Source organism: Mesoplodon mirus, assembly GCF_964341445.2.
Source record: "Mesoplodon mirus genome assembly, chromosome: 6".
In the NCBI taxonomy this organism is placed as follows: domain Eukaryota; kingdom Metazoa; phylum Chordata; class Mammalia; order Artiodactyla; family Ziphiidae; genus Mesoplodon; species Mesoplodon mirus.
In genome coordinates, this window is record NC_138982.1 from 16,416,355 (window position 1) to 16,488,443 (window position 72,089).

Consider the following 72,089-nt stretch of genomic DNA (forward strand, 5'->3'; position numbering starts at 1 on the left):
TGCATGGCAGGACCCTGTGCAGAACAGACTCGCAAATGCCTCTGATGTGGGGCTGCCAGGTTAGGGCAGGTCCTGGTACCACCTCCTCACCCCTGCACAGTCAAAGTCAGTGCTCCCAGTGATGTGCTGTCCTGCCTGGCCCTGCTGTGCCCTCCAGGAAGGGCTGGATTCCTTCAAATCATTAGCTGCTTTAGTCGAGAGGGACTGTAGAGGTGTTTTGAGTGGGTCGTCTTTCATGTATAATGCAGCTTTGGATCCAGCCCTGACTCTACAGGTTGTAGGCTAGGGTCCTTTCTGGATGCATTTATAAGACATCGACAAGAGCTGTTAAGCATGACCTGTTGGGCCAGAGAAGGAAATTTTGTAGCTGGGTGCCTGGAGAGGAGAGAAGAGGCACTTGTGACAGGAGAGAATGCCATCCCATGTGTGGCATTTGGGTTGCGTTCAGCCTACAGGTCTGGTTTTGGGCTTTCCTGAAAGATATGTGACATCCCAGGCACAAACAAGGCTAGTGGGGGGTTCAGGTGACAGAGTGTGCTCTTCTCTACCCATGCCGTCTCTCTATCACAGACTTCATGCATTCTAGAACCCTAGGGTTGCAGAGTGTCCCTGGGGAACAATTCCTTTGCCTTGGGAAAGCAGTCTTGTCATAGAAGCCTCAGAGGCAGGTAGGCTGTGAGCTGCCTTGGTGTGGGAGCTGGGATAGCAGAGGAAACAGGAGGACTTAGAAACTTCCAGAATGAAGTAGGAGGGACTCGGGTGGGTGGGCAGGGCGGGAAGCAATGCCTTGGTTCTCTTTTTGGCAGGGGGCTGACTATTAAGAGTCATCGAAATTTGGAAATTAAATCTAGTATGATTGTTATTTATGTTCATCTACTGGGGAAGTCTAGGGATATTTAGATTGGTTTCAGATGGGTCAACAAAGGTCAGGAAAAGTTAGATGATGCCCCAACATTACAGAAATGGCGAGAGCAAGAGTTTGGGCTTAAACCAAGTCTCTTTCCTGCTTCAACAAGCTGGTTCAATTTGAATTTACTAACTGAGAAAATAGGCTGTATTTTAGTGGCAGCGTAGTTTCAGTGATTTTAGGAAACTGATGGGGCCAATGCCTTGTACATCTTTCCTGTAGGGCATGTGGTTGAAGCTTAATCAATAGCTTGCGAGTCATTTGATTCATTCACGAGAATCAGCATCAGCATCTTCTCTGGAGTGTTGTAGGCAGTTATTGGCAAAAGATTGGGCAGATGTGGCAGTACAATAGACCTTATATCTCAACATCACCACCCCCTCCAAAATGAAGGCGTGAAAGCCCTGGTAGGTTTATGGTTAGACAGAAACCAAGGGGAAGGGTACGTGCAAGATGGTAGGGAGGGGACTGAGTTTGGGGACTTCAGTAAAGATTAGAAGCAGTCAGGGCTCTGGGACAGAAAGAAGGGTTGAAAGTTGGCCATTATCATTCAACAAAAATTTATTGAGTGCTTAGCACACGTCAGGCATTGTTCTAGTGATTCAGCAGTGGATGAAACAGAATTGATTTACGGAGAAAGCATTTTAAGGATTGGGTTATATTTTATTTACATCTTTCCTTAAGCCCTTGTAGTCCTAGGATGATGGAAAGACTTGGATTTGTAAAATTTATATCCCAGCTTGTTCCAAACAACTTACAGCAACTTCTAAAGTAGTATACATTTCATGAAGAGATCATAAAATAGAAGTAGAAGTAATAGGTAAATACATTTCACAAAATTTAAAAATCATTGGAACCCGAATCCAGCCAGGAATAAGGCTAGTTGCTAGGACACAACATGTATCTTTGAAGTCCTAGATGCCACAAGTGAACCACAGATGCGGCTTTAGGCTTTTCGGTGACTGAACAACTTGGGGGTTTGGGGGTGGTGGTGATACCACCATTGAAACAACCAACCAACCATGGTTCTTTGGAAGAAGAACAACAAATCCTAATACCAAGACCAGAAGGAAATTCCTTTAAGAATCCTCCAAAAAACAGGACGCTCTGTGGATGTGCTATGGGCCTATATCACAAGCCAAAGGCCACTCAGGTGAGGCTGGGAGAGCTCTCACCTTGAACCTAATGGCCAGGGCTTTGTGGCTTCACATGGCATCTCCTGCAACAAGGGGGGGCAAGCGTGCCCATAGTGAGTCAGGCCCTGCCGCTTTCTTCAGCAGACATTAAACACACGGGAAAGCATGGCTATTGATCCTGCATGTGTTTCATGAGATGAAGAACTTTAATGTGATTCACAGAATAGCTGGAAGCAAGGCAGGAGGAAGATAAGAAGGCTTGAAGTGAGCTTCTTGCAGAGAAATGTGGGTTTGTAAACATGATCAGAACAATCTCCGCTGAGGACCTTTTGCTCACCTGGCTCATTACGTACGTGTGGGTTTGGCCACAGATGTGCTATAAAGTGGGTGAAGAAGGCCAGAGAAAGGATGGGAAAAGGCTGTCACTTTAGAACAGAATGAATACATCTGGAAATGAAACTGCTTTGCCTTATCCGTAGAAATCATCTAGAGAGCCCCTCCCCCTCCCCCCTTCTAAGGAAATACTTACTGTTCCGTCAGCTGGGATATCTGTGAATGCGATACACAGAGAAAAAGTGAAGCTGTGTCTCCACGTCTTTCTCTCAATGTATCTCCATGTCTTTCTCTGATTTTAGAAAACAATAAAATGGGTAAGAAATTGTGAAGGAAGTTTGATGAGTCATTACAAGGCAGGAAATGACACTAAAAGATAACAAGGAATAAAGATTAATATATAGGATGCAGAATCACATAACCAACCGTGATGGGTAGTTTTGGGGTACCTGCCAAACTCGTATCCTCTTCTAGGAGACCTACACACACACACACACACACACACACACACACACACACACTCTCTCTCTCTCTCTCTCTCTCTCTCTCTCTCTCTCCCTCCCTCCCTCCCTCCCTCCCTCTCTGGGCCCAGCCCCTCCCTGCAGCTGTGACTCATCTCTCTCTTCAGTTGCGTGGAGTAAGGATGGGCACGTGACCAAGGGCATCTGGTGCAGAGGCTGGGCTGCATCATTCTGATTTCATTCTCTCTCTCTCTCTCTCCCCCTCCTTCCCTCCCTCCCTCCCCCACTCCCTCTCACTCATTGGTTCTGGATCTTCGGGATAGTGTAGATCCTGCAGATAATGTAGAGCTGGACTTTTCCCCCTCATGTTTTGAAAAAACAAAGAAAGCTGGTATGCAGAGAGAGAGAGGAAAGTGAATTAAAGGTACAGGGAGAAACAGGGGCCAGAGGCATGTGGCCTTAGACACACACACACACACACACACACACACACACAGAGGAGGGTGTAGGAGAGAAGAGAATGGAGGGGAAGGGCAACCTTGGTCCTACTGGCCTTCCACGAGATCTGCCTCTCCCTGGGGCCGTCCTCGTCCTCCTGTACTAGTGCGATGGAGATGCCTTGTGTCTTTCAGATGGATTTCTCTCCCGTGCATTCTTTTTTTTTTTTTAATTTATGGCTGTGTTGGGTCTTCGTTTCTGTGCGAGGGCTTTCTCTAGTTGTGGCAAGTGGGGGCCACTCCTCATCGCGGTGCGCGGGCCTCTCACTGTCGCGGCCTCTCTTGTTGCGGAGCACAGGCTCCAGACGCGCAGGCTCAGTAATTGTGGCTCACGGGGCCAGCTGCTCCGTGGCATGTGGGATCTTCCCAGACCAGGGCTCGAACCCGTGTGTCCGGCATTGGCAGGCGGACGCTCAACCACTGCGCCACCAGGGAAGCCCCCTCTCCCGTGCATTCTTGTTCTCACTCCTTCCTTCCTTGGTTAAGATGTTTTAAGTGGGTTTTTTTTCCCCTATATTAAATATTCACTGACCAAGATATTAAGTAAAATAGGAAGTTTTCTTTCTTTTGGGGTAAAGAATAGAGGATTAATTGATATAGCATAAATATACTTTATGTATTTATATATTTATGAATTTAAAAAAGGAAATAACATATTTGTGCAGGTGGGAGGACAGTTGTGAAGTTTGCTAGAAAGTGAAAAAAAAAGTGTAGAAAAGAGCTCCTAGTTTGTTTTTTTTTTAAAGTTGAAGTATAGTTGATTTACAATGTCATGTTAGTTTCAGGTGTACAGCACAGTGATGCAGTTGTATATATATATATGTATTCTTTTTAAGATTCTTTTCCCTTATAGGTTATTACAAAATACTGAGTATAGTTTCCAGGGCTATACAGTAGGCCCTTGTTGCCAGTTTCATGTTAATGTGTGTGTGTTGGGTGGAGGCTGCAATACTTCACTGGTTCTATTTGCTTTTCTGCTGTCCTGTGTCAGTTTCACTTCTTCACCTGTATTCCAGATACCTCTGCCCAGTCCAGGGAGCTACACATAAGCTTTGGGGAGAAGGGGGTGACGATGCTGGACTTAAAAAGTGATGTTAAGTTCAGTAGTCACTAATTTAGGTGTGAAACAGAGTCAGATACATTCTTGAAGTAAAAGTTTGCTTTTGTCTCCAAACTAGCTAGAAAATTCCTAGGGCTGGGGATGGGCAGGAGGGGGAGAGGTACACCTAGATTAAACCTAGAATCTCTGCTGGACTAAGTACCATCTTTTTCCAGCACCAGAGAATATTGGGGAAATGAAGGCAGTGCCTGGGTGTCACCCTCATTGCCGTCCAGGTGAAGCCTCAGCTGACAGCAGGGAGAGGGTTTCCCATCAGTGTCCTTGCAGGAAGGACTCTGCTCAGGGCCCCGAGGCTTCACTCAGGACTCGTCTGACCCAGAACTGTGGAAAAATACCTCCTCCCAATGCCCTGACCCCTCAGGAGGGGGAAGTAAGGGCAAGTGGTACCGTGGAAGGGAAAATGGCCGCCTGCCTAGGCACGAGCCAGGTGACACCCCAAACCTGGGCAGTGATGTAAGCCTCCCCCCTCCCTCCTGGCTCTTTCAGATACATTCAAAAACCTTCCTTGGCATTATTTAATGAATTTCACAGTTCTTACAACATTTTGTGAAAAATGAAACTCTAGGATAATTGTTGATTTGGGGGGGGATTTATGTAGTTAAGGAATCGCATCTGATTAGTTGGAGTTTTTACTGCACAAATTTTAAAGCTCTGTCTTTAATAATACATTGAAGATTTAAAAAGGAAGTAACGATATCGACAGATATTCTTCTCTGCTCTCAACCACAGATCAAGAAAGAGTGTTCTTCTGACTCTATATTTCCTCCCCCATCTTCAACGCCTTACATGCAGCTAGATCCACTGTAGATGCAAGATAAAACCTTTCTGAATGAATGAAAAGGGGCTTATTGATCGTCCTTTGGAAAGAATCCTGAAGGATACCAGCAATAGCAGAAGTATTTTATTTACTCTTTAGATATTTATGCAGAAAATTCACTCTCTGGTCTTCATTTTGGGGGTGGGAGGTGTTGAGTAATGTGGCCAGAGGGCCATGGCTTTGAGGAGGAGCCACTCAGTGGTGGTGGTGGAGGGTGTACCTGGCCTCAGGCTGTATCTCAAGGGACTTAGAGAGTGTCTCACTGTCATGAAGCAAAACTTTCCTGGAGAGCAGGGCTTTGTTGGCGAGGCTAAGTAGTAACAAATAACCACCCAGACTCAGCGGCTCTGCAGAAAGTTTATTTACCACTCTTGTCACGTTCCAGGGCAGGTCACGAAGACTGCCTCTGCTTTGTAGCCTCGCCACTTGGATCCCATGACCTCCCAGGCTGCAGTGCCAGGGGAAGGCAGAGCTCGAGCATCGCATGGGAGGGTCTTCAGGACCAGGACCGAAAATGACCTGGGTCACTTGAGCCTGTGAGTCCCATCCATCCAGACTCACTCCCATGGCCCCAGCTACAAAGGAGCTGGGAAACATGCCTCAGCTGTGCTCCTGAGTGGACCGGGGTGGGGAGTGCCTAGCAGTGTCTGCCACAGAGGGCCAGTGGGGAGGGGGTGACAGCCAGAGACCAGGGCGAAGGGAGCGCCTATGTGGGAGCAGACGAGTGTCTACAGCAGCTTCTCCTGGGGTGTCTGGAAGGAACGTGCATCGAACATGGTCCTTCCCCACGGGAAGGCGTACTCTTCCTTTTCCTTGGCTAAATGAAAGGATGGCAATTTAAGTGCAGTTAGTGAGCTGGGGCATCTTAGAATGCATACCTGTGAATTAGATGTGATAGCCTTTTTTGCACTAGGTAAAGTCCATGACAAACTGGAACCTGAGGAGGCTGCAGTGACAGGGCGAGCAGCTTGTGTGCCCTGAGACTGTGTGTCTCTGTTGGGGCATATGGGCTTGAATTGCTTGAGGGTCCAGACATCTTCTCTGTGCTCCCCCTTACAAACCAGACTGGAGGAGGGAGGGAACAGAGGCTATATCAGGAGCCCCTGAGACTCTCCCCCTCCTCCAGGATTGGATTGCTGGCCCACAGGGAGAAGAGAACTTGTGTCGAGGGAGGGACACACCCAGCTTGCGACTCATCCTGTTCTATCCGAGTGAGTCGAAGTCCCTCCAACCAAGACTCTATAGTAAAGAGATATTACCCTTCAAGACATGTGCCTTTTAAAAAATTATTGAAGGGCTTCCCTGGTGGCACAGTGGTTGAGAGTCCGTCTTCCGATGCAGGGGACACGGGTTCGTGCCCCGGTCCGGGAAGATCCCACGTGCCACGGAGCGGCTGGGCCCGTGAGCCATGGCCGCTGAGCCTGCGCGTCCGGAGCCTGTGCTCCGCAACGGGAGAGGCCACAACGGTGAGAGGCCCGTGTACCGAAAAAAAAAAAAAAATTATTGAAGTATAGTTGATTTACAATACTGTGTGCCTTTTCATTGTTGGGTGGCTTTCAGAGCACCATAGTTATTCCCCAGGGTCTCTACCGCCATTGTGTCATACTGTCCTGTAGGACCCTCAGGGGACACTTTCTGGAGGTTTCTGACAGGGTCATCCAGTTGGCCTTGGGCTCCTTCGGACTTTCCAAACATGCCCAGCTCTGGGCATGACACGGCGGGTGTGTCTGGTTATCTAAGGGGATACGGGGGAATCACAGAGTCTGTAAATCAAAGTGTAAGTGTATGGAGCTTGCATTTTTATCAGCAAGGGGGTGTCTTCCTGAGTGGGAATTTTATCCTGGAAGCCAGGGCCCCAGGCCTGCCCAGTCTTTCTCTCTGCTTTAGAGAAGAGCAGGAACCTCTCCTCGAAACTGACCAGCATTGCTCTGTCCCTGGTCACTTGGAGGAGGGGGCTTATCTGCTGAAGCAGCCACCTGCCCTGAGCCATGAATGACTGGCATGAACCATGAGGAAGGGGGTTGAGAATGGGCGGACCACCAGATCACACCCCGAGCACCCAAATAGCACAGGCTCCTAACATCTAAATAGAAGGGGTCAGGGGCAGCAAGGCAGTTAGAGAAACAGGGCTGGTGGCTTGGGACTGGTCTTGAAGCAGCATTTCTCGAAACCATCACCCTTTTCACCTATACTGGGTCGTGTTGGAAGGGGAAAGGTTGAGGAAAATTGAGAGAGCTTAAGCTCTCTGATCCCCAGCCTCTCCCTGGCCAGTTGTTCGAGTTGCCATGGGTACATGATTGGGACAATATCCACTGTAATGGCAGGCTAGTGTATTCCTCCTAGCTGGGGCACCCTGACGCTGCCGCCAGTGTGGACCCCTCCTCCCTCCACCAGAGCTGAGACGGGCAGACCTCCCCATCTCACCTCTCTCCCTGCAAATGGGCCTCCAGAGAGGAGAGGAATTGCCCCAAGGTTGTGTGCTGTGTGCGTCACCAGCCAAAGTGATCAACCTTGAATGCTTGTAAAGTGACATGGGGGCAGCTGCTCTGAAGGAGTCGATGGGACCTCCAGAGCAAAAGACTTGGAAACTGTCAAGTGAGCACAGAGGGAAGGCACCCTCCTGTGCCATGTCCACTGCCGGCGCTGCCCCAGAGGACCCAGCTCTCACAGCTTCTGGCCGTTCTTTCCCACAGCATAATAAGCACTGATGTTCTGGGGGCTGAGGGTGTGTACGGACACCGGGAAAGGAGCCCCCAACCGTGTTGCTGTGTTTGCCGCCCTGGAGCCAGCAGGCGGCCCCGAGTCCCAGAGAGAATGTGAGACAGTGGCTGCCACCTGGGGTGGGAGGTCGGACACAGTGCGACGATGGTCATCCCGGGGCCTCTGATCCCCACAGGGGGAGCCACAGAGCACGTCCTGGCCATATCCCTCTTGGAAGGGTTACCCTCAGGCCATGTGTCACAAGCGTTTCATCTGAGAGAAGAGAAGGGGACAGCTTAAGTGCTGTCCTCTGAGGGCCCAGGGTGCATCTGCTTGTATTTTTCTGTTTCACCCAGTTTGCGGGGCTCAGCAGTCCTCTCCTTCCCATCAGGAAGATCGTTAGTTTGCCTATTAGGCTGTCACTGAGGTTTCAGCTGCCGCGCTGAGGTTTCTCTGTTTACAGAACGGAGAACAACCAGGGAGTTGTTTTCTAAAGAAGAAAGCTTCGTGTTAGAAGTTTTTCAAAACGCTGAGAAGAGAGAGAGGGATCCAGTGGGACTCTGGGGACTTCCAGGACCTCAGGCCAGTCACCCTTGGCGGTGAAGTTCCTTGTGCTTTGCTGCCCACTACTAGAGGAGCTGCTCTGAAGAAGCAGACGGGACCACGAGATGCTTCTGTATTTAACTGTTTCGTGAAGACTTCCAGAGCTAGGCTCCGCTAGCCCGTTACTGAAATAAGCATCCTCTTCATCACTAGACTGACTTGTAGTCTTCTAGAAATTCTCCAGATATATTTCCTGAATGAAGGTAGAGAGATTAACATCTGGAAACGGAGTGTTCTGATGTCAGCCTGTGGGCTGCAGGTCACCATCAGAGCAAGTTATTTCTCAGGTAGACAGACAGTTGTTTTTTTCTTGTAAATTGTTCCCGAAGAGAAAACGGTATTTTTTAAAACCAGCACTTTCAAAACCTCTTGTATGGCGGCTGAATACCGAGCAGCGGTGGTGAGGGGCCTGGTGGTGTGTTCTCTGTCATTCTCTGCCTCTTCCTGAGCGCTTTCTCGAGGGCAGCAGGTGGAGGATAGAGGAACGGTCAGTTCCAGGCTCACTTGCGGCCTTTGGTCAGCGGCAGATCAATTTCATGGGTAATTCAGGAAAAAAAATTGACTTGAGTCATGCTTTTGTGACAAACCAAAACCCAAGATGACAGTGATATCGCTGTAATCCCAGAATGTAATATAATTTCATAATTGGGAATTAGTGCTTGAAAACACTAAAAAGTTAGAAGCAACAGCCCCAATGAGTCATTTTGCATCAAGTTTACTAGGAAGAATCATTTGTCACGATTCCTCAGTGGTCCCAGCAATTACGTCTGTTGAAAGTACTGTGTTTCTTCTTTTTTCCTCTTAGAAGTTTATACATTTTGACCAACAGGCATGGATAGTAAGACTGTGCTTTAAATGACTTTAAAAAAGTGCATTGATATACTTTATCAATGCTCATTTAATGCACTATCATTTTAGGAAAATGATTCCAGCTCTGTTTTCTGGTACCTGTGGCAACAAATATGTAGATGTATCAGAAAGAGTATTTGTCTTAAAATATATTCCCCACGCCTTCCAATTCCTCCCTGATGGAGCAGGCATTTTGCACTCTGTTGTGAATATGGAGTAACACTTTGTCCATTCTAGTCAACTGTCTTGACTACCCAGGCGAAGCCATTTCCCACCAGGTTAAACAACCTTCCAAAGCCTTCTTTCTGCTCCCTTTACCTCCTGGCCTGTATCCTTAGTACATAGTTTGTAAACATTACCACAGAGGGTTTGGTACTTTAATTTGTGCATCTAAAAGGTTGGACAAAATTAACCATGTTTGCCCTTCAGTACATTAGATCTGCAGCTACATTCGTTGTCTCTGTGTCTTTAGATTTTGCAAAAGGGAACTGAAATCCAGCAAATCGTATTAGAAGCCCATTCAAAAAGTGAACAAAAAAGCAAATGAAAACCACCCAGAATGAAGTGGTGTATTTTTCACTTTGCGTTTTGTAGGCATAAGTCCCTTCTTTATAATTTGCAATTTTTTCTGAGAGATGGTGGATTTTCACTTCAGAGGCAAACAGTATCATGACAAGACAGCCGCAGGAGCCTGCAAGAGAAAGAACAAACAGCATGTTGGGACCAATATTTCCTGATTGTAAGGCACAGGGAAGAGGGTTTGTGTGCAAACTAAAGAAAGCCTTTTCCCGTCATCCTCATTTGCATTCTTCTGCAAAAATATATTTCAAATTTGTAATCACGAGCCTGGTTCTCCAACCGATGGCTGGTAGCGCCTGGGTTATGGCTCTGCGTGAGAAGACTTTCGGGGGTGTTGTGGGTAGAATCAAGCCGATCTTACAAAGACTGGGAGATGTTCCACTTTGCGTGAGGAGAAGGCTGGATTGCTGGGCACCTTAAAAGCACAGTGGTGGAATCAGGCTATAAAGCAGCTACTGCTATGGTGTGGCTTCAAAAGAACAATTTCTCTGTACTTCACAGGTCATGCAGAAGAAATAGCAGTCATCCAGCCCCCTTGTGAAAGGGCTGAGGGTTTCCTTCAGAAGGCTTACATGGCTTCTCCCCCTCCTCGGGCTCCCACATGGCCACAGGTGCCCAGACGTGTCCCTGAGCAAAGGCAGCCATGGATAAGGTGTCAAGGCGGAGAGTATCTGTTCTCCTTGTTTGTAATAGAACTCAGGATTTTTACCTGGGCATGTGGCTGACTTGAATGAGGGCTACATTGGTTGAGGGGGGCTGGGATGTAGGGGCCGGAAAGTTTCCTTGAAGTGTGCAGTATTAGGGGCCTGCACTCTCTTTCCCCTGTCCTCCTTCCTGTAGCTGAAATATGGATGCAATGGCTGGAGCACCAGCAGACGGTTTGGACAAGGTGGCCTTAGAAATGGAAGCCATGTATTATGGAAAAACAGGAAAGGAGGAATTTTGGATATCAGACGCTGGGAGCCACCAGTGTCTTCAGTGGACTTTAACCTCTAGATTTTTGTGTGAGAGAATAATAAACATGTATTTTTTTAACCCATTATTAATTAATTAATTAATTAATTAATTAATTTTTGGCTGTGTTGGGTCTCTGTTGTTGCGCACGGGCTTCCTCTAGTTGCGGCGAGCGGGGGCTTCTCTTCGTTGTGGTGTGTGGGCTTCTCATTGCGGTGGCTTCTCTTGTTGCGGAGCACAGGCTCCAGGTGCGTGGGCTTCAGTAGTTGTGGCATGTGGGCTCAGTAGTTGTGGCTTGTGGGCTCTAGACCTCAGGCTCAGTAGTTGTGGCGCATGGGCTGAGTTGCTCCTCAGCTTGTGGGATCTTCCCAGGCCAGGGCTCGAACCCGTGTCCCTTGCATTGGCAGGCAGATTCTTAACCACTGCACCACCAGGGAAGCCCTATTATTATTATTATTATTATTTTCCCCTTATTTATCACTCATTGGTAGACTAATCTAATCTTAAGTGGTGTGGCTGTGGCCTGGATGAGATCTCTGCAGGCCAGGAGCACGTCATGTTGAGTGGTGCCTGGAAACCCTAATGGTCCCTCTCCCGTGAGGATGGAGAATGAGAGCCCCCCCCCCAGATGGGTGGATGGCATGGGGGCAGAAGCAGGTGGCCAGAGGGGCAGAGTCAGGGGCACCGAGGAGAGCCAGGGCTCCCAGGGCTCCCACAGCTACATCTGCATCCTAGGCCATCACAGCGGGGCGCTAGTTAACAGGAAACTTGCTGAGATGGCTTTCAGACTTTGGTCAAACCAATTTGGGTTCAAACCCTGATTCCGCCAGTAGCTATGTGAAAGTAGTCAAGTTTAACCTCCAAGTCTCCACTTCCTTGTCTATAAAATGTGGACAATAAAGATGATTCAAGATTAACACTTGGTATTAGAATTGGCACATAGAAGTGCTCACTAACTGGTAGCTGTTCCTCTGGTTTTTATGTATTTTTTCGTCTTGCAAGTCTTTACCATCATCCCTTGCTTCGTTCCACCACACGCCAAAAAAAACCCTGAATCCATCAGAGAGGCCACCACAGAGAACGTACTGGTATTATAGTGCCCCGTTCCTCCATAGGCTCTCCCATTAGGTTTATGACTCCTTGAGGAGGGGTAAGTGCTTTTGCCTCCAATTACAGTTAATTCAAATGCCCCGGGAGCAGCAACATCGTGGCTTCAGTTCCCATTCATTAATTCACTCCTTCATGTGTTCCATTAGACTTATACCGGGCCAAGCATGGGGATAGTGGTGGAGATTTCAACATTAAAGAAAATGCAGATGGTTTCTGCTGTAACAGAGAGTATAATCGGGCAGGGAACTCAGATAAAACAGTTATAAACCAATCGCAGTGGGTGTCATAGTAAGGGAGGTGCAGGTGGCTATTACTGAGAAGGTGGGCAGCATCCTAGAAGGTCCTTTGGAAGTAGCTGTGGGATAAGTTAGCCAAGGGAGGCTTGGGCTGTGTGGGGAGAACGCTCCAGACATGAGGTGCTGTCATGCATATGATGTTCCCATTCCTTTTCCAAAGGCTGGGTTTGGGTTGGTAAGATGGGGGTGGGGTTGGGCTGGGGGTGAGGAGGAAAGGTGAAATTCCATTTCTTCTGTGAGAATTTCACCTGGGACCGGCTCCTACCAGCTTGAGCCTCACCATCATACATCCCCAAGTAATTAAGTGATATAATTTTCTTGAAGCTTCACTTCCCACCAGGCTTGGAGAATATTCCTTTGTAAAAATTGTCAGCCTATTTTTGTATTCTGAGCTTAAAACCAGAGCTCTCCCGTGGCAATACTGTATTATTCCTTTATTGTTAGATCCAACAAAAAGGCTGAGATGCTGTTTTCTCTTTATCTTTTATTTGAAAATTGTGGAGAAAATGCCATTGCTTTTACCATAAGAACCTCTTTGTGTGAGGAGATGGTGAATTTCAGACAGAAGCGAAACACTGTATTTCCCTGGTGCTTGAAAGGAAAATTCAAGCTCGGTTTCCTTTTTCAAGTTGTTAAATATTTTAGAGGTACTGCTTTGTTAAGGAGAAAGCATCACACTGAGACTGCATTTCAAATTCTTAAAGTAAAAGTTGCTTGGGTATCTAAGACCCATAGCCCTTTGCTGGAGCTGATACTTCAAGCATGCAAGCTTCCCAAACACGATGTAGTCGCTAAGAGGATGGTCTGAGATTCTGCTCTGGAGTCTGGGGTTATCCATGAGGTCAACTTGGTCATTTCAGAGTCAGAGCATGGACACCCAGCCTGAGTCTCTGCCAACCCCTCAGCGACACTAGGACACACGGAAGGAAACAACTCAGTGTGAATTTAGGATATTTTTGCCTCTCTCTGTCCCTGGCTCTAAAGGAAATGTGGGACCACCAATACCTATTTATGGCTTATGGACCAAAAGATACCCAGGAAGAGTTTCTGTTTGTGGCCTGGCCGCTGGGGACACGAAGAGAGGTGTGTAAGGGATGTGAGTGGTGGTGGAAACAGGGCTCAACACGTTTTCCGGCCTGGCCCTTTGCTTCCAGCAAGGGGGCTCCTGCTATGGGTCCCACATTTAGAGGGTCCTTCTCTCTCTCCTGTTGACACCCCTCCCCATGGGGTGAGGAAAGCTTGATGTCAGTGGGATGGGGCCATCTGGAGTCCCTGACCACATGCCAGATGGTACCCCTGGGACCCAGGAATTTCCTCCACAAACAGCCCTGAGCCTACTTCCTGGGCTGGCACGAGCATCTTCCCTGGGTCCGTTTACACAGGGGTGGATTTTGTGGCTTCTGCTGTACAGGCCTGAGGGTGGCCAAGGAACAGCTGTTTGGGGGGCGTGGTCAGAGCTCGGATACGCGGTGGAGTGTTCACACACTTATGCTCGAGGCCCTTTACAGCATGGATGGAACCAGCCACGGGAAGAGAGACGAATAGACAGGGCTCGGCCCTCCTCTCATCACCACATCAGGTGCAGAATTCCCAGGGCTCAAGAAGTCTAAATTGGAATCTGGCCTCCAGGTCCAGGTCCTAGAGAGACGTGTGTCAAGGGTGAAGGAGAAACATGTCTCACTGAATAGTCTATTAGCTTATAACTTTTAAATGTTGAGACACGTGGTATGTGGGCTTTCATTTGTGTTCTTGCCCAAGGGTTAGGATCAAGCCTGCATGCTTCCTCCCAGTTACCTAAGAGCCCAAACTCAGCTGGGGCCATTTGGACAGATTTCCCCCTTGTCTGTCTATCAGACCAACACTGCTCCAGCTTATAAGAAAGGTTAAAGTACACCAAATTTAGGGAAACCCGACGAGCCTTGCTCAAGCTAGAATTTGGAATATAACCAGGCTGCCGGGTGTCTTACTCAAAGACGAGCCATTTTCCTTTCACGTGTTTGATTTCCCCACCATCTGGCTGGTACCGTAGTGGTTTTTTTTTTTTTTTTTTCCCTTCTCCTTTTAATGACTTTGATTACTGAGTTAATTTCTGACTGAATAGGAGAGCTGAGTTATAGGGCTGTCACACCATGAATTATCAGTCAATTAACAAACATGTGTCATGTAGTAGACACTACACACTCAGGGCTCTCCTCTGGCAGCTGAGACTACAGCATCGGTCACCTGTCCCCTCCAGTCCCTTGCAATATAGGGAATGAGGGTCACAGCCAACAAGAAAGCTGCTTCTTTATCCCTCGGTGACCCCTGAGAGTGACTATACTTTATGGGTGGGAAGATCCTGCCAGGGTCCATGGGAGTCTAGGGTACCATGGGTTTCAGTAGAAATGTGTTCTCAAAGGTGAAAAACAAACCTCTGAAACTTTCTCCTATTATCACTAAAATTGCATCTGGGAAATAGTAAATTAGAATTTCTATTCCATTTAAAGTAATGGCCAAGATTTCCAGAAAGCTAACATGTCATCTTTTTTTTTTTTTTTTTGCTGTACGCGGGCCTCTCACTGCTGTGGCCTCTCCCGTTGCAGAGCACAGGCTCCGGACACGCAGGCTCAGCGGCCATGGCTCACGGGCCCAGCTGCTCCGCGGCATGTGGGATCTTCCCGGACCGGGTCACAAACCCGTGTCCCTGCATCAGCAGGCGGACTCTCAACTACTGTGCCACCAGGGAAGCCCTAACATGTCATCTTTAAACTCTCTTAGAGATGATGAGGGGAAGCAGGATTTGCCACTCCCAAATATACCACTTCAACAGATTGATTATTTTGAATTAAAGTTACTTAAGAAACAACTAGTGCAAGAACGACCCTCTGACCTTCCTCTGTCTCCCTGAAATCAGGAAATAAGTTTCCCATGTGAAGCGTACCCTCCCTGCACCTGGAGGGTAGAAGGCATCCTTATCACCAGAGATAGGGAATTCGGGGCCAAGATGGCTGTGTAAACAAACCTTGCTACTTCTTCACTAATTTACTACCCCAAGCCCAAACTACTTTGGTCAAGTTTTCACAAATTTATTGTTTCTTTGTCTGAAAGGTATAAACGCGGCCTGCTTGGGTCAGTTCTTTGAGTCTCATATTTTATGAGCTCCTGTACGTATGAAACTAAATTTGTTCTTCTCCTGTTAACCTGTCTTATGTCAGTTTAATTATGAGGCCGCCAAAGAACGTGGAAGGGAAGAGTGAAAACTTTTTCTCCCCTACAATGACAACTGTGAGAGGCATTCCATTTCCTCTACAGAATGATAAGTTGAAAATTTCCTTCTTTAAGGGGTCTTGAGAGAGGATACATGGGGTTGAAAAAGCCACAACGTTTCAGGTGTAAGTGCTAATTTTCTGTGAAATTATATAATCTCACTAGAAAGTCAGTTATTATTGGTGAGGTCTCCAACCATGATTTCTTCCCCAAATGGAGGCTGCTCCAGTTCCAAACTGCTTTAGAGACCGATGGCTACCATCTAGACTAGTAAAGCAAGCTAATACCTAAGAGTAGATTTTGAGGTCATGATGGAGAGGAATTTGGTCACGTATTTCCAAAGAGCAGGTGTGGAGGAAGTTATAACACCAGTTGGGTTCAGCTTTTCCCCTTCTCCTGTGATATAATGTCTTCTGTAATGGAGAGTTGAAGAGCCCATATCTAACTTAAGTTTTACAAATGTCATGTTAGTGAGAAGAGTAATTCATGCAAAGATCTTTTTCTCATTTGAACTGATTTTCAGAAAAAGAGATTGTCATGTGTTGCTAGAAAACATGTAGAGCTGCTTCTGTTTTATTCAGTTACCAACAAATACTTATTGGTTGCTGACTGAACTATTCTGGGCCCTGGGGATACAGCGCTGAATAAGGCAGACAAAAATCCCTATCTTCATGGAGCTCCCAGTGGTAGAGACAGTGGAGAGAGAGGCTATAACAAAATAAGTAATTCCATTCTGTAGTTTATCAGAGTGTGATGTGTACTAAGGAGAATAAACTAAAGCAGGGAAGAGGGATGGCCTGGGCAGGCCTCAGAGAGAAGCTGACACTTTAGTGCCTCTTGAAGAAGTCAGGGGGTGAGAAGGTAGGTATTTGAGGGGAAGAGCATTTCAAGCTGAGGGAACAGCGAGTGCAAAGGGAACCGGGGGATTTGAGCAGAGAGAAGAAGAGAACCAGGCAGAGGGGAGTAAGAGGTGAGGCATGTGTGCGGGTTTCTAGGGTGGGCACAGCAAATGCTGCTTTGGCGGTCGTAGCAAGGACTTGGGTTGTGACTGTAAATGAAACAGAGGGGAGACACGTGTGCATGTTCTGAACAGGGCAGGAGTCTCTTTGCAGTTGTGACAGGACAAGATCGAGCATCTCTTTGCACCAGGTCCTGCACGGCCGGGCCCTGTGCAAAGTGAGTTAAACAGTCCTTCTGTTGCGTCCTTGCCGTGAATGACCTGAATGCAATCCCGTCACTACGGTTCTGTACCTTCAGATGCTGCCCTGTATCTCAAGACAAGACTCCTTGTCTGTTGACCATCACGGGCTGGCTACTATTACTTCTCTTCCTTCTGTGGCCTCCTTCCAAAGTTTATGCTGAGAAACTAGTCTTTTTGTGGCTGACTTTTCCTACCACCAATCCTATCCTTCCTCCGGCTCTGTGGCTTTAATGCCCAGGTGTCCCTGGATCTTTCTCAGACTCTGAACAACAGCTCCTCCATAAGGACTGAAGTGGAACTAAGTTGCAGATGGTTTTTCACTAACCGTTGCAGATTAATATGCCCTAGACTTATTACAGAGGCCAGGATATTATTAATACTGAAACTGATATATAACGTTAAGCATCCTTCTATTTCTGTACTGCTCTTTATTTTCCTGTCTTCTTGTTTTACATATGACTGAGCTTATTTATGTTCCATGCCATGGCTGTAATTTTCGTAATTAATTATGTCCACATTAGGAGTGTCCCCTTTTTAAAGAAAGGCAGTTATTTTCTTTGTTAGCCTTGCTTGGTGTAACTCAAACATGATGCTACATGTAAGAGAAGGCATAATAAGTACACGCTGCAATAAGTCCACATTTCAGTGGTTTTCATCACCTCTAAAAGGCCTGAACCAATACATTTCATAGCATCCTCAGGGAATATTCCCTGAATGGGCTAGGATGTTCCACTAAGGATCCATGGCAAGTCTTCCAGGTAACCTGCTCTCTTACACGCGTATGTGGGTTAGACTCTCTATCATCAATTGGGAACCTTCTCGAATGGAATGTATAAAAGGCGTATATCAGTGCTCCAGTGTGAAACTATGGGTCTAGTTGCTGCTATACTCAGCTCCTTCTATTTGGGCACCTGCTCTTTCTCTACCTCCTTAATTTGAGTGCCTCTCTCTCTCCTACTGTGTTATAAACCTTGAGGAAAGTGTTTTTCACCCTGTTTTCCCCATTCTGCCTTCCCCTGACACCCTTCCCCTCCTCTCATTGACTCTCGCAGGGGACCTCCCTTTCCCATACTTCACTGTTGATCTGTACTTTTTTTTTTTTAACTTTTAATTGGAGTGTAGTTGATTTACAGTGTCGTGTTAGTGTCTGGTGTACAGCAAAGTGATTCAGTTATTTATATATATATATGCATGTATGTATGTACATATATCCTTTTTCATATTCTTTTCCATTATGGTTTATCACAGGATACTGACTGTGGTTCCCTGTGCTCTACAGTAGGCCTTGCTGTTTATCTGTTTTATATCTAGTTGTCAGTATCTGCTAATCCCAGACTCCTAATTTATCCCTTCCCCACCCCCTTCCCCCTTTGGTAACCATAAGTTTGTTTTCTATTGTTGGCCTGTACTCTTGAAACGTCCCCCTCTTGTAGCCTCTGGGACACCACGTCTCCTGATTTTCCTTCTTCCTCTCCAGACACACCTAGTCAGTGTCCTTTGCTGCCTCCTTCTCCTCTTTCTTCTCAACCCCAAAATTAACTGATGGTGTTATTCAGAGATTGGTCCTAGGCCAATTTTTCTCTATCTACATTCTCCTCCTAGATGATCTCACCCATTTTCATTGCTTTGAATGATATCTACGTCCTGACAACTCTTAAATTTATGTTTTTTGTCTAGACCTCTTCTCTGAGCTCCAGACTCATATATCTGACTGTCTGCTTGACATGTCCTCTTGAACCTGTCATAGGATCTCAAACTTGACATGCCCTAAATGGAACACTTGATTTCTAATGCTAAGCTCCTCTCCCCACTTCTTTTTTGCCCTAAACTCTAAGCCTGTTCCTCCCCTGTCTTATTCAGCTGGGTTAATGCCACCACTGTCTACTAATTGCTTAAGCTACCTACAAAACATTTTGGATCTACTTTCAAAATGTTTTTAGAATACATTCATCTCTCTCCATCTCCAATGCAATAGCCTAGTCTTTCACCAGACATTTCTTAAAAGGGAAATCAGTTGGACTTCCCTGGTGGTGCAGCGGTTGAGAATCCGCCTGCCAATGCAGGGGACATGGGTTCGAGCCCTGGTCCGGGAAGATCCCACATGCCAGGGAGCAACGAAGCCCATGTGCCACAACTACTGAGCCCATGTACCACAACTACTGAAGCCCAAGTGCCTAGAGCCCGTGCTCCACAAAAGAAGCCACAGCAATGAGAAGCCTGTGCACCACAACGAAGAGTAGACCCCGCTCGCCTCAACTAGAGAAAGCCCGCACGCAGCAACTAAGACCCAATGCAGCCAAAAATAAAATAAATAAATTTATAAAAAATTTAAAGGTAAATCAGCTATCAGACAGCTTCTTAAGGACCTTCAGAAGTGTCTCACTGCAATCAGAATCCATTCTGAAAGGCTTGCCGTGGCTTTTGAGGATTTTAGTAATATCTTAATGATCACCAACTGATCTAATTTTTTTTTTTTTTTGGCCATTTTCCCCTCACTGCCTGTTCTCTAGCCACATGGGCATTCTTTCAGTGCCTACAACAAGCTGGCCTCTTTACCTAGCATCCTCACGTGTGTTTTTTCCTCTCCTTGGGAAGTTCTCTGAGGATCCTTAGCTCTTCTGTATCTTTAGAACTCAGCTACCTGGAGTAGCCTTTGCCAACCACCATATCAAGACCCGGTCTTCCCTTCCCTTCATTCTCTATCATGACAGCCTGTTCATCACCCTTATTGTGATCTTTAATTCCCTATGTAAACTTCTGTTGACTCTCCCACTAGATTTTAGGCTCCACGAAGGCAGGACTGTGTGCCTGATGGGTTGTGGTAACACCAGTACCTCTCATAATGGCTGCCTCGTGGTGGCACTCAGTCAGCGTTTGTTGAATAAATGAAATGAGTGCACCTGTATCAGTTGGTTCTTGACACTGGTCACACATTAGAATTACCTACGAAACCTTAAAAAAAAAAAAAGACCAGTGCCCAGGCTCCACCCCCAGAGACTCCAATTTGTGATGTGGGACCCAGCATCAGTATTTTTGGAACTTCCTTCTGGTGATTCTAATGCACGGTCTGGGAAGAGAATCACTGTCCAAAATGAACCATGGGAGATCATTAAGATATTACTAAAATCCTAACTCAGGGAAAGACTTCTCAGGCCTGGGATATGATTTTTTTTTTTTTTTTTTTTTTTTTTGCGTTACGCGGGCCTCTCACTGTTGTGGCCTCTCCCGTTGCGGAGCACAGGCTGCGGACGCGCAGGCTCAGCGGCCATGGCTCACGGGCCCAGCCGCTCCGCGGCATGTGGGATCTTCCTGGGCCGGGGCACGAACCCGTGTCCCCTGCATCGGCAGGCGGACTCTCAACCACTGCGCCACCAGGGAAGCCCCCCTGGGATATGATTGACAAGATGAGAAAGAGCAAATTAACTCATTTGGGTGGGTTTCATGCAACAATGATAGTGGGAAGAAAAGTTACACGAAGAAGGCTGAGGAATGTGAGCCAGACTGAAGACCATGAGAAGTGGAAGGCACTTTTCTGGTCCAGGAGAGCAACAGGATATTGGGCCACAAGGACAAGTAGGCTGTGGTGACTGAAACCTTTGCCGACCTCATCCAGAAGTTGGCGCCCTTTCCTTTTCTCCCCCTGAGGTCTGGCTTGCAGTGCATCAGGGAACACAAGGAGATGCCCACAGCATTGTTACTCTAGGCAGCATGCAAGGTCCCAGACAGACCAGCAGGAAGAGCTCTTTTCCCTTCTCTTCCCCGCAAGGAGGATGCCAAGCCTGGGGGTCCCATCCAGCAGGGAGGTAGACAGCTGAAGAAAGAGCCCTGGCATGACATCAGCACAAGGAAAGGTGACATCTTGGGGAACCCAGGGCTGAGTAGGAGGAGAAGAAGGAAAGGGAGGAAGGAGTTTTTCTCTGCTGGCTAGGAGGGAGGCCGCCGGGGTAGAGAAACAGGGGAGGAAACTCAGCAGAAGAGAGCTGCCCCAGGGGAAGGAGGTCTCTAGTGAAGTGTGACTCCCGCGGGCATTAAGGGACCCCTGCCCCCGCCCCCACCAATACAGGCTCTGGCCTCTGAGTGTGTGATTCATTGGCTCACTTTCCGAGTGTTTGTGATAAGGGCCGTGAAATCCCCATCTTTCCACGAGTGGGGTTTAAAGCTGGGGTCTCTGTGAATATTACAACTTTCAATAAACTTTTCCAAGCCTCCAGGGGCTTACGGGTACTATATGTAGATCAAAGGGAATGAAGTAGTTAGCCTGTGATTCAAGAGTGACCTGTTACCTCTAGAGGTCGCAAACTATCAGTCCATCTGACCTTCAAACATGTTTCGTTGTCAGGCACAGTTTTTAAAAAATTGTTGAAAATTCTGGTTTTTAAGAATAAGAATTCTTATTTTAAAAATAAGAATTTTAGGGCATCCCTGGTGGCGCAGTGGTTGAGAGTCTGCCTGCCGATTCAGGGGACACGGGTTCATGCCCCGGTCCGGGAAGATCCACATGCCGCGGAGCGGCTGGGCCCGTGAGCCATGGCCGCTGAGCCTGCGCGTCCGGAGCCTGTGCTCCGCAACGGGAGAGGCCGCAACAGTGAGAGGCCCGTGTACCGCAAAAAAAAAAAAAAAAAAAAAAAAAAAAGAATTTTATCTGTTTTTAAAAAAAACAGATAATCTGGAAACACTAGGCCTTTATCCTCTGTAAGACGCAGATCTGGAGCTGGCTCCTTCTTTCCTTTCTCCTTCTCTCTTCCTTCCCTCATCCACAAACCTTTACTGAGCACCTGCTTTTGCAACAAGTTCAAGGATAAATACAGTACAGTGTGAGTCCAGGGCCTGTGTTCCCGCATATATTTCTGTGCTCAGGTTTTCTTTGCACTAGACTTGGCCAAAAGCCGAGATAAGATCTGGGACTTGGATTAAAGTCTACATTCTCTAAGTCATCCTGCTTTTCAAATACCGTTAGTTTGGTCATCCGTTAGAACCGTCAAATAATTTGTCTTGCAAATGGGCTGTTCTCAGTTTCATTCAGAAGCCAGAGTGTGAGATGGCTGTGCCACTTAATAAGCTGTTGTGTCTTGGCATCAAAGCAGCTCTTCTTTTCTGTGCTTTGTGATGCTGGGTGCAGACTCCCCCCACTCTGGTTCTGCCTTGTCACCTGCCCCAGTCCTACCAACTGGGAGGATACCAGAGCAGGGGAGGAAGGTCTGGCTGGCCTTGCCACGGGGCAGCACTTCTCTGGGCCTCAGCTGAGGAGTTCCCAAGCCCTTTCCACATTGCCAGAGCTGCCTGCTGGTGTCCCATGACAGTGCCCTCTCCTCAATGTACAGTGCCACCTCCTCAGAGGTCTGAGACCCAGTGCCCCGAGGCCTCTCCTCAAGCCTCTAGATTCTGGTAACACTAAACACTTCCCTGGGTTCCCTAGCCCTAGGGCTGCCCACTGCTTTGTGACATTGCCATCTCTGAGTTACCTCAGCGTCTCCTTGTTTTTCAGTCCTCCAACATCTATTTAATCAACTCCCTATAGCCCTGGTTCTCAAACCTGAACTTGCATCAGAATCACTTGGAGGGCTTGGTAAAACACAGATGGTTGGGCCCTACTCGAGAGTTTCTGATTCTCTCTGGATCTCGTCCCACCGCCTCTGCAGGTCTACTCTGCTAATTCCATCCCATTCGCATTCTGATTCCTCTAACCTGTGCTGTTGAAGTGACCGGCTTAACATCTCCTTCTGGGCTCGCTTTCACAAGTCAGTGAATATGTATTGAATCGTTTACTGTGTGCAGAGGCCCATGCTGGATGCTTTCGCTAGCGATCCAAAGATGAGAAGGACTTAGACACTGCCGTCTTAGGGTAATCATTTCTGCACAATTGAAACTGTATTATTTGCTTGTGAAAAATATGGAGAAAATATTAGCAGAAACCCCGCTAGAGAGAGAACTATTTTGGTTGGGTAAATAATTTGAATAGCAAGATGTGGATGGCGTAAGACCCCACGAGGTTGAGACAGGCTGAGACCTGGGACCCTTTGCCAGAGTGCTTGCCCCTGGACAACTGTCTCCTCGAGCAAAAGAATACAAAGAAACTACAAGGGACTAAAAATCACTGCACACATGTGCATGTGGGGCAGATTATGAACAATAAGATACAAAAAGGTCAAAGCACAACTGCCACTTCTGAGTTGCGGGGAGCAAAAGCGGGGTACTGTGCAGGATCCCTGCACACAGCACCACCAAGGGGGTGAGCAGACCACCTGTCACCCCTCCAGCCTGACCCACTGATCTGCTCCCACCCTCACCCCATTTAAGGAACCGGCTCCCCCCACCTCAGCGAGCAAGCTAGGGCACCTGTTACTTGGTCTTACTCCCTTGTGCTTCAGCACAAGTCCCAGTAAAGCCTTGCCTGAATTCCGCATTTTACCAGTTTCTATTGATTAAGGAGCCCAAGAACCCAGGTTGGTAACAAAGGGTGCTCAAGTGATCATGAATAGAGTCTCATATACTGCTTTCTAAGACAAGGGAGCACCCGTTAACTACAAGGCTTTGTTTGATAGAGAGGGAGCTGTGTGAGTTTGTGGCTGGAGTTGAATTGTGCAGGGAGAAGGGAGTGGTGTCAAGAGAGGGAAGGGGGCTGGTGGCCTGGGGGCTAGCAGCCAAAGGGCAGCTGCAGAGAAGGAAGAGTCTGATATGGATCTTCAATACACTGTTTGCTGGTGTGAGATGTATTCTCTCTCATCTCTCCATGAAATCACTAATACAATTACCTGCTTCCTGGGGATATGACAAAGCATTGAGTCTTTTTTGCAAGTTTGGAGTGGGGTGAAATCAGAGACCTCCCTGAAGGATGGTGCATATGAGTTATGTAGACACTTTTGATTTTCTCATCTCTTTCTCTTTCTTGTAAATATATCCTAAGCACCCTGTGGCACTGACTGGGTTTTATATTGTTTCCCATCAGCCCTAGTTATTGAGTAGGACATGTTTATTAATGAACTAATTTTTGGGTTTAGAGTTTTCTCCTTGCCCAGATACACCTACTTAGGCTACACAAAGACCCTATAGGCCTGAATATGGCAACTCATGTGTGGGTGGAACACTGGCTCTTTACTCTTTTTTGATGGCTTTTATTTATTCTTCTGATTATGAATAAATAAAAGCATATTACTGAATGTTTGGAAATAGTAGAAAGCATGAGAAAAAATGAAAATCACCCATAATTTTACTGCTCAGAGATAACTATTACCAACAGAATACACTCTCTTTCTCTCTATGTGTGTGTATATATATATAATGTATTTATGTATATATATGGAGGCTATATATATGGAGAGTCTATATACAATATATGTATATATTCTCTTTATTTATATATAAAATCAAATTAGGTTCATGTTTATAAAATCTTACATATGGCTTTTTTCACTTAACTTTTTGATACAAGCACTTGTCCTTTTGATTACATCTTCTTCAAAAATATAGTTCAATGCCATCTAGTCAAATAGATCACCATAATGAATTTCTTGAATTCCCTATTGTTGGATAATTATAGTTGTCTCCACTTTTTCCTCTCATAGATAGTGCCACCGTGAACATCCACGTATATGTACTGTTACTTTACATTTGGGTAGCTCTGTCTTTTGCACATTGAAAAGCACCTTTGTCTTCAGAGATAGAATTCTGTACTCACCGGAAATGAAGCTCAAGAGGTACAACCCCAGTGGACCATGCAGAGTTTCAAAGGGCTTGCCGAAAGCATTGTACATGAAGAAGGCTGTCCCCACCAGGGTTAAAACGATAAGGATCGTGGAGAAAAGAATGACATTGACGTGGATACTCACTGGGATGGCTTTGAGCAAATCTGGGAAAACTGAAGATAAAACAAAGATTAGAGGAAATTTCAACAGAGGTCATCTGCAAGTGTAATTTAAAAAAATTAAATCCCTCTTTTTTTTAACTTCAAAAATCACTAAAATCCTTCAGATGATTACATTCTCACTTACTAATTTACAAGGGATTTACAAAAAGGTTTAAACATGAGATTATTTTATAGAACTCACCAGTAAAAACTAGCAAAGGGGGAGATTTGAGGGAATTTTTTTTTTTTTGGCCCTCGGTCATATGTAATTACTTAAATAAACAAGTTCTGGCTTTACAATCAAAATCTATACATTTTGATGACCAAACTTTTAATGACATTTCTCATTAGTCTTAAAAAAAAAAGTCTATCTTAACTTGTAATGACATTTTCAGAACTGGGGGAGTTCAAACATCAGGAGGTTTCTATATTTCCTTTGCTACAAAAACAAAAATTGTTTCTTGTCCACACCAAGATTAAAGAATGGGGTATTTTCAGTCAACTTCAATATTTTGATGTAGCGCAAGCTGTGGGAAAATAATTTCTGGTGATACAAGAAATATTTTCCATTTAGAAAACATGCCAGATCTATTTCTAGATTTTGTGTTCAGGGCAAGTTTTTCTTGTTTGCAGAGGAAATGAAATACTTTATAAATGTAGGATTTCTCTTATCTGGTGAGTCATCAGCATGCTTAGCATCAGTGAATCTGGAAAAACCAAACTGGAGAAGTTTAGTTTAGTCCATTTTAGTTTCCCAAACTTTATTTGTTGAGCACCTGTTGTCTGCCAGACATTGTTCTAGGCGCTGGAAATAGAGCCATAAAATAAGATAGACAAGGTCCCTGTTGTCCTATGGAGTTTATAACCTAATGGGAGTTGATAGACAATAGGTAAACAAATGAATGTGATAGTTGATTGCCAAAGAAGGCCACCATCAATTCCCTTCTTCCTTTTACATATATGTCACTTCTGCTTTAAGAGGTAGAATTTATTCCTCAATCCCCTTGAACCTGGGCTGGCTTATGACTGCTCTGACCATTTGAATGTGGCAGCAGAAATACATTGTGCCACTTTCAGGCCTGGCTTATAAGAGGACCAACCATCTCCACTTCTTTTCTCTTGGAGACTTGAGCTGGCATGCAGGAAGTCCAGTTCTCTGCTGGAAAAGGAGGCCACCCGGAGGAGCACTGCGGCACCAGACAAGGGAGGGAAGAACCTTAGACATCCAGCCCAGAAAAGCCTCCAGATGACTCCAACCCCAGCTGCTGTTTAACTGCACCAGGGAAAGTCCCAATCAAGAACTGCCCAGCTGAACTGGTAAATTTCTGTTTCAAGCCCCTGAGTTTTGAGCGGCTGTTACATACTGATAACAAGACACATTCAGATTGTGATAACGCTGTGGAGAAAGAAGACAGGGTGATGGGATTTTGAGTGACTGGGTGAGTGGATGGGGGTGGTCAGGAAGGTGACACCTGAGCTGACACCTGAATGTTGAGAAGGAAGTGCCTGTATAAAGATCCGGGGTAGAGCGTTGCAGGGAAGAGGAACACAGCTGAGGCCGCAGTGTGCCGGTGTGGGCCACGGTTCCTGGTGAATGAGGCGGAGGAAGAAGTGGGTTGCTATAGGCTGGGATCAGATTCTTGGCACCTACTAGATCCTGGTCTGTTGACCATGGTGGCAGGGGTGGGGTGGTCTGCCTTTAGGCTAAATTCATTTGGAAGCCACTAGAAGGTTTTTTTTTTTTTAACATCTTTATTGGAGTATACTTGCTTTACAATGGTGTGTTATTTTCTGCTTTATAACAAAGTTAATCAGTTATACATATACATATGTTCCCATATCTCTTCTTTCCCACTAGAGGGTTTTAAGTAGGAGAGTGACCTAATCTACTTCATGATGTGAAAAGATTGCTCTGGCTGCTGAGTAATGAGTACATGGGGGAGGGGGGAGGGGGGAGGGGCGGGCAAGGGTGGAAGCTGGGAAATTGGGGGTGGGTGTGGGGAGGTGGCAGGTATTTACAGTGATAAGAGATGGAGGCCTGGCCTAAGGTGTAGCGGTAGAGGTGGTGAGAGCTTGTCAGATGTGGAGATGGAAGATAGAACTTGTTGAAAGAAAGAAATCAAGGATAACTCCTAGAGTAACTGAATAAATGGTGATGCTATTGAGACAGATAAGTAGAAGGAACAGGTTTGGCCAGGGGAGGGGGAAGTGATGCAAGAGTTCTGCTTTAGATATTTTAAGTTTGAGCTGTGTTTGGGATATCCAAGTAGAGACGACAAATAGGATTTGTCTGCAGGTCCAGGGAGAGGGTGGAGGTATTTAAGGAGGTGAAACTAGGATGAGGAAAGCAAGGTACCTGGGGCAAATAGGGAAACTTAAGGAGACAGTCACGCTCTGGGGCCAAGCCTGCCCTTGCACAAGCCCAAGAGTAGATGTCTCCTTAACTTTTATGACCTAGGTGCCTCTGTGGCCTCACCCTGGTTCTGGAGCTCGTATTTAAAGCCAGGGGAGTGGCTATCACCTGTGGAGAAGCTGTAGCTGGAGAAGAGAAGGGCCCAGGAGAGAAAGAGAGCTTGTGAGTTAGGAGCAAATCCATGGATTGCACAGCAGGAGGCCAAGGGAAGAAAATGTTTCAAGGAGGAAGTAGTCAGCTGTGCAAATACATGTCCTAAGGCCACAGCGCTGTGCTCCTGACTACGTGTCAGAAAGCACCCAGGTGAAGGAGTTGCAACCCGGTTGAAGGGTTCAGAACAAACCCTTCACCACTGCTAGATATAACTAACTACATCCAGACATGCATAAAACATGCTTAGTGCTATCAGATAGGGAACATCCTCTTCACGAGTACAGACAAGGTCATTTGTTTGTGCCCTGCCGGCGCTCACTCAGGGTCCTTGCTCAGAAGTCATGGGCAGGTCATTTGACTACTGAGGTTTACTTGCGCTATATTTCTTTTACCTTCCCATAAGAGAAATGCACACTAAATCTATGAGATACCATTTTCCACAAATCATATTTACAAAGATTAAAACATTTAGTGATATCCTGTGGGAGCTAAGGTGTAGGGAAATGGAGACCCTTGTGCACTTTTCTTGGGAGTGTAAATTGGTACAGCTTCCTTTGGGGCAGTTAGGCACTGTCTATAAAGAATGAAAATGCACATATCCTTTAGCTCAGCAATTTTACTTCCAGGAGTTTATCCTATGGATATTTTGCATATGAATCCAATAAAATAGTACAAGGATATTCATGGCAGCATTTTTTTGGTAAAAACAAAAGGTTGGAAATAACTTACATGTCTATCAGTATGGCATCCATACAACAGAATTAAGTCAATGATTTCAAACAATGAAGCAAATCTTTAAGAACAGGTGTGGAATTATCATCAAAAATGCGATGTTAGATGAAAAAAACACACCAAACAGAGAAAAGTGCCTCATTCTATCATTTGGGAAAAAGCCAAAGGAGAATGTATATAATAACAAGTAGTTATTTAGGTACTTAACTTATCTGATTTAATTCCCTCAGCAATACCATGAGGTAGGTACTATTATTAGTTCTATTTACCAGAGGAAAAAACTGGGGCTCAGAGACGATGTGCTCAAGATTTTTACTTAGTAAGTGGCAGAGTACAGACTTGAACTCATGTCCTCACTCTTATCTACCAGGCTACAGCCTGGGGACAGGCATGCTTGTCTAGGTAGAGACTATTTTTAGAGGATCACACATGAAACTGGTAACACGGCTTCTGGGGGAGGAGACTGAGGGATATTTCATTATGTACCTTTTAGTACAGTTTGGAAAAAATTTTTTTACCACTCTGCAAGCATTATCTATTCAATAAATACATGAATACTTTAAAAAAGCAATTAAAAGGATAAATGAAGACAAAAATTCCCACAACTGTTCTAGATTAAAAGACACTTAGGAGATGTACTAACCAAATGCAACGTATAGGTATTATTTGGGATCTGAACAAAACTTTATGAAAGACATTTTCAGATAACCAAGGACAATTGAACATGGACTGAGTTTTAGATGATATTACATAACTATTATTGATTTTGTTGGTTATGTTAAAGGTATTGTGTTTTGAAAAGTCCTTATCAATTAGAAATTGGATGGATGGATAGATGGCTGGCTGGATGGATGGACAGATAAAGATAAAATAAGAAAATGCCTCTGCTTTGTTTGGAAGAGGGTGCAGGGTGCGGGGTGTGGAAGTGCACAGGGGCTGAGCCTCGACTGTCAGTGATTGTACTGGTCCACGCTGCCCTGTGCTCTGGGGGTACAGAGCGAAGCAGCCAGTCTATGATCACCAGCCCTCCAGAGATTCCAACTGTTGAGATAGTTCCATCAATCCAACCTGTTATTCTTACACTTGGTTAGCTGTTGACTTGGCTTTGACTAGCAGTTATCAAAAACCTTGCTTCCTTCCATCTCCCCACTTGTAGAAAATGTAGCCACCTCTTTGTGTCTGATGGGGCAGCTAGGTGAAGCCCGTCTGAAAATTGAGGTTAGTTACCAAATTGAAACAAAGGCAGAAGAAATTGCACTGATTTGCCCCCTGGAAAGAAAAGCCAGAAGCTAAAATAAATTTCATGTGGAGCATATTAATTCTTATGAAGTCTCTTAAAATTCCTACTCTTGTGAGAAAGTCACCCAGGAGTACACTAATCCCTGCATGTTATGCTTACATTTTATCAGGTTTCTTTGTTTGATGAAAATTCCCTGAGTCTGTAATGACCAATCAGAACTCTGAGAACAACCCTCCATTTTCCAGCCAACACTAATAGGAGTTTTCCTTTGCGGAAGATGAGAGCAGACCATTCAAATAAATGTTGGGAGGTGTCACTTTAATGATATTGGATATTGTGTCTCTAGGAGGTAGATTTGTTCGGTCCTTTCCGTTCTTTGAGGTGTAGGATTACAACACAGAAAAAGGATTTGAACATTTTGATCTGTGGAGGGGCTGTCATTAATCCAGCGTTGCTTCTGGCCTTGAGAAATTATTTGATTAGCTGTTGACAAGGGGAAGGGAGTTATTTATGAAGATGGGCAGCCGATGCCGCGTTAGCAGCACAGGCTTGGTCTGTGGGTTCAGCATTACTCTCTCTCTCTTTCATTCCCTTATCACTGATTTCCTCCATTCTGTCTATGAGTCCATGTGTCTAGGTCTCCTTATCCTTCAACCACCCCAAACCCCTAATTACCCTTCTTTTCTCTTCATTATTTCATTACCAGACTTCCTCAAAGAGAAATATGTGAGTAATAATAATATGAATAAAAATAACAGCCACTAATTATATGGCATTCGCTGTGTACCATGTGCTTTAGGAATATTGCATAAATCAACACACTTAATTCTTACAACAATATAAGGAAAGTACTATTTTATCCTCCATGTACAGGTTAAAAAAAAAAGCACAGAGAAGTTGAGTAATTTATGTAAAGTCACACAGTGGCATTGCTGCCTTGGCTTTTACTTTCTCCCCCTATTGTTAAGACCAAAGTAAAATTAACACAGTAAAAAATTCTCTTTTTAGCGTACAGTTCTGTGAGTTTTGACAAATGCTTACGATCCTGTGACCACCACCACAATCAGGTTATGGAACTATTCCACATTTCCCAAAACTTCCTGTTCTCCCTTTGTAGTCAAGCCGTCCTCCACCCCCAGCTCCTACATATGTGACTTTATAAGAAACTGCCAAGTGTTTCCCACAGTGGCTGTACCATTTCACCTTCCCACCTGCAATGCATGAGGGTCCCAGTCGTTCTGCATTCTTACCGGCACTTGGCAGGTTTTTAAAAATTGTAGTCATTTAATAGAAGTGTAGTTTATCTTGTAGCTTTAATTTGCATTTGCCAAATGACTAATGATGTTGAGCATCCTTCTGTGAGTTTACTTGCCTTCCATATATCTTTTTTGTTGAAGTGTCTGTTCATATCTTCTGTGCATTTTTTTTTTTTTTTTTTTTTTTGCGGTACGCAGGCCTCTCTTTGTTGCGGCCTCTCCCGTTGCGGAGCACAGACTCTGGATGCGTAGGCTCAGCGGCCGTGGCTCACAGGCCCAGCCGCTCCGCAGTATGTGGGATCTTCCCGGACCGGGGCACGAACCCATGTCCCCTGCATCGGCAGGCGGACTCTCAACCACTGCGCCACCAGGGAAGCCCTTCTGTGCGTTTTTTATTGAATTGTTTATTACTAGTATTATTGAGTTTTGAGAATTGTTTATGCATGCTGGATATAAGCCCTTTATCAGATAAGTAATTCACAAATATTTTCTCTGAGTTTGTGACTTGTCTTTTCATTCTCTTATCAGTATCTTTTGAAGAGCAGTCCTTATTTTTCTGAATTCCAATTTATGAGTTTTTTCTTTTATGTATCACGTTTAGAGGTCAAATCTAAGAAGTCTTTCCCTAATGCAAGGTCACAAATAATTTCCTGTATGTTTTTCTTCTAGACATTTTTTGGCTTTAGGTTTACATTTAAGTCTATGATCCATTTTGAGTTATTTTTTTTTTTTTTTTTTTCTTTTTGCTGTATGCGGGCCTCTCACTGTTGTGGCCTCTCCCGTTGCGGAGCACAGGCTCCGGATGCGCAGGCCCAGCGGCCATGGCTCACGGGCCCAGCCGCTCCGCGGCATATGGGATCCTCCCAGACCGGGGCACGAACCCGTATCCCCTGCATCGGCAGGCGGACTCTCAACCACTGCGCCACCAGGGAGGCCCTTGAGTTATTTTTTGTATATGGCCAAGGTTAAATTTTTTTTTTTGCATATGAATATCCAATTGTTTCAGTACTTAAAAAGCTGACCATAGACTTAACATATGACCCAGCAATCCCACTCCTAGATATTTGCCTAACAGCATTAAAAACATGTCCACTCACAAATCTGTATGTAAATGTTTACAGTGGCTTTATTCATATTTGCTAAAAACTGAAACACATCTTAAATATTCATCAACTGGTGAATGGACAAACAAGCTGTGACCTGTCCATAAAACAAAATACTACTTAGTAATACAAAGGAACAGACTGGGGGTGCATACAATAGGATGGGTGTACTGAAATGCATTATGCTAACTGAAAGTAAGTGAATTCAAAAGGCTGCGTATCGTATGATTCCATATATGTGACGTTCTGGAAAAAGCAAAATGATAAGGACGGAAAAACGATCAGTGGTTGCCCAGGGGTGGAGGGTAGGGGAGGATATTGACCACAAAGAGGCACCAGGGATATTTGGGGGGTAATGGAAGTGTTCTATATCTTGATTGTGGTGGTATTTACATGCCTCTATGCATCAGTCAAAATTCATAGACCTGTACGCCTAAAAAGGATGAGGTGTATTGTATGTAGTTATACCTCTATAAGCCTTACTGAAAACAAAAAAAAAGCAGGAGGAACAAGGTCTAGAATGAGCAGGGTCCTCCAGACGGGAATGATAACCTCAGCAAACGTGACCATTTGGCATGGAGGAAGGAAGAGCTTAGTTAGAGAGAAGAAAAGGATCACTGGGCCAAGAGTCAGGCACCCAGGTTCTGGTCCACTATGGGACCCTGAGCAGGCTAATTGGTCCCTCTTTCTCTCTGTAAAATGAGAGTGTTCCATGGGCAGCCTGGGAAATGACCAGGCATTTGAAATTTGACAAAGGAAGTTCATGTTTCAGCTTCTTTTCTAACTCTCAGAACTCCCTAAACCTTGATTTCCTTATCTGAAAAATAAGACTAATCCCACCTTTCTCTCCCATCTGTGAGGATTCAATGACATGAGCGTATGGAGAACCTAGCGCCTGGTAGGTGTTCCATAGAGGTCTGCTGTGGTGCGCCCCTAAGGCCAATTCCACCACAATCCACCCCTTCCCAATTCCTCAAAGACACTGCTGAGGAATTCTCTCCTCTCTCTGCCACAGCATCAATTTTCCCCGTCTGTTAGATCATTTCCATCATCACACAAACATGCTATCATTTCCTCATCTTAAAACAAAAAATCTCACTTAAGTCCTTCTCCAGCTATTACCCTCTTTCTCCGTTTCCCTTACAGCAAAAGCTCTCAGGGAGTTGCCTACACTCTCAGCTCTCATTCCTCTCTCCACTTTCTCTCTTGAACCCATCGTACTAATGCTACATTTCCCAGGGCACCAAAGAGCTTCCAGCTGCCAAACCCAACGGTCCATCTTGCTCCTCATCTTACCTGGTCTACGTTTGACACAGCGGCTCATTCCCTCCTCCTGGAAACGCTTTCTTCCCCCTGGCTTGCAGAAACTGCACTCTCCTGGGTTTGCTACCTCCCTGGCTACCATCTTGAACTACTTTGTTGGTTCACCTCATCTCCTGAGCCATCCAGGGGACAACTCATTCCTTGACCTCTTCACCCTCTTCCCGTACTCCCCTGGTGCTCTATGCAGTATCAGGGCTTTAACTGGAAGTACTCTCAAGCAGATGTTTCCAGCCCAGACTTCTCCCTGAATTCCACCCTTGCATGTCCTCCAATTACCTACTGAACGTCTGGACTAGGATATTGAATAGGCATCTCAATGTGTCCCAAACTGAACTCATAATCTCCTCTTCTCACCCTTGCTTCCTTTAGCCTTCTTCCTTTAGCAAGCCTTTGGTTGCTGGCAGTCCGATTCTTCCTTGGCCTCATCCTTGATTCTTCTCTAACTCTCACATTTCATGTTTAATCCATCAGGAAAACCTCCTGGCACCACCTTCAGAGCCTGACCACATCTCCCTGTCTTCACTGCTCCACCTGGTCTAAGCCACCACCATCTCTCACTTGGAGGACTGCAAGGGCTTCCTAACTGGTCTCCCTGTTTCCACCCTTCCATCCTGCAGTCTGCTCTCAACCCAGTAGCCAGTGGAATCTTTTAAAAGTGAATTGGGGGCTTCCCTGGTGGCGCAGTGGTTGAGAGTCCGCCTGCTGATGCAGGGGACACGGGTTCGTGCCCCAGTCCGGGAAGATCCCACATGCCGCGGAGCGGCTAGGCCCGTGAGCCATGGCCACTGGGCCTGTGTGTCTGGAGCCTGTGCTCCGCAACGGGAGAGGCCACAACAGTGAGAGGCCCGCGTACCACACACACACACACACACAAAAAAAAAAAAGTGAATTGGGTTATTTCAGTCCCCTGCTCAAACCCTTCTAGAAAATTCTAATCTCACCCAGAGTATAAGCCAAGTCAATACAATGGCCTACTAGGCAGTACATGATTGGACCTCTTGTCAGACCTCTGACTTCATCTGCTACCTGTTTCCTTGCTTGGTGTGCTCCAGCCACTAGTCTCCTTACTGTACTTCAAACGAGCCAGGAACACTGCTACCTCGGGGCCTTTGCACATACCGTTCCCTCAGCCTGTATATTTCCCTAGATAACTCATGGCTTGCTCCTTTACCTCCATGTATTTACTTAGATGCCACTTTCTCGGGGAGGCCTTCTTTATTTAAAGTTGCAACCCCCTGCCCAGTCACCCCCCCCACCCCCGAACTCCCAACATCTTGTGTTGTTTTTATTTTTCTCCATAGTAATTATCCCCATTTGATAAGTGGTATATTTTTACTTATTTGTTTCTTTGTTTCCCCCATAACATGAGGACAGGTGCATTGGTCTGTTTTATCCACTGCTGTATTCCTAGCACCTAAGAATGCTGGCAAAACAGTATTTCTCAACCTTTTGTTTTCACTGTTGCTTCTCATCCAAGGGGTCTTTTTAGACATTCCTTCTAATCACCCTCCACTTATGAAATTTTAATACCACAGATATATTGTGTATTGGTTTCTGTATTGTATTTGTATATGTACTTTATACACATATAATACATACTTTCTAAGGAGTAAGGGATATTTTCTTGCCCCCAAGAATCAATTTTCACCTCCTTAGGGGGTTCTGCTGCTGTGGAGAATGCATAATGTAGCTTCTGGACCCAGATGTGTTGGATGGATACGTTTTGCTTGGTGTAGGATGCAGGGATGGAGTCTGGTTAGCAGGTTTGGGGGTTCTTGGTGGAAACCAGTGATTCTGATGGAAAGGAGTTAGTGCCACATCGGTGAGGAGGGAAGGAAGGAGAGGAGAGGACCGTACAGATAGCGACCTCAGGGCCAAAGGAGAAGAAGAAGGGTGTTGGCAGTTTTAAGTGTGATGGGAGTTTCTGGTTGAGAACCAGAATTTGTCCTTTGAGTCAGGCAGTCACTGGTGACCTTGATATAAGCTGTTTCTGGGGTTGGTGGTAATAGAAGCTGAATTGAGTTTTTGGAGAGAATCTGGGACAATGCGGAAATAAAATAGAATAGTTGCCAAAGGGATGGTAGGAGCCAGCGTGGTTTTTTTTTTTTTTTTTTCCTTTTAAGAAGTTGAAAGACCTGGCTGGCAACTGGAATGGAATTTCAAATCTCTTTATTAAAAGAAAAATTTTAATCCAACATACTTGGGAGATTGTCAACATGTTAAATGGAAACTGATGGCTGTTTAATAACAAGGTTTAAGGTTTGGGATTTGTGAAAGAATCCGTCGCAGACTTGAACATGACACAGCTCTTTTTTGTTAGCAGGGCAGGAGGATGGGGGAAGATGGACTTGCTCTCTCCATATTTCTGTTAGTTTGAGCAAAGGTCCAACTGTTTATGGGGGGATCTTATAATTGAACAACATTATAACAGTGAAATGGAAATTAAGATACAAATTTCACCCACAATCTCACCAACATAAAAAGCAAGCTTTTCCTTTATTTTTGTTCCTTTCAAATCTTTGTCCATCTTAATATTTATTTCGTACATTACTATCATCATAATGAAGTTTTAAGGTCACATTCTGTTCTTTTTACTCAGAATATAAGCATTTCCCATGTCATACAGATTGTCTTCATAACTACCATTTAGATAACTACATGGATTTTCCATCAAACCAATGCAGTATTGTCCATTAGGTAGCCTTCCATTATTTCAGTATTATAGCTAATGCTTCCATGAACATTTTCAAGCACATACCTTTTTCTCTCTTATTATGAGGGTGGGTGATGAGCAGGAATAACCTTTCTGGATGAATTCCCAGGAAAGGAATTACTTGGGCCAGCATGCTTTCTAAGAGAATGCTATCTAGATATGGAAGGGTCAAGGGAACCTAAAGATGGTGAGTTATAGTCTGTAACATACATGTTAAACTCCTGGTTCAAAGCTCAATTTCCCCTCTGTGAAGTCTGGAAAGTGGAGATTTCTGACAAGATATGGAGTCAGAAACAGAGCTAGAAGAAACTAGTCATTGGACTGACTCTACCAATAGAATAGAAGGCAGCCAAGTCACAGGAGGGAGAGGAGAGAAAGGGAACCCATATCACATAGCTCGCTCAGCACTGAGGAAGGCTGTGGTACCCTCATGACTATGGTCTACTATTATGAAACAGAGCTGAGTAAGTCACAAGTTAATGACTGGGAGTGAAAACGCAGTCACAGGGATGCTCTCTTTAGGAAGTTTACCCTCCTGCTGTCATTTGGCCGGAGGGGGGTGGGGCTCTATTCCTTGGGCTGTGTGTCTTGCCTCTGGTCTGTGGCACCCCCATTTCTGCAAAGCCTTTTCCAGTCTTCCCCTCTTCTGTCCCTCGTCAGATATTACAAACCTCCCCCCGCTTTTAAGCACCTGTCACATCCCAACTCCATTTCCCTTAGTCTTCTCTGCCTAGCCTACAAAAGGCTCGAAAATATCTAGCGAACCGAACTGTTCCATTTCACAGAGAAAACAGAGGCTATCAGAGGAATTCCCTCAACTTTTCAGTACCCCAGGGCCACCCTTGTTTTTGGTCCAGGCCAACATTCCCTCCATTCTTAATGAAAACCTTTTTTCTCCTGTCCAAGGCTTGGCGTCCTCCCTGTGCTCTCACACCCTTTTTTGCTTCACAGCGTCCTTCCTAAATCCCCTAATTATCTACGTGTCCTATCTGTCTTCAGCTTTTTCCTCCCTACTGGTCTATCCCCTCAGCATAGAAGGATACTCAAGATTCTCAAGATTCTCCCATTGCGCACGTGCACATGTACACACACATGCACACACGTGCGCGCGCACACACACACACACACACACACACACCCTAGCCTGGCCTTAGGACTCTTCTAACTACTCCCTGACCTCAGTCTTTCTTTGGGTCCTTACATTTCATTCCTTCCTCAGCTCCTTCAAGAACCTCCCTTCTTAAAGGAGGACCACTCCATCAAGCCTGCTTTAGCAAAGGTACCCCATGATCGTCTGTAAGAGTGACAAGGCTATCTTCGTTGTCTCCCACGTGATGCCCCTGTGGTGGTCAGGACTGTTGACCATTGCTTCCTGGTTGAAGGGTTCCTCCCACGGTTCCCCCTCAGCCAGTTCCCTCCCAGCTCACTGATCATCCCCTCTCAGTCTCCTTAGCAAGTCCCTCCTCCTCTACCTGGAAATATTGGTGTTTTCTAGAACACATCTTCTTTTGCCTTCTCATTCGATTCCCCTCTCTGGGAAGCCTCCTCTTCAGCTGTAGCTCCAACCACCACCTCCAATGTGCCAATTCCCGGCACTGTGCCTCCGCCCCAGCCTCGCTCATGACCTCCAGATCTGCGTAACTGACGCAGTCTCTTGTTGCTGGCCCATAAGTGAACCTCATTAAACATGACCCAAAGTAGCTTCATCTCTCTAAATTTTCCCCTTCTGTATTTAGCTTGGTGGATGATCACAACCGTCCCTCCAGAGGAAATCTGGGGTTCATCCTCTGTCACCAAGTCCTGTTGATTTTTGCTTCTGATTATCTTGGAAATATCTGCTCCCCTTTCCAGCCCTCTGACAGTGCTTTGGTTTGAACCTCCAGATCTTGGAGGAGCCTTCTGACTATCCTCCCCACCTCTCTTTTGGTCTTCTAATCCATCTTCTGTTCTGACACATACCTGCTAAACATCCTTAAAGGGTCTCCCAATGCCCACAGGATAAAGCTAACTGCTTCCGTTCAGCAAAACCCCTCACATTCTGGTCCCAGCTTCCTCTCCAGCCTTACCTTCCTCCTCCACCTGTCTCTCATGCATCCTCTGCGCCCTGGCCACAGTAGGTTCTTCATACAGCTCATGCTGTTCCTTTGCTCAGAGTGGCTTCTTCAATGCCATTTAGTGAAATCTAACTCTAATCCTTCCTTTCCTTGGATTTCTCTGTGCCTTGCCCTGACAGAGAGTAATTCTCCTTCTTTGAGCTTTCTGAACATTCATGGTGATGGTAAAGGGTGCTATTCCACCATCCACAGTTCTAGTTCTTCCCCATTCTGTTCTCACGATAGGATTGCACGTTTTGGCCCCTTTGGAGGCCCCATGTAACAACCTTGGCCAAGAAAATATAGTGGAAGTGGCATGTGTCAGTTCCGGGTCGGAGAATTTAGTTGCCAGTGTGAGAGCCTACACAGCTCTTTGTTGCAACCACTGGTGACATTCCAGATGGTGGCTGCATCCTGAAACAGACCTATAGCTAATCTCTGATGAATACATACTGTGAGCAAGAAATCAATCTTTGTTGGGGTTTTTTTTTTTTGGCCACGCTGCGCAGCTTGAGGGATCTCAGTTCCCCGACCAGGGATTGAACCCGGGCCATGGCAGTGAAAAAGCCTGGAATCCTAACCACTAGGCAACCAGGGAACTCCCATTCTTTGTTGATTTAAACCTATAACATTTGGACGTGTTCGTTATTAAAACACAACCTAGCCCTTCTTGACTGAGGAACCTGTACAGCTCTTATAAGTGGTCAGTTATTTAAAAACACTTCTGCTAGATTCTTGGTTGTTTCGCTTATTCCCTTTGTGTCCTCAGAGTCTAGAAGAACACTTGGGCACATAAGCACCAATGATCTTTTTCTGGGGGGTGTGAGCAGGATGAGGGCACATATACTCTAACTTACAAAGAATTTGTGTCTCACATGTGAGGTTACATTGTTTTCAGTAGATATTGGAAAGTAACAAGATAAAAAAACTGTTTTTACTAACTGCTAAGTATGTTCTTTTATTACTTGCCATTAATCCATGTTTTATTTGATTGCTATAAATGTATGGCTTTCATTTCACTTGCCTTAAAATTTATTTGATTTCTATCTCCTGGGTTCTTCTGTTATATATATATATATATATATATATTTTTTTTTTTTTGCTGTACGCGGGCCTCTCACTGTTGTGGCCTCTCCCGTTGCGGAGCACAGGCTCCGGACGCGCAGGCTCAGCGGCCATGGCTCACGGGCCCAGCCGCTCCGCGGCATATGGGATCCTCCCAGACCGGGGCACGAACCCGTATCCCCTGCATCGGCAGGCGGACTCTCAACCACTGCGCCACCAGGGAGGCCCTTCTGTTATATTTTATCCTGAAACTTGGTTCTCTTTTTATCTCTTACTGATTCCAGTCTAGCAGTCGTATCTTTCAGCCTGCAATTCTTAAAACAGGGATCAGTAAACCCGGTCTAAACCTATGTTTAGGCACTAACCAAGACTATGAGATGGTTAGAATATCATGCATGACCAAAGCAAGAAGGGCGGGGAGCTGGGGGGAAGAGAGAAAAATAGCCAGGCATTAACCAAAGGACAATATGGCAGGTTTGGGAAAGCACAGCTTTTGGAATTAGGAAAGTCTGAGATTAATCAGTTTTTTCCATTTACTGCTCATGGGGGCCCCTGCTACCTCAGCTCCCTTACCTGTAAATGTGGGTGGTAATAGAAATAAGTCACAGAATTTTTGAGAGACACAGTGAGATCACTTATATGGGAGCTCTTTGTAAATTTTATGTAATCGCTTAAATATTTTTTAACATGACGAGAATGGCAGAAGAGTTGTAGTTCCACCAAGAGCGGTGGATGTAAGAACTCAGTGCGGCGAGAGTGCTGGCATTTTCAAGTCTCAGCCTTGACCACTGGGAGGGAAAGGAGTTATTTGGCCCACAGGTGGGGTCATATCTGTACAGTAGGATCTAAGATCCTCCCAGAGGAGCCCTTAGGTTACATGCAAGTCAGGCAAACTATCTTGTAGCTCGGAGGTTTTGTTTTTTTTTTTCCTGACCTGGTGGGTGACTATTGCTGTACGTAATCCAAGAACTTTGGATTGAGAGTTAATCACTTCTTTGCTACCTGTCACACACTCCCCTCAGTGTCTGATCTACTGTTCCCATTCTCGCTTCTGTTTCCCTTGTGCAATTGCTTGCACATTCTCTGTAATGGTTGTCTAACATGATGCTTGGGCTGATGACACACCTCTGAAGAGGACTCCTGACTCTTAGAAGGAGCAGGGCCCTTCCACAGGAGACACGCAGGTGGAGGCCAAGATATTCGCTTTATTTCTGATAAAGTGTTGAAGAACGTGGTTTAGATCGTCCACCCGGTTCCGCTGAGTTAGGAGCCTCCCCCCCACTCCCTGCCAGCCACAGGCAGGGCTGGACAGCCGAGGGCCTCCCTATCCAGGGCAGAGCTGGCTCCTTACCCTGGCCAGGGGAAGAGCAGACTCCGGTAACTGGTGGGCAGACTTGGAAAGAGGGGAAGGCTTCGAAGCCACTGGGGCTGGGAGCCAAGTATGCTCAGTTTCTTACTGCAAACCCATCCATCAGATCTCTCATTCCCTCCGAGGCCAGGTGGGTGTGGATGAAGTGTGAGACCCTTCACAGAAATATGCAGCTAAAGGAATGGAAGGCAAGCATCCCCACTCAAATTTGAGCAGAAAACCCCCCAGCTGGGTGGAAACAATACTAAATACTGCTTCTCCTCACTGCCCTCCTTCTGGTGACCTGCCCAGCCCTAACACTGAGGGCTTCTGACTCTTGGCCTCACCTGATTCTACCTGTTTTGGCCGTCATCCACCGCAATAGTTCTCAACCGTGGCTACACATTAGAATCACTTGGGGAGCTTCTAAACCATCCAGTGCTCAGGCCCCACCTCCAGAGATCCTGATTCAATTGGTCTGGGATGGAGCCTTGGCATCAGTAGTTTTCAAGACTCCCCGGGTGATTCTAAATCACAGCCAGGGTTACAGATCACTGATCTAATGGTTTAGGTCGTGTCGACACTATTCGTCTTCATCTGGCTAGATGTAAACTGCAGGTAACACCATCTGTGAAGCTCTCGGAATGAAGGCAGCCCCTCTGGTAATGATGATAGCGATGGTGCCGCCACTTCCTCCTAGATTAAAGCCGTGATGGTAGCTTCAGAGGTCCTGTTTTTCTTCTCCACTTGTCCTTCGCATAAAAGGTAGGTTTCAAAAAGAAGTTGTATTTGGCCCCTTGGTGCTCAGCTATTCATTTTCTTGAAAGGGAATAAGGGGGAAGATTTCTTTTCTTCTTACAGAAATGCTCTTGATCTGACTTTCCCCTCAGCCCATCTGCAGCCAGTCATTATGAAAATCCAGCAAAAGACATTCCCTGACATAAACTCAATGCGTTCATCTCCTTTAATATCACCCCTAGTCGCACACCCAGGTATGGAGCCAGGCTTCTGATGGCTCTGTGGTCAGGGAGAATGGAATCCGTGACCCCAGCACTTAAAAGGAGGAGACATGATGATACGATAGAACCATTTAAAATACAGTCTTCTTGGTACCGCGCCTGAATTTCTCTCAGCTGAACTGTATGTACCTGACTCCAGCCTATTGGAAGCAGCCCCATCAGTGAGTCTTAATGACCCACAGTGGCTGAGGGACAGCAGATGCTTTGGTGCATCTGTGTCTCTGATAACAGAATCCATTTAACTGCTCTGAATCCATGGGGTATGATTATATTGGGGTAATAACTCCCAAGAATGGCTTTGCCACAGTTATAACATGCTGAGAGGGAACGAAATATGAATCCTGCCTTCGTCTGCCAGGTACAGTTAGCTATTCGTCAGTGCTGTCATACCTGTAATAAAACAGCATCACACGACAACCAGTCTGGGTGTTCAGCTGCATGACTAGACGAAAGGCACATTTGTCACTGTTTAATTTAGATGAGTTTTGTTTTGAAAAGAAATATGCCGTTAGCTTTATGAAAACCCTGATATAGTTCAGAGATTAAAATGAGTTTTTATTTTTCATCTCTTGAAAAAAAGAGATCTGGATTTATACTCATTCTATCCCATCTATCCCATTGATTCCTCATAAAAAAAAATACTAGTTTTTGTAGTGAATCAAATGTACCTTTTTTTTTTTTTTCCATCCCTGCCTCTGTTTTGAAACTGTTCATGTCACCTCAGGAAGGAGGCTGCCATTTTCACTATTGCTGTGGTGAAGTATTTATTGTAGTCCAAGTAGCTAACTTTGAAGATCATACCATGTGGGTTTTCGTTGGCAGAGATTTTAAATCAGCTAACCACATGTGCGGTCAGATATCTCTGCCTGCAACGTAAACTGTCAACATCAAGGTAATATAATTACATAACCCATGTGACCTGCTCAACCTAGATTCTTAAACAGGCTTGGCTTGACAGTTTTACTTTCCAAAGGTCAAAGATTGGGAATGAGATATCAGGGCCACTGAAATGTGAAATAAAGAGGAAATGAATGAATTCAAATCTTAAGGCCAAGTACCATCACCTGGTCACATGAGAACTACCTCTTGTGAAGCACCAATATAATTGTTTCTCATCTTTGAGGTTTTTTTAAAAAAATTGAAGTATAGTTGACTTCCAATATTATATTAATTTCAGGTGTACAACATAGTAATTTGATCTTTTTATAGATTATACTGCAAAGTTATACAATATTGACTATATTTCCTGTGTTGTATATTATATCCTTATAACTATTTATTTTATAACTGGGAATTTGTACCCCTTATCCACTTCCCCTACTTTGCCTGCCCCACCCAGCTCCCGTCTGCTAACCACTAGTTTGTTCTCCGTTATCTGTAGGTCTGTTTCTGTTTTGTTGTATTTGTATTTTGCAATTCACCGCATATATAATTGAAAACACATGGTATTTGTCTTTCTCTGTGGGACATTTTACTAAGTATAACACCCTCCAGTTTGATCCACATTGTCACAAGTGGCAAGATTTCATTCTTTTTATGGCTGAGTAATATTCCATTGTATACATAAAACGTATCTTTTTTTATCCATTCATCTGTTGATGGATACTTTGTTTCTCTATCTTGGCTGTTATAAATGATGCTGCTATGAACATAGGGCTGTGTATATCTTTTGGAATTAGTGTTTTTGCTTTCTTGGATAAATATCTCGGTGTGGAATTGCTGGATTGTGTGGTAGTCCTATTTTTAATTTTTTGAGGAACCTCCATAGTATAGTGGGTAGTGGGTATACCAATTTACATTCCCACCAACAGTGCACAAAGCTTCCTTTTTCTCCTCATCCTCACCAACCCTACATAATATTTTAAATAGGTGGTGAAACCGAGTCCTACTCTTACATTTTCCTCAACTCTTTGCATCCTTTTTTGCATATTGTAAGGAGCCAGAATGTGGCAGAGGAACGAGCAGATCAAGAATTTCAATCCTAGGTCTGCTACCTACTAGGTCTGGGTCTTTGGGAAGGTTTTGTGACCTCTCTGAGTTTCCAGTTTCTGTATTTGTTCAAGAGAAGTAGCACCATAACACCTCCCATGTAAGGGTTGGAGTTCATATCTGCAAAATGCCTGGCACCCGTGAGACACCCAATAAATGGGCAGCTGAAATTAGTATTTTTTTCTTTTGGATTGTCTGAAAGTCCTTGGGGAAGATGAGTCACCCTCAGAGACTAAAAGAGAAGGCAGAGCAGCAAATTGTGAGGACAGTTTAGGAGTCATCCTCCAACAGGTGAAGTTCACACTCCAGGGTTAAGTTCTGGAAGTTCCACTGAGGACCTGCCACATAGAGCCTCAGAAGCAGCCCCGTCACGTCAGCCTCTACTTCATCTCTCAGGAAAGCCCAGGTCAATGGCTTCACTGGCTGTTAGAGTGGAGGGTAATTTAAAGGGAAGGAAGGTGTGTGCATGTGTGTGTGTGTGTACACATATGTGCAAAATTACAATTGTCAAAGAAGGCTGATTTTGTGGATTTTTTTTTTCTGGTCAGGGTATTAAAGGTAGTTGTTAGGGAGGAAAGAGAAATTAACATTCTTGTCCTGTACTAGCCAAGGTGAGCCAGAAGTTCCTTTTCTCAAAAACATCTTTTCCATATTTATCGCTAATTTAAGGATGATTTCTGCTTAAGTTCTGCCTTTGGGTGAAGAATACCCGTGGAGTGTTAGATACACTAGTCACTCCTCATTTCTTGCCATTATTTACCAGTTTATGAAATCAGATTCAGGCAAGAGGAGCTTTTCAGTGAGAATGGAACAGGAGTTTCTAGGAAAAATGAAAGAAAAAAAAAAACGGAAGGAAGTAAGGCAGCCTCTCCCTGCCTTTTGATTTTCTCCCTTTTTTTGCTTTCTCAATAATTCTCTCTTAATTACTTGAGTGTTTATGGCTGTTCCTGCTCTTTGGAACCCACTAACCCATTTCCCTAGAATTCCAGAATTCCCCATTTTTCATGTTCTCCTTTTTTAACCTGCAATTTTCTACACAGAAAGTAAAAGGTTAGGACAGGGGGGAAAAAAAAAGAAGCATTCACTTTGATAATGAAATTCATCTGGGTCCTAATAAATGGTAGGTATTTCAGAATCCTTCACTTTAAAACTCAGGAGCTTTGAAAATGAAAGAGCCAAGGCACACAAAACTCACCACTTCTAATGATGGTGGCTAAAATCTGTCAGTGGGGGTTTCAAGCAACTGAAGCTAGAAGAGTCATGCAAATGTAAAGCTGGAACGGCCTTGTCTAGAACAGCCAGCCCCTTGTTATATAGATCATAGAGTGTTTGAACTGCAAGAGACATTAGAAAGAGCCTAGTTTCACCTCCCATTTTATAGATGCAAGAACTGAAAACCAGCGAAGTGACATAATTTGCTGGAAGTCTAACCTCTAGTGAGTGGCAAATTGCATCGCCAATTGCTTAAACATTTACTAAGTACCCCTTTGGGACAGGCATCATGCTAGGCCCTGGTTTGAGGGAGAAACGGGATGGTTTGAGGGATACACAGCCCCTTGCCTTCTTGGGGCTCCGGGCCTCCGTGCAGTGAAATACACATCCTTAAACGCTTTTAGTACAAGGTGATTTGAAATAACAGAGTGGCATTAAGCTCTGGAAAGGATAAAGGAGGAAACAGTTATTTGACTGTGAGCATTTGGCTTTCCCTTCATGCCAGTGCTTCCTAAACATTACGATCTGCTATCCCACTAATCACTTTTCCCCCCAATGGGAGGAAAACAACATCACAATTAGCTGGACTGTTTTTTTTTTTTTTTTTTTTGCGGTACGCGGGCCTCTCACTGTTGTGGCCTCTCCCGTTGCGGAGCACAGGCTCCAGATGCACAGGCTCGGCAGCCATGGCTCACGGGCCCAGCCGCTCCGCGGCATGTGGGATCTTCCCGGACTGGGGCACGAACCCGTGTCCCCTGCATCGGCAGGCGGACTCTCAACCACTGTGCCACCAGGGAAGCCCAGCTGGACTTCCTTTTAATGGGTGAGTGAGACTAAACAGTAGCCCCCCCCCGCCCACCCCGAGCTAAAAGGCCAGAGGGGCCCTGCATGCTGGATGACACAGTACAGGTGGCTTCCTTGCCCCCCTCCCTCCCACCAGGTAGTCTTCCTCAAACTCAGTAGGTGTCCCTCCTACCCGCACCGTGCCCGCTTCCACGCAGGCGGTGTGCTAAGGAAGGGGGGAGAGATAAGCATTGTTACTAGAAGGAGGTATGTCAAAGCCCCTTGCAGCTCCGCCATGTGTAGGTAGGGTGATGGGAAAGATGCAGGTAGATCACCTGGAACAGGTGGGAACAGCAGAAGACAGGAGTCACACTTGCAGGGGACCATGGAGACAGAGGGCCATCTCTCAGTGTTGGTCACAGAGACCCTGAATCCCAACTCTTCTACCCCAAAATATGTTTGAGAAGCCACCTGCTTGCTCACCGAAGTAGTTTCAACATTCCCTCTGCAGTCTGGGTCATCTGCCTCATCTGGTCAAGAAACTCTGCTTCTCTAAACTGTGAAGTCAGCTAAATTTCTGCTAAGCTTTTTCCAAATTTTCCATCGTAAGGTCCAAGATGCTTTAAAAAGTCTGACTCAAGTTGCAAGCTGTGATACGTGATTGGTTACATTTTATTTTTCACATGTCAAAAAAAATATTCCATATGTTTTCCCCAGCTCATTGAACTGTCTTGGCAATGAAGAGATCAGCATCTCTAGGAATGATTGAGACCATATGATTCTTGGGTATCATATTTTGATGATGCTCTACACCGTTTCAAACCAAAACAGAAACACACCCACACACCCTGGGCTCAAAAACTGGTACTTTTTGTCTTGATGACTACATTTAGAGTTTAAACATCATCATTAAAATTTTACAGGTGACATATCAGGAAAAACTAAGCCAACCAGTTGTGTTGCCTAGAAAGAAAAACAGTCCTTCATTATAATGAATGAAATTGTGTGCTAGGTATGAAGGCTAGTGACCTCAAGAAGATGAATCACTGACCCATAAATGGATGAGAATCAGCCAGAGTAAACGAGGCAGAAGTTTTCCCAGCTTAATTGTGCATGCTGGCAGGGAAGATTTTTGTGATAATTAAAAGAGATAGAATGGTCAATAGGGAACATTTAATAGGAACAAATATGACAACATCGCCTAACTATTTTTCTGGTCCATTCTTCATCCTCACGTTATACCATACATCTGGGTTTTAACAGTGACACATACATTGCACATAAAAATAACACAGGTAAACTTGTACAGCAGAACCAAGCAAAAATTCATTTAGAATAAGGACACTGTCAATGCCCAATTTATTCAGAGTAAATCTCCAACTAAATTTGCACCGTCCAATGCAAGATTTTCTTCACTAGGCTGGGGAAAATGTTCAGAGTATCATGGGGACTAATGCAATCCTGTGAGATAGGCTAGGGTATTGTTTAAACCCCACCAGCTCTGTGAGTCTTCACAGAAAGCAAAGGGGCACCTGATTAGAACAACTTCATTATAGACAGGGCCGGCATAGGACACAGCCATAAAAAATCCTTCACTGAACCAGAGAGGACTGTGGCCCTGTGAGGATTAAATGAGACAAGATACGCATAGCGCTTACTGTGAAGTAAGTGTTTAGAAAACATATTGTTTTGGAACATGTCCTGTGCTATGAGTAAAGTTTATCTTCATTTCACTGTACAAAATGCAGAGGCTCCAGAAAAATCCCCGTAGGCTCCCTGCTTTTGTCTAGGTTCATTTGTGAGAAGCTTTACTCACACTTTAGCTGCCAATGACTCATGGTTAAATCGTTCCACTCATCTTTTTTCCTTTTTTGTTTTTTAATACAGTTGCAAATCACGTGACATTCTGCTTTGTATTTTTTCCCCCCTAAGGGAAGCTAAGCAACTCTAAGAGCCCCATTACCTTAATGAACTAAAGCCATGCAGTGAAAAGGGTGGGTATCCACTTCATCAAATCTAGTAGATGATAATTTCTTGAAAAGCTGAAGACTAATTCTTGGGGATTTTCTGGAGCCCTATGCAAATTCATATCACTTAACAGCCTATGTGAGTTGAAGGTTGGTGTCCAATGACTGCTAAGAAATTGTCAGGAATGTTGCAGAAATATAAATAGGCCAGCACTGAAATTTAATTAGACACTGCATACGTTAATAATAAATTCAATTAATTTAGCCTTCTACCTATGCTAGAAAAAAAATACCCAGGCAAAATAAGAATTCATTTTAAATGCCTCAGTTGGTAACCTCCTTTCCCGAAGAGTGATTTATGCAGTAATTTCCTGGCTGTGTCTTCATAAGATTGTTCCAAACCAGCCCTTTTGAAATAATAATAATTTCTGAATGTGCACTAGGAGAGATATAACAAATGACTTTTTATTAATTTTCATTTAATGAATTGCCTATTCACATGGTAATTTTTTTAAAATTCTCTTCTTAAGATAAACAGGTTGTAAATACTACAGGTAACACTTCCATTTCACAAATATCGCGACAGGAAAATCTGTCTCATATTCTGTACGTGATTCGAAGGTTAATCAGTGGCAAATTTTCTATCCTAAATAGGCTTCTAATTCTTTCCCAGTTAGCACAGCATATCATTTTAAATTTCTATAGTCAAATGTTCCAAATTGGGTAAGGAAAAAAAAAAAAAAAAAAAGAATATTTTTCAACAGCAAAGCTCCTAGGAGGGAAAATAAGGGTGTAGACAGGAAACAAAGTTCTGTGCAAGGGGGAAAAGCAGCTAGAGTTGGTTAAGGAGCCCATGACACTGGTTCTTTTTTAAAGACCAAAACCAAGATCATCTCTTACAGCTTTCCTGCTGCACAAGTTCCTCCCTTTTAAAAAAGGAGCCCATAATTTCTTACATAAATATTAATATTTAAGAATTTTAATTGCTTTTCTTTTCAAAAAGTTTAATTCCCTGGCAACTCATGAACTATAAGTTGTCAGAAGAAAAATAGCAAGAATGAAATAATAAAAACAAAATAATAAAAACTAGGAAGAAGAAACTGCTCAGAAGAGACCTAGGTATTTCAAATAGTTCATACCTGTTTAAAAAATCCTGCAATAGACAGGGCCAGGCTCTTAAAAATAATTTCTTACAACACTTGGAAGAGTTTGCCTAAAGTATTAAATAATTCAAATGCAATAGTTACTTACATGAGAACCGAAAGGGCCTTGCTCCCAGCCCGCATAGCCTCACGCCCTCTCCATGGAAAAGCCCGTACTGCATCTCGCCCATGAACTTGTCCAGCTCCTGCCCCGAGGCGTTGACGAGCAGAGCCCCAGTTTTACAGAGGAAGGTGGCTTTGATCCACAAAGGTGTCCCCAGGGCTGTCACAGCTCCGAGGGCACACACAAAACTTAACATCCCAGCCATGCAAAAAATAACTTTCTTCTGTTGGCTTGGCATGATGAGAAATGGCTCTTGTGAGGGTGAGGTTCAAAAACCAGACCTTTGTGACCGATGAGAAGTGACTGCCCCTTTGACTGCATTTATTATGGAAGGTGAACAGACAGAACCCCGCTGAAAAGGCAACTTCACCATCGACGGCGTTTCTCGCCAGGTTAAATGTCAGAATGCCAGGATGCAGGTGGCTTCATCACGCTTACTTGGTTTTTTTCTCCTTTTCTGCTGCTGCTTCTAATTTGAAATCTTTGGACTAAGAATCTGTAAAATAAAACTCTTTCAAACTGCCTTCAAGTATCTCCTCTTGTGTCCCTTGGTAACAGAGGTCTAAGATAACAGATGGAGTCCTCCCTGTAACTTGATGAATGCCTCCCCTCTCCTCTGCCTTTTGTCTGATTGGGTGAGTTGAAACTTTCAGAAACAGGCTTGGCTCCTATGGTAAATTTTCAGCAACTTGAGAAGTTCATTTATTGATGTGTTTTTATTTTTGTTTTTGCTTTTGGTGGGGAGAGAAGAGGAGTGTCATTAGAGGTAGGAAGAATATATATACACACACACATATATATGGGCAATTAATTGATTTTGGAAAATGTTCATTGTAGCAGGATAAAGTAATGGACTGAAGGCGATTCTGTATGGATCTGAAGCACCGTAGACCAACCACCGGGGCTCCTAACTCCTTTTCTCCCAGATCAGTGATTTAGAACCAGTGTGTCAATAAAGAGTTTGATTCAGTTTTTTTCCTGGCACACAAAAATATGGAGAGGCAGGTGCAAATATCTAGATTTCTAAATGTTTTCCTTTAAAACATTTGGCTGCTTTGGGACAATGTGGTTCTGGATCTGAGAAATACCTGAATCTGGAAAGAAGACAAAGACATTGTCATGGAAATAATGGATCGTAGTCAGGCGGGAGGCACTAAGAATTCATCACTGACAAGCACAGGTCCCAGCAGAGGTAATTGGTCAGAGAGACAAGAGACAAAGGTGTGAGCAAGACTAAATAGCAAAGTGAGTTTGGTTAAATTGTCGAGATCTGAAAACTAAAGTTCAGAATTCAGTGACAGCTTTTTAACTGCATTTCCAGTGAGATTCCTCTTTCTGCAAACAGATACAGTACTCGTTTGTGTGTGTGTGTGTGTGTGTAAGTGTTTAATGAACGTCTATTTATGCCACATTATTGTGCTAGGCTCTGACCTACAAAGTGAACTTTTAGTAAGAACTTATTACATCTGGCACCTTGCTAAGTATTTTACCTAAATTATCTAATTCTCACAATGAGTGTATAAAGTGATGAGGAAGAAGATGACGATGATATCCCCATTTCATAGACAAGGAAACTGAGGCTCAGAATGAGCAAACAACTTGCCCAAGAGAGTAGTGGAACTGGATTCAAATCCAGGCTTTCTGAGATTTAGGTGCTGTTTGTAGCAGCCCTTTCCCTTGAAGAGATGACCAGCTCTTCAGTTTGGGTTGGGTTGGGCTGGGAGTAACGGCAGGGTACCCCATCCTCTGTTATACATCTTGGGTGCCTGGAAAACACAGACATCTGCAAATAGAACTTTCCCAGTTGGTCAGAAGCACCTGTTTACGCTAGCTTCTAGTCTCTTGATCCACTTTTAAGCATGGCAGCTTAGAAGAAATTAATCTGTGAAGATTCCACACCACTGGCAGCATAAATGAGTCTTAGGTTCAGCGCTTTGAGGGGGACTTTAATGTGTACTCTTGGACTTCTTGGCACGGCTACCCTCTTTTAGTAGTTGCCAGAGGCTGTCTTGTTGGAGACAGACAACCAAGTATAGAACCAATTCAATAATGCCAATGTCCCTTCAGGGGAGGAGGGGGGAACATAAACCATGGCCACAGGACAGGGCACACACAAGATTCCGGAGAGTCACTCAAAATTAGGTTTACAATATAAGTAAGCCTATTTATTTCATGTAACTTGACACACAGAATAAACAACTCGTTTGGCTTCCCAATGAATTCTCTACTGGATTTAGAATAATTGCCATCATTGTCCACTAGCAAAACAAGGGGGCACAAGTGCCCCTAGTAAGTGGTTATGTGAGGTCCATATGCCACACCCATTCCAGAAACTTTAAGATGTCTAAGGAGAGCTAAGTTAATGAAATCAACATATTCTGTAATTGGAGGAGACAGAACATCTCCAAGCCTAGAAGCAGAAATCACCTACAACTTAATCAATACAATTAATACCTCTACAGAAAGGACATGGTAAGAGAGGGGTAGTTAGCATGAACAAAACCCAGCCAAATGTACCTAAAGCTGTCCAAGAAGAAAAGCCCTGACTATGTGTGTGGACAGCAATTAGATCACATCAGTTCTTAAGTTTTTTTTTTTTTTTTTTTTTTTTTTTTACACAATTTTTTTTTTATTAGTTTCTGCTTTATAACAAAGTGAATCAGTCATACACATACATCTGTTCCCACATCCCTTCCCTCATGCATCTCCCTCCCTCCCACCCTCCCCATCCCACCCCTCCAGGCGGTCACAAAGCACCGAGCTGATCTCCCTGTGCCATGCGGCCGCTTCCCACCATCTATCTACCCCACGTTTGGTAGTGTATATATGTCCATGCCTCTCCCTCGCTTTGTCACAGCTTACCCTTCCCCCTCCCCATATCCTCAAGTCCATTCTCAAGTAGGTCTGTGTCTTTATTCCCGTTTTACCCCTAGGTTCTTCATGCCATTTTTTTTTTTTTAAATTCCGTATATGTGTGTTAGCATACGGTATTTGTCTTTCTCTTTCTGACTTACTTCACTCTGTATGACAGACTCTAGGTCTATCCACCTCATTACAAATAGCTCAGTTTCGTTTCTTTTTATGGCTGAGTAATATTCCATTGTATATATGTGCCACATCTTCTTTATCCATTCATCCGATGATGGACACTTAGGTTGTTTCCAGCTCCGGGCTATTGTGAATAGAGCTGCAATGAACATTTTGGTACATGTCTCTTTTTGAATTATGGTTTCCTCAGGGTATATGCCTAGTAGTGGGATTGCTGGGTCATATGGTAGTTCTATTTTTAGTTTTTTAAGGAACCTCCATACTGTTCTCCATAGTGGCTGTACCAATTCACATTCCCACCAGCAGTGCAAGAGTGTTCCCTTTTCTCCACACCCTCTCCAGCATTTATTGTTTCTAGATTTCTTGATGATGGCCATTCTGACTGGTGTGAGATGATATCTCATTGTAGTTTTGATTTGCATTTCTCTGATGATTAATGATGTTGAGCATTCTTTCATGTGTTTGTTGGCAGTCTGTATATCTTCTTTGGAGAAATGCCTATTTAAGTCTTCTGCCCATTTTTGGATTGGGTTGTTTGTTTTTTTGCTATTGAGCTGCATGAGCTGTTTATAAATTTTGGAGATTAATCCTTTGTCAGTTGCTTCATTTGCAAATATTTTCTCCCATTCTGAGGGTTGTCTTTTGGTCTTGTTTATGGTTTCCTTTGCTGTGCAAAAGCTTTGAAGTTTCATTAGGTCCCATTTGTTTATCTTTGTTTTGATTTCCATTTCTCTAGGAGGTGGGTCCAAAAGGATCTTGCTGTGATTTATGTCATAGAGTGTTCTACCTATGTTTTCCTCTAAGAGTTTGATAGTTTCTGGCCTTACATTTAAGTCTTTAATCCATTTTGAGCTTATTTTTGTGTATGGTGTTAGGGAATGATCTAATCTCAAACTTTTACATGTCCTTGTCCAGTTTTCCCAGCACCACTTATTGAAGAGGCTGTCCTTTCTCCACTGTACATTCCTGCCTCCTTTATCAAAGATAAGTTGGCCATATGTGCATGGGTTTATCTCTGGGCTTTCTATTCTGATCCACTGATCTATCTTTCTGTTTTTATGCCAGTACCACGCTGTCTTAATTACTGTAGCTTTGTAGTATAGTCTGAAGTCAGGGAGCCTGATTCCTCCAGCTCCGTTTTTCGTTCTCAAGATTGCTTTGGCTATTCGGGGTCTTTTGTTTTTCCAAACAAATTTTGAAATTTTTTGTTCTAGTTCTGTGAAAAATGCCAGTGGTAGTTTGATAGGGATTGCATTGAATCTGTAGATTGCTTTGGGTAGTACAGTCATTTTCACAATATTGATTCTTCCAATCCAGGAGCATGGTATATCTCTCCATCTATTTGTATCTTCTTTAATTTCTTTCATCAGTGTCTTATAATTTTCTGCATACAGGTCTTTTGTCTCCTTAGGTAGGTTTATTCCTAGATATTTTATTCTTTTTGTTGCGATGGTAAATGGGAGTGTTTTCTTGATTTCATTTTCAGATTTTTCATCATTAGTGTACAGGAATGCCAGAGATTTCTGTACATTAATTTTGTATCCTGCTACTTTACCAAATTCATTGATTAGCTCTAGTAGTTTTCTGGTAGCATCTTTAGGATTCTCTATGTACAGTATCATGTCATCTGCAAACAGTGACAGCTTTACTTCTTCTTTTCCAATTTGGATTCCTTTTATTTCCTTTTCTTCTCTGATTGCTGTGGCTAAAACTTCCAAAACTATGTTGAATAAGAGTGGTGAGAGTGGGCAACCTTGTCTTGTTCCTGATCTTAGTGGAAATGGTTTCAGTTTTTCACCATTGAGGACGATGTTGGCTGTGGGTTTGTCATATATGGCCTTTATTATGTTGAGGAAAGATCCCTCTATGCCTACTTTCTGCAGGGTTTTTATCATAAATGGGTGTTGAATTTTGTCGAAAGCTTTCTCTGCATCTATTGAGATGATCATATGGTTTTTCTCCTTCAACTTGTTAATATGGTGTATCACATTGATTGATTTGCGTATATTGAAGAATCCTTGCATTCCTGGAATAAACCCCACTTGATCATGGTGTATGATCCTTTTAATATGCTGTTGGATTCTGTTTGCTAGTATTTTATTGAGGATTTTTGCATCTATGTTCATCAGTGATATTGGCCTGTAGTTTTCTTTCTTTGTGACATCCTTGCCTGGTTTTGGTATCAAGGTGATGGTGGCCTCGTAGAATGAGTTTGGGAGTGTTCCTTCCTCTGATATTGTTTGGAAGAGTTTGAGAAGGATAGGTGTTAGCTCTTCTCTAAATGTTTGATAGAATTCGCCTGTGAAGCCATCTGGTCCTGGGCTTTTGTTTGATGGAAGATTTTTAATCACAGTTTCAATTTCAGTGCTTGTGATTGGTCTATTCATATTTTCTATTTCTTCCTGAGTCAGTCTTGGCAGGTTGTGCATTTCTAAGAATTTGTCCATTTCTTCCAGGTTGTCCATTTTATTGGCATAGAGTTGCTTATAGTAATCTCTCATGATCTTTTGTATTTCTGCAGTGTCAGTTGTTACTTCTCCTTTTTCATTTCTAATTCTATTGATTTGAGTCTTCTCCCTTCTTTTCTTGATGAGTCTGGCTAATGGTTTGTCAATTTTGTTTATCTTCTCAAAGAACCAGCTTTTAGTTTGGTTGATCTTTGCTATCGTTTCCTTCATTTCTTTTTCATTTATTTCTGATCTGATCTTTATGATTTCTTTCCTTCTGCTAGCTTTGGGGGTTTTTTGTTCTTCTTTCTCTAATTGCTTTAGGTGCAGGGTCAGGTTGTTTACTCGAAATGTTTCCTGTTTCTTAAGGTGGGATTGTATTGCTATAAACTTCCCCCTTAGAACTGCTTTTGCTGCGTCCCATAGGTTTTGGGTCGTCGTGTCTCCATTGTCATTTGTTTCTAGGTATTTTTTAATTTCCTCTTTGATTTCTTCAGTGATCACTTCGTTATTGAGTAGTGTATTGTTTAGCCTCCATGTGTTTGTATTTTTTACAGATCTTTTCCTGTAATTGATGTCTAGTCTCATAGCATTGTGGTCGGAAAAGATACTTGATACAATTTCAATTTTCTTAAATTTACCAAGGCTTGATTTGTGACCCAAGATATGATCTATCCTGGAGAATGTTCCATGAGCACTTGAGAAAAATGTGTATTCTGTTGTTTTTGGATGGAATGTCCTATAAATATCAACTAAGTCCATCTTGTTTAATGTATCATTTAAAGCTTGTGTTTCCTTATTTATTTTCATTTTGGATGATCTGTCCATTGGTGAAAGTGGGGTGTTAAAGTCCCCTACTATGATTGTGTTACTGTCGATTTCCCCTTTTATGGCTGTTAGTATTTGCCGTATGTATTGAGGTGCTCCTATGTTGGGTGCATAAATATTTACAATTGTTATATCTTCTTCTTGGATCGATCCCTTTATCGTTATGTAGTGTCCTTCTTTGTCTCTTCCAATAGTCTTTATTTTAAAGTCTATTTTGTCTGATATGAGAATTGCTACTCCAGCTTTCTTTTGATTTCCATTTGCATGGAATATCTTTTTCCATCCCCTTACTTTCAATCTGTATGTGTCTCGAGGTCTGAAGTGGGTCTCTTGTAGACAGCATATATATGGGTCTTGTTTTTGTATCCATTCAGCCACTCTGTGTCTTTTGGTGGGAGCATTTAGTCCATTTACATTTAAGGTAATTATTGATATGTATGTTCCTATTCCCATTTCCTTAATTGCTTTGGGTTGTTATTGTAGGTATATTCCTTCTGTTGTGCTTCTTGCCTAGAGAAGTTCCTTTAGCATTTGTTGTAGAGCTGGTTTGGTGGTGCTGAACTCTCTCAGCTTTTGCTTGTCTGTAAACGTTTTAATTTCTCCATCAAATCTGAATGAGATCCTTGCTGGGTAGAGTACTCTTGGTTGCAGGTTTCTCTCCTTCATCACTTTAATTATGTCCTGCCACTCCCTTCTGGCTTGTAGAGTTTCTGCTGAGAGATCAGCTGTTAACCTGATGGGGATTCCCTTGTGTGTTATTTGTTGTTTTTGCCTTGCTGCTTTTAATATGATTTCTTTGTGTTTAACTTTTGACAGTTTGATTAATATGTGTCTTGGTGTATTTCTCCTTGGATTTATTCTGTATGGGACTCTCTGTGCCTCCTGGACTTGATTAACTATTTCCTTTCCCATATTGGGGAAGTTTTCAACTATAATCTCTTCAAATATTTTCTCAGTCCCTTTCTTTTTCTCTTCTTCTTCTGGAACCCCTATAATTCGAATGTTGGTGCGTTTAATGTTGTCCCAGAGGTCTCTGAGACTGTCCTCTGTTCTTTTCATTCTTTTTTCTTTATTTTGCTCTGCATCAGTTATTTCCACTATTTTATCTTCCACCTCACTTATCCGTTCTTCTGCCTCAGTTATTCTGCTATTGATCCCATCTAGAGTATTTTTCATTTCATTTATTGTGTTTTTAATCGATGCTTGATTCATCTTTAGTTCTTCTAGGTCCTTGTTAACTGTTTCTTGCATTTTGTCTATTCTATTTCCAAGATTATGGATCTTGGAAATAGAATCTTGGATCAGCTTTACTATCATTATTCTGAATTCTTTTTCAGGTAGACTGCCTATTACCTCTTCATTTGTTAGGTCTGGTAGGCTTTTATCTTGCTCCTTCACCTGCTGTGTGTTTTTCTGTCTTCTCATTTTGCTTATGTTACTGTGTTTGGGGTCTCCTTTTTGCAGGCTGTAGATTCGTAGTTCCCGTTGTTTTTGGTGTCTGACCCCAGTGGCTAAGGTTGTTTCAGTAGGTTGTGTAGGCTTCCTGGTGGGGGGGACTAATGCCTGTGTTCTGGTGGTTGAGGCTCGATCTTGTCTTTCTGGGGGACAGGTCCACGTCTGGTGGTGTGTTTTGGGGTGCCTACTGCCTTATTATGTTTTTAGGTAGCCTCTCTGCTAATGGGTGGGGTTGTGTTCCTGCCTTGCTAGCTGCTTTGCATAGGGTGACCAGCACTGTAGCTTGCTGGTCGTTGACTGAAGCTGGGTGCTGGTGTTGGGATGGAGATCTCTGGGAGATTTTCGCTGCTTGGTATTATGTGGAGCTGGGAGGTCTCTTGTGGACCCGTGTCCTGAAGTTGGCTCTCCCACTTCAGAGGCACAGCACTGGCTCCTGGCTGCAGCACCAAGAGCCTTTCATCCACCCGGCTCAGAATAACAAGGAGAAAAGGTAGAGAGAAAGAATTAGTAGAAGAAAGAAAGAGAGAGGGAAAGAAAGGAAGAAGGGAAGAAAGGAAGGAAGGAAGGAAGAAAGAAAGGAGGGAGGGAGGAAGGATGGAAAGAAAGAAGGAAAGAAAGGAGGAAGGGAGGGAGGAATGAAAGCAAAAGGAAGAGTGAATGGAAGAAGGGAGGGAGGGAGGGAGGAAGGAAAGAAAGAAAGAAAGACAGGAGGGAGGGAGGGCGGAAGGAAAGAAAAAGAAAGTGGAAAGAAGAAGGGTGGGAGGGAGGGAGGGAGGAAAGAAGAAAGAAGGAAAGGAGGAGCGGAGGGAGGGAGGGAGGAAGGGAAGGTAGGAAAAAAAGAAAGAGCAGGTAAAGTAAATTAGAATAAAGTATGAAATATAGTAGCGTTATTAAAATTAGAAAGTAATTATTGAAAAAAAAAAAAAAACGGACCGATAGAACCCTGAGACATATGGTGGAAGCAAAGCTATACAGAGAGAATCTTACACAGAAGATTACACATACACATTCACAAAAAGAGAGCAGGGGGAAAAATCAAAAATCTTGCTCTCCAAGTCCACCTCCTCAATTTGGAATAATTCGTTGTAAAAAGAGGAAAAGGGGGGAAAGTCTTAAATCTTGTCCTCAAAGTCCACTTCCTCAATTTGGGATGATTCGCTGTCCATTCATGCACTCCACAGACGCAGGGCACATCAAATGGACCGTGGAGCTTTAATCCGCTGCCTCCGAGACTGCACAGAGAGATTTCCCTGTCTCTGCTCTCACAGCTCCCGGTCTCAGCCTTGGACCCGGCCCCGCCTCTGTGCGTAGGTCGCCGGAGGGCGTCCGTTCTTCGCTCAGACAGGACGGGTTTAAAGGAGCCGCTGATTCGGGGGCTCTAGCTCACTCAGGCAGAGGGGAGGGAGGGGCGCGCAGAGTGGGGCGGGCCTGCGGCGGCAGAGGCCGGCGTGACGTTGCAGCAGCCCGTGGCGCTCCGTGCGCTTTACCGGGAAAGCCGCCCCCGGGTCTCGGGACCCCGGCAGTGGCGGGGTGCACAGGCCCCCCGGAAGGCGGGGCGGACAGCGACCCGCGCCCACACACAGGCCCCGCGGCGGCGGGCGGCGGCGGCGGCGGCGGGCGGCGGCGGCGGGCCGCGGCGGCGGCGTCGGCGGCGGGCCGCAGCGGCGGCGGCGGTGGGCCGCGTCGGCAGCGGCGTCGGCGGCGGGCGTCGGCGGCGGGCCGCGGTGGCGGCGTCGGCGGCGGGCCGCGGCGGCGGCGGGCCGCGGCGGCGGCGTCGGCGGCGGGCCGCGTCGGCGGCGGCGTCGGCGGCGGGCCGCAGCGGCGGCGGCGGCGGGCCGCGTCGGCGTCGGCGGCGGGCCGCGGCGTCGGCGGCGGCGGGCCGCGGCGGCGGGCCGCGGCGGCGGTGGCGGCGGCGGCGGCGGGCCGCGGCGACGGCGGCGGCGGGCCGCGGGCGGCGTCTGCGGCGGCGGCGGCCGCCCACACCCGTCTCCGAGGTCCGCGCCTTACCCGCGGCTCGCGCCTGTCTCCAGCGCTTCCCTAAGCAGCCCTCTTAATGCCCTCTCCTCGCGCACCAGGAAACAAAAGGGAAAAAAGTCTCTTGCCTCTTCGGCAGTTCCAGACCCTTTCCCCGGACTCCCTCCGGGCTAGCCGTGGTGCACTAACCCCTTCAGGCTCTCTTCCTGCCGCCAGCCCCAGTCCTCTCCCTGCGCTCAGACTGAAAGCCGATACCCGAGCCTCAGCTCCCAGCCCCCCCGCCACGGCGGCCGAGCAGACAAGCCTCTCGGGCTGGTGAGTGCCTGAGGGCACCGATCCTCTGTGCCGGAATCTCTCCGCTTTGCCCTCCACACCCCTGTTGCTGTGCTCTCCTCCGCTACTCCGAAGCTTTCCCCCTCCGCCACCTGCAGTCTCCGCCCGCGAAGGGGCTTGTAGTGTGTAGAAACCTTCCCTCCTTCACGGCTCCCTCCCACTGGTGCAGGTCCCGTCCCTATCCTATTGTCTCTGTTTATTCTTTTTTTCTTTTGCCCTACCCAGGTATGTGGGGAGTTTCTTGCCTTTTGAGGGGTCTGAGGTCTTCTGTCAGCGTTCAATAGGTGTTCTGTAGGAGTTGTTCCACGTGTAGATGAATTTCTGATGTATCTGTGGGGAGGAAGGTGATCTCCGCGTCTTACTCTTCCGCCATCTTCCTCCGGGCCATCAGTTCTTAAGTTTGCATCAGTCTATAGTGAAGTTTTCCCTGATCTGTAGAAACATGAGAAACATAAATACAGCATAGTGAGTTCACCTTTCATTCCGAAATTTGTCTTTCCTAATTTTTGTTAAGATTTCCTTTCTTTAATGGAATAATAGTAGTTGAATTTTTAACATCTTACCTGGCAAGCTAAAAAACTGACAAAACTCTATCTGTTCCCAGTTTTAAAAAAATGACTTGTCTATGACATACAAATTATGGATCCCCGTGTGGAAACAATGAGGCCTAAAACCTCATGGTGACCTGGCTGGTCTCTTTGCCCTAAGCCAGTGGTTCTCAGCTGCTCATTGGAATCACTTGAGGAGATTTTTAAAAACCGCCGATGTCTGGGTTCTAACCCCTGAAATTCAGATTTGTTTGATTTTAGAGTATGGCCTTCATGTCAAATGACACCAGGTGATTGCACTGTGCAGTCAAGGTTCGGAGCCAGGGTTCAGACCCCATTCTAAATGGCTGCCTTCTGATGACTGACTGGGCTTTGCAGATATCTCAGCGGTGGAATGTATCAGGCATGGCCATCTGGTCACTTGAGAGGAAGTTCCTCATTATAAATTAATAAACTGGCACAACCACTTACAGCTCAGACTTTCCTGACTTCTGTTCAGCACCAAGACCATCATCTTGTCGAATTGTCCTGATGAGGTCACGTTTCAGCCTATCCAAGATGAAAGACCAGGTCGTGGATCATAGCTTTACCCCAGGTCACCACATGAACATTAGCGGTGATGTCTCCCGGTTGTGAAGGGTCCCCCTCGGGTCCTACGCCTATCTCCCCTCCTCTCTGTGCAGCTCCCTTTCAAACTTCAATATCAACCACCCACAAGGTGCATAGTAGTGTGTGTGATCCACCCTCTGAGAATGATATAATAGAACCTGGCAGTCATTAGGCCTGACAGCCTTCTTTTGAAATTTCATCTTAAGTGTCTTGAGTGACAGTGATGACACCATTTTCCTTGCAGCCTCTCCGAGAACGTGAGTCATTAATGCCAGCAAGTTTTCACCAAGTATTCTTTACTTCTCTCAATCTTAATAGCAATACACTTGGTGACATAAGAAAAGGGAACTAAGCCTTTCCACCCTCCCCAGTGACCCCTTTCCAGTGCTGGATGATGATATAATTCCCCAGTGTGACTGGAAGCAATATCAAGAAAGGAGTACAACTGCAGTTGATGTTTTTACTTCCAATATAGTATTTGTGTCTCTTCTCATGCTAATTTGGCTTCATTGGTTTTTCGTTATGGTCATTCAAAAAAAAAAAAAAAAGGCTCCAATCCAAAGGCATAGAGATTCTCACCTGATTTGCCCCCTGAGAGTAAGAGGTAGCGTGGCATGGTGGGGTGTGGAGAGAGAGCTGGGGAGAAAGACGTGCTCCAGGGTCTGGCTCCAGGTCCGTCACTAAATTAAGAATTCTTTAATTTCTCTGGCATTTGTTTTAGTCATTTATGAAAAGAGTGGTCTTGGTTATATGTATAGTAATTCTCAAATTATTATTAACTGGAGAAACCGTTTCCTCAACTGAACTCTTGGGTGTAATAAGAGATAAAAATCGAACTTTTATATTGGGAGAGGTGGGGACCCAGGAGCTTTGTCACTGGGCACCCCCCTCGCTTCTTATTCCCTAAGAGCCCCCCATCTCAACCCTAAAGTCAGCTCTGAGAAGCACAGTGATAAGCATGGACCACATGATCATTTAATTCCCTTCTAACTACAAAACATTTTTTTCACAAGTTATAGTATTAAAATTTGTCCATTTGCTAGATTATTTCTCACTCTTTATTTGCTGTACTAACCTGTTATGTATTATAGAGCATTGCACGGCTGAGAAACACTGGATGGTTGATTATTCCAATTATTATTTTTTAGATTATTTGGTGAGTGTTTCTGGGTTTTGTGTGATTTGTCACTAGTAAGAGTGATTTCGATTTTCTTCCAAATGGATCATTATACTCCAAGGCGTCTCTAAGAGAGATTCAGCAAGGGTTTATCAAGCTTCCTATTCTAAGACAAGAGGCCTTTGTGAATCTATCCCATTTTTCTCATCTTTAAAGCAAAATCTGGCAAACTTGATTGACGTTCCTTGACTAATTCAAGTTGCTGGTGATCCTGAAGTAGCATTGTCATTCTCTAATGACTGTAAGGGGAAAAGAAACCACTCCACAGAAAGAAGTGATTGATTTATTAGGGGGAAAATTACCACATGTGCTAGACCTTGATTGCAGCTAATATTTGTAGAGCTAATTGCTTGAACTAGAGGATTAAAAGGGTTGAGGGAAGGGAAGAAAAAGAAAACAAAGTTCTCTTAGAATACAGATGAAGCCTCTGTGGATTTGGACTGGAGGGAGAATTCAGTGTGAGATTTTCAGGGTTGGTGATGATTGTGGGATAAGTATAAGAGTTGGGCTTCTTATACAGAACAGCCAGAGAGCCGGAGTGGAGGAAAGTTGCTGCCTGTGTCAGATAAGATGTGTGATACCCCTGCTATTTCTGGGTTTCTTGTTGGTATCTCATTACAAGGATAGGTTGATTCTTAAACCTCAACCCAGCAGGATGCCCAAGCTATTACAGAAGGAAGACACAGTCTGAGATACCTCCTTTAATAAGAATAGATGAACCAGATTCTAGTACAGGGAAATAGTAATAATTTTCCTCGTTTATATAACCCAGGGTAGGTGTGTTGAGATGGTAAACTTTGGAGTAGTTTTAATCTGTCATTACCAACTATTATTATTGTATAAATGTTTTCCTTTGTGTGGGTGTGTGACACTTAAAATACTGACAATTTCCTTGATGATTTGCATCAAAATAATATTAACAAGATATTAACAAAAATGTACTACGTAGCGGGGCTTACTCTGCTTCAGCTGTTATTCTACATATTAACTCATTTCTTTTCAGACACACTGGGGCAATTATTAGATTTCCCACCCCTTCTCTGGTTAAGATGTTCCAAGTAGTAGGATAGCTTAATTTTCAGTCAGGCAGATCACAAAGTCTCCTAAAATATTCTCAACTTGGAGAATGATAGTACAGTTAGGTGGATTTATATCTTGTCAAATCTGTAGAAACAAGGAGTGTTGACTTATGGAGCTATGCCAGCTAGAGAGAGATTTAGACTAACTCTAAATTTTATTTTTGTTGTTGTATATTTTATTTCTACATTTGTTATAAACTCCATAATACACTATTATATACATTATTTTGCTTAAAGCAAAAATAATAAACATAGCTTATTAAAAATGAGTGATTTTTAATATTTTCCACATATTTACCATATTCTTTTTAAATATATTTATTTTTTATTGAAGTATAGTTGATCAACAATGTTATGTTAATTCTAAATTTTAGACACTTAAAAATTTTTTAATTTTATATTGGAGTATAGTTGATTAACAATGCTGTGTTAGTTTCAAGTGTGCAGCAAAGTGATTCAGCTATACATATACACGTATCTACACTTTTTCAAATTCTTTTCCTATTTAGGTTATTACAGAGTACTGAGCAGAGTTCCCTGTACTATACAGTAGGTCCTTTTAAATATAGCAGTGTGTACATAGACATAGATTTTTATTAGTGACTTACTTAAAAACATAGACTAGTCTCTCATTCAAAATGTTAGCTTCATATCAAACCTTTATCTGAGCAATGACTATGGGCAGAGAGCTAAAAATAATAGATGACCGGGCTTCCCGGGTGGCGCAGTGGTTGAGAGTCCGCCTGCCGATGCAGGGGACACGGGTTCGTGCCCCGGTCCGGGAAGATCCCACATGCCGCGGAGCGGCTGGGCCCGTGAGCCATGGCCGCTGAGCCTGCGTGTCCGGAGCCTGTGCTCCGCGACGGGAGAGGCCACGACAGTGAGAGGCCCGCGTACCGCAAAAAAAAAAAAAAAAAAAAAAAAATAGATGACCAAATGGAGACTCGATATTGTCTTAAGAGGTTCTAAGGATGGGACCAAAGCAACAAGATATCTTCAGGTTTGAAAACGCTAATTGCCTGGGGAAACCTGGGTTGGCAGGGCTTCACGGGACAAGACAATTAACCAGACAGTGATACCCGCGGAGCCAACAGTGTGAAATGACTGCTGCAGGTACCACTACAGTGTAACACATATGCCTTTGGGGTGTCTGCCCAGCCCCCAGCGCTTTCTTTGAGAAATTCCTTCAATACACACAGATCTCAACTCTGTGGCTACCACATTTGGACTGTGTGACCCACCCTTTCTCGTCTGCATTGATTAGGAATAGACATCTGGACCAGTCAGAATCCGTCTCCTGGAAATTTGGAGGTGAACTGAGAGGCACAAGGTCAAAGCTTTGGAGGCCAGTCTGCAGAAAGAAGGAAGCAGTCTTGCCCCACAAAGAGGGCCTTGAATTGTCCTCTACTGCTCTAGCTGATTGCTCCATTTTCCTGCCAGCTATCACCCTTCTTCCCAGAAGTCAAATGTAGGTCTCTGCTGCCAAAGTTTTCTTAAGTCTTTTACCTGTTTGTTTGCTTTCCTGGGAAGCACTGATTTCAGCTCTTCCCACCAAGTCTGGTACTTGGTTTGTTGCACCAGGTGGAACTGGCTGGGAGGGTCACCTGAGTGAAGGGTGTGTGGTATCAGCCTTGGACCCCATGTGCAGTGCATGAGCACATGTGTGTCAGTGCCAGTCAGAGAGCCCCCGTGTCCCGCCCTGCCTTAGCTCATGGGAACTTGTGCTCAGGCTGGTCTTGACGGGTCCCTCCTTCATCAAGCAGGAGCACTTCCCTTTCATGCTGTCCCTACCCCCATAGGCGTCCAGGACCCCACCCTCCAATCCTGGAGGAACCACAAGAGTCCTGGGTTGCCGACCTTCCTGGGATTGACTTCATGGAGAAGAACAGAAGGGGGTGGGTGGGGCTGAGCTGAGTCCTGGGGCACACACAAGCAGCCCTGCTGCGACTCTATAGCTGGCAGTGTGGTGGCTGCTCTTCAGCGCGGGGCCTCACTAGCTGGTCCTGAGACGGACTGTATAACAGTGCAGTCAGGGTCAGCCAGAGAAAGACAAATATCATATGCCATCACTTATATGTGGAATCTAAAGAAATGACACAATGAACTTATTTACAAACGAGAAATAGGCTCACAGACATAGAAAACAAGCGTATGGTTACCAAAGGGGATAGTGGGGAGGAGAGGAGGGGGAGAGAGAAATTAGGAGTTTGAGATGAACATATACACACTACTGTATATAAATAGATAAACAGCAAAGACCTACTGTATAGAACAGGGAACTATACTCAATATCTTGTAATAACCTATCATGGAAAAGAATCTGAAAAAGAGTACATATATATGTATGCATGTGTGTATATACATCTATATCTATATCTATATATATCTGAATCACTTGGCTGTACACATGAAACCAACACAACACTGTAAATGAACTGTACTTTAATTTTAAAAATGGTTACTAAAAAACCCCCCCAAAACAGTGCAGTTAGGTATGGTGTTCTGGGACTTGACTTGCCCTCCCAGCCCTAGCTCAACCTCAGTTTCCCTCTACACTGTCTCCTGCATACTGGGTCCCTTCCTCTTCTTCGCCTTCCCAGACTACAGTACCCTTTAGCAAATCTGCAAGCAACAAGGCATGCCCTACTCAGATCTGATTCTTTCCGCCCACCCTCAGGGCGGATCACACATGAATTAATCTTCACATATCTTTCCTGCTACCCTAACCATTCTCTCCCCGCCTCTCCACCCCTCTCTTCCTCAGCTTAATTAGAAAAATAAATATTTTGTTCACCCGTGAGAAGATCTTGCCCAAGTGCATATTTATTCACCTTCGTAAAACAATACTGTCCTCTTGGATGGTAAAACATAAGCTAGTCACTAGGACATCAAAATGTTAAAACTGAACAGTTTAAACCTGGTGGCCAAGACAGCTTCATTAAGCTCTTGTAAAGCAAGGCAAAACTTCTAGGTTAAGAGGCCCTTACCAGGAAATTCAGATCGAAATGAACATGAGATCTTTATTAATTATCTGACTTCTCTGTGCATAGTCCTTATTTGAAAAAATAATAAAAGCAAATTGTAGACAAAGCAACCTAGAAGGCTACAAATGCCTTATCTTTAAAGGCTCTTTCCAAGATGAGCACCCATGGATGGATAAAGGGGTGGTGAGTGCTGGGAAACCCAAGCTGGTCTGGGAAGAGCCTATGGAATTACCATACTTAGGAGCCAAAACTCTTTGACTTGTCATGTGCTGAAAATGACCAAGAAGTCAGATCAGACATGACGCTGTGTCTTTAAATGATGTCAAAGCCCTGGGCACTGAGCCGTGGGCACTACAGAGAATAGATATAAATTCAGTGAACCTGGGAGGCTTATGAAAGAGAACCACACTTCACTCTGTGCCTTCACTTCTGTTGGAATGAAAGCTACGCTAGCCAATGACTTTTTCATATCAATGATGACACAAGAAATGTTTTATCATTATGAAAAAGATTACTTTAACAAAGATATTTTAAAAGGAGAACCATATCCTATTAAAAATTAATTAGAAATGTATTATAGATCTAAATATGTAGCCTAAAATATAAAGCTTCTAGGACAAAATCTTTGTAACCTTAAGTTAAGTGAAGATTTCTTAGACAAAAAGAATATGAACCATAAAATTAAAAAATTGATAAAAGTGTCTACTCTTTGAAAGACACTGTAAAAAAAAATGAAAAGGTAAGTCATAGAATGGGAGAAAATATATGAAAAATATGTACCTGATAAAGGACTTGTATATAGAACATATAAAGAACTCTCAACAATAGGAAAATAAACATCTTAAGGAAAGAAAGTGGGAAAAATATTTTAACAGACATTTCACCAAAGAAGAGATGTGAGTGGCAAATAAGCCCTTGAAAATATGCTCCATATCATTGGTCAAAATAAAACCACAATGGGATACTATAATCTACTTATAAAATGATTAAAACAAAATAAAATAAAACATACAAGCAAAAAAAACCCTGACAACACCAAGTCCTGGCAAAGATGCAGAGCAAATGGAACTCTAATGCATGTTGGTGGGAAGGCAAAATGGCATAGCTGCTTTGGGAAAAAGTTTAGTAGTTCCTTGAAAAATTAAACATACACTTTCAATATGACCCAGTAATCTACTCTAGATATTTACCAAAGAGAAATGAAAGCATATGGCCACATAAAAAACCTGTACTCAAATGTTTATAGTGGTTTAATTAATAATTGCCCCCAACTGGAAACAACCTAAATGTCCACCAACTGTGAATGGATAAACTGTGGTACATCTACACAATGAAATACCACTCAGGAACAAAGAGGGACAAACTACCGACACACACACCAAAATGGATAAATTTCAAATGTTTTTTGCCAAGTGAAAGAAGTCAGACTCAATTGTATGATTTCACCTATATGACGTCTGGAAAGGTCAAAACTATTGGGACAAATATTACATCAGTGATTGCCAGGAGCTGGGGCTGGCGGGTATCGACTATTAAGAGGCAGAAGGGAAATCTGGGTGATGATTGTGGTGGGGTTACAGACATGAAAACATTTGTCAGCATTTCTAGAACTGCACACCTAATTCTCCTTTTGAGGGAGAATTCTACTATATTGAAATTATATCCCCCAAAAGGGAAAAAATGAAAATATCTTGAAATGCCACCACTGGGCATATAGCTCTCCATATATTTCCTCATGCAAGAAGTTAAACATGGGACTTCCCTGGTGACGCAGTGGTTGAGAATCCGCCTGCCAATTCAGGGGACATAGGTTCGAGCCCTGGTCCGGGAAGATCCCACATGCTGCGGAGCAACTAAGCCGGTGCGTCACAACTACTGAGCCTGCGCTCTAGAGCCCGTGAGCCACAACTACTGAGCCCAAGAGCTACAACTACTGAAGCCCGCGTGCCTAGAACTCATGCTCTGCAAGAGAAGCCACCCCAGTGAGAAGCCCACGCACGGCAATGAAGAGTAGCCCCCACTCGCCACAACTAGAGAGAAAGCCCGTGCACAGCAATGAAGACCCAATGCAGCCAAAAAAAAAAAAAAGGTCAATCAGAAGAATCAGCAGAGAAAATATAAAAGAGAATGTCAGAGAGAGAAAAAGTTAGCAATGTGCCTTCAGTTGTTGGGAGAGGGAGGTTTTGGCCTTTAAACCTGATATGTTGCATTCCTGATACAAAGACGTTCCTGCAACAGAGATGGACACAAAAAGAGGATGACAGGGGCTTCCCTGGTGGCTCAGTGGTTGAGAATCTGCCTGCCAATGCAGGGGACATGGGTTCGAGCCCTGGTCTGGGAAGATCCCACATGCTGCGGAGCAACTAAGCCCGTGCACCACAGCTACCGAGCCTGCGCGTCTGGAGCCTGTGCTCCGCAACAAGAGAGGCCGCCACAGTGAGAGGCCCGCACACTGCAATGAAGAGTGGTCCCCGCTTGCCGCAACTAGAGAAAGCCCTCGCACAGAAACGAAGCCCCAACACAGCCAAAAATAAATAAATTAATTAAAAAGAAAAATCTTTCCGATGACAGTGAGCTCATTTTGAGCTTTCCTTCCCTAACCCAGTGCCCTCATAATGCCTGATCCTCCCTGACAATTTCTGGTCTCCATTTAAAAAAAAAAAAAAAAAAAAGAGGATGACACCCTGATCCTTTAAACACAAGACTCACTGAGCTCCACTGCTCTGACCCTAGTTGTCTGCTCCCAGAGGGTAATCTGCCTTTACCCTTGGATTCCTCTCCTGGGAGGAAGGTGCTGTCCAGAGCAGATAAACGGCCAGTCCCTTTGGGAGTTCTGGTTTGTGCCTTCAATAAGGAACCTGTGTTCTGATTTATTCTTCAGTCTTTTGTGACCTTTGTTAGTGGGAGTCTACCCCCGAGAAGAGAACCATTCTCAGAGCCCTAGCAGAATCAAGTTAATGCGTCTGAAATGCTGAGTGCCAGACTCTGCAACGTGCTGCCCTGGTGAACCAACACATCTAAACCACCCTCTTTCAAATGTATTTTCTTTCCCCTTCCCTCCTTCCTCCCTCCCTCCTTTCCTTCCTTCCTCCTTCCTTTCTCCTTTCCTTCCTTCTATCTATCTATCTATCTATCTTTGTCTACCATCTCTGTCTGTCTTAGCATCCCAGCTGGAAATTTGGGCTCACTCAAATGCGGTAATCTGAGCAGGAGAGTTTAATAAAGGGACAGTTTACAAAGGTGTGGGCAGAGTTTAGAGAAATCACAAGGGATGATGTCATCCTCTATGAGAAGTGACGGGGACTGGAGAGGGCACAGTTCTCAGAATCTATAGATAAAGAAGGCTGTGTGGAGCGAGCCACCTGACAGCATCTGTGCCCTTCTGTCAACTTCCAGAGTCCACCATGACCCCCCAGGGAGCAAGATGACCTGACTTCCTTTTCCTCTCCTCTGATCCGCTACTGGTGCTCCCATTGGCCAAACCTAACTGGAAACCAAAAGTCAGTCTCTCAGGGCATCGGGCATGGCGGAGAAGAGTGGAAAATGGATATGTAGGGGAAATGGATATGGAAGGGGAAATGTAAGAAATCTTGCTGACTGTAAATATCTATCTTTCTATCTATCCAACCAACCACCATCCGTCCATCCATCCATTCTTCTATTATCTATCTATCTATCTAACTGAAGTAGTAATGTATACACATGGTTTACAAAATTTAAAAATGATAAAAAGGTAAACAGTGAAAACTAAGTCTTCTTCTATCCTTGACCTTCAGTTGCCCAAGATCTCTCCCCCGAGGTGATTTCTTGTGAAACTTTCCTGTTATATTCACTGACCATCTTAGCATAGATGTAAATACATCCTCTCTCCACCACCTGCTTTCTAAACAATTGATAACGTACCACGCAGACTCTTCTACATCTGGCTTTTTCATTTAATACAATGTCTTTGCGAACATTCTAATGGGAACATATATATGATGGTTTTGGTTGTTTGGTCTGATTGTTCTGACAGCAACAGATTCAACTTTTACTAACGCTGTGGTGGGATCTCATTGATGAAGTATGCACCCTGTCTATGCATGGATCCAGAGCTTCCCACTGCAACTTCCCGGAATATACACACCCTCTCCCTAATTTGAGATCTGGAAGCAGTTGTCTTCTGCAACCATGTTGAATGCCCTATCCTGGCAACCTGTAGTCCAAAATGCAAAAGGGTAATATTTCTGAGTTTGGACTCTCTGTGTGCCAAGGGTGGAAGCAAGTGCTTTTAGTTCCATTTTATTGCTTTTACCACCCTGGGCAATTTACTCTCAGCTGAGAAGCAGCCCCAAATACCTGATTTGGACAGGCTTCCTTGCACAAATGTTTTTGAAACCATTTTAATGTTTTGTCACCCCAAAACAATACCCTGATTAAGCAGCCCTCAAGTCTATAATACCCAATACTAGAAGTCAGGAATGGTCATATGTCTAAAATGGGGGATAATAATGGATTGCAAGGATGAATAGAATAATGATACAAACACCTTAAAATAGTGCCTGGCACCTAATAAATGCTCAGTGAATGTTATCTATTCTTTATCATAGTAACAGATATTATTATATTATAACATATTATAATTACTTCCTGAACTGGGGAGATGCCTCACTGGAAACAGCTAAAATCATAAGCACATTTGAAGAAAACCAAGGGACCAAAAATTAACACTTGCTACATATTAGTTTCTATTTTTACATTGTTAAAAATACTAAACATAAGACTTAAATTTTTCTTGCCCACTGCCCTAATACGCTTAGTTACCATTCTAATATAACTGTTGTTACAGGTTCTCTCTGAAACATAACTTTAGAAAGATTTAGAGTTCTTAAATGGGGCTATTTTGTTCCATTTTAGTTCTTGATAGTGGCTCCCAGCCAGTGAATTCCCTATAGGAATATGCACAATTTAGTGTGTGCAGTATGATTTATTTTAGCTCCATAAAAAAGGTAGACTTTTTTTTTCCTCTGAAAATTTGAGCAACTTTTATGTAGTGTGTGTGTGTGTGTGTGTGTGTGTGCACGCGTGTGTGTGTGTGTGGAGAGAGAGAGAGATACAGAGATACAGAGAGAGCGAGAGATCCCATTTAACTGCAGTTGCATATGCCATCAAAATCATCTCTTCACATCCTTATGACATTTACCTTACTTTTAATTTGTAGAAGTAATATTATCTCGGTCACAGGGGAAAGAAAAATTTCCAAAGCTAATTCTCCAATTGAAAGTTGATGTACTACAAACAATTCTGCTGGCATTTCCAGGGCATTGAATACCAAAGAGAATATATTTTTATATTTAATTTTTGGAGATGAATATACCTATATTAGAGGAGAATTGTTAATAAAGAAGGTTTATTAATTGCATTACTGGTGCATTATACCTGGGCACCGTGTGACAGTTTTTTAGTCCTCTGAATGACTGTGCTGTAACACTGGGTGAATCTGTGTCATAGCCCCAAATAAACTCTCAGCGATGTGGTTCCCAGAAGTGTCATCTCTGACACTGCCCCCTTTCCTGAAACTTTGCCCAACACTGTGATATGCATAGTTGATTGCAAACATTCTCTCCAGAAACTTCAACCATTTAGCAAGATGTCTTTGTAGCAGAATCGTTCTTTGTGTTTAAAAAATTATCTGAGTTCAGGGCTTCCCTGGTGGCACAGTGGTTGAGAGTCCGCCTGCCGATGCAGGGGACACGGGTTCGTGCCCCGGTCCGGGAGGATCCCACATGCCGCGGAGCAGCTGGGCCCGTGAGCCATGGCCACTGAGCCTGCGCGTCCGGAGCCTGTGCTCCGCAACAGGAGAGGCCACAGCAGTGAGAGGCCGGCGTACCGCAAAAAAAAAAAAAAAAAAAAAAAAATTATCTGAGTTCAGCATGGGCGTAGAAAAACATCTGAAGGAATACACGAAGATAGCCCTAACAATGGTTCGCCTTTGTGAGTGGCACTGGAGACGAGGCAGGAAGAAGAGAAGGGAGCTGTTACTTGTTGCTTCTTCCAGGTCTGCCTGGTTGAATTGTTTACAGCCTGCGTGTACTAATGCAGAAAAGAAGCCTGAGGCCTTACCATCTGCTCCATCTCCCAGCTCAGAAACCAGGGGGCAGACTTGCCTTCTTCCCTTTTGCCCCCCATACCTGATATGCTCAGTAACCAAGCCCTGTGAGTTTACTTCCTATGTATCTCTCAGTGCACCCCTACCCCCATCTCTGCAGCCCTCTTGAGAGCTCGTGAGCTCTCGTCTGACTAAGGCAATGGCCTCTGAACCTGACCCCACTGTAACTTCATCCATTTTCTTCCCAGCTCCTCAGAAGCCTCCCCACCTCACCCCAAACCTAAGAGCAAATCTAACCAGGTCACTTCTATGCTTGAAATCCCCCGCTCAGCACACCTAGCCAGCTCTAACCCCTTCATCACAGACAAATTTCCTTATTGAAGTGTAGTTAATTTACAATGTTGTGTTAGTTTCAAGTGTACAGCAAGTGATTCTTTTTCAGGTTCTTTTCCATTATACATCATTACAAGATATTGAGTATTGTTCCCTGTGCTATATAGTAGGTCCTTGTTGTTTACCTGTTTTATATATAATAGTGTGTATATGTTAATCCCAGACTTTCATCTGTTTCCAATTGCAAATGTGACCAAGAACACCCATGGCCCCCGCCCAAAAGAGTTAATTCTCAGCCTGGTGTAAGAATTCTCACCACCCTGTCTGCCCATCTTCCCAGCCTCACTTTCAGCAACAAGGCCTCTGCAGCTCCCCAAACACTTCCCGTGCTGTCTCCCACCCTGTCTCTCTCCTGGCCTCTGTGGTTCCCTCTCTGGATGGCCCTTCCCTGTCTTGGCTTCATTCTCCCTTTCCAAGTGGCTGATCAGTGCATCATCACACTTTATGGCAATGATTTCACACTTTTCCCCCAACACTATTGTTTCTTTGAGGACAAAGAGCTTATTTATTTATTTTGCTTATATATTTACATTTTAAATTTTGGCACCCTCAACATTTTCCATGTGCAGTGAATGACCATTTTCTGTGGAATGTTTATGCTGAATGAGTGAATAAGTGAATGAATGAATGAATGCAAAGAGCACAGACTAGGAAGTACCAGCTTTGTGATCTCGTCTTATTTCTCATATTCGGGCTGGATCTCATTTTTCTTGTATTTTTAATGGCACATTGGACACTCCTGTTTTCTGTGATTCTAAAATAATTTTTTTCAGTTCACCGTTTCATTAGATTCCAGGTT

At 44.3% G+C, this 72,089-nt stretch overlaps 1 protein-coding gene across 3 annotated transcripts; it reads right to left on the reverse strand.

The window, feature by feature from the left end:
- Positions 1-9,848: 9,848 nt before the first annotated feature.
- On the reverse strand, positions 9,849-48,565 carry CLRN1 (clarin 1; the record flags this gene model as incomplete). 3 transcript variants are annotated; one of them, XM_082625562.1, is made up of 3 exons in its annotated part: positions 9,849-10,114; positions 24,485-24,664; positions 48,313-48,565. In XM_082625562.1, the coding sequence occupies 3 exons, from the start codon at positions 48,563-48,565 to the stop codon at positions 9,849-9,851; spliced, it is 699 nt and encodes a 232-aa protein (XP_082481688.1). The 3 variants fall into 3 exon arrangements, with proteins under 3 accessions (XP_082481688.1, XP_082481687.1, XP_082481689.1); XM_082625561.1 differs by having other exon boundaries at positions 9,849-10,156; XM_082625563.1 differs by lacking the exon at positions 24,485-24,664.
- Positions 48,566-72,089: the final 23,524 nt, after the last annotated feature.